The sequence below is a fragment of the Nicotiana tabacum genome, chromosome 15, assembly GCF_000715075.1.
Source record: "Nicotiana tabacum cultivar K326 chromosome 15, ASM71507v2, whole genome shotgun sequence".
Lineage (NCBI taxonomy): Eukaryota > Viridiplantae > Streptophyta > Magnoliopsida > Solanales > Solanaceae > Nicotiana > Nicotiana tabacum.
In genome coordinates this window covers 32,495,205-32,567,293 of record NC_134094.1, presented here as the reverse complement: position 1 = coordinate 32,567,293, position 72,089 = coordinate 32,495,205, and the positions used below count along the sequence as shown (strand labels likewise).

Below are 72,089 nucleotides of genomic sequence, written 5' to 3'. Positions count from 1 at the left end.
TAAATTCAGGACTATATGTATTGAGCTTCCAACTCTAACTTCATGACTAAATGTCCAAAGTGTTTGAGCTTGTAACTCTAAGTTAAGGATTAAGTGTCCTTAACTTTTGAGATTGTAAGTCTAAGTTTAGGACTAACTGTCCTTAACTTTTTAACTTGTAACTGTAAGTTAAGGACTACCTGTCCTTAATTTTTAAATTTGCAACTCTAACTTCAGGACCAAGTGTCCTTAATTTTTGAACTTCCACTCTTAGTTCAAGACCAATTGTCCTTAACTTATGAGCTTGTTACTCTAAGTTCAGGACTTTAATTTATGAGCTTGTAAGTCTAAGTTCAGGACCAAGTGTCCTTAACTTTTGAACTTGTAACTGTAAGTTAAGGACTACCTGTCCTTAATTTTTGAATTTGTAACTCTAACTTCAGGACCAAGTTTCCTTAATTTTTGAACTTCCACTCTAAGTTCAGGACCAATTGTCCTTAACTTATGAGCTTGTTACTCTAAGTTCAGGACTTTAATTTATGAGCTTGTAAGTCTAAGTTCAGGACCAAGTGTCCTTAACTTTTGAACTTGTAACTGTAAGTTAAGGACTACCTGTCCTTAATTTTTGAATTTGCAACTCTAACTTCAGGACCAAGTGTCCTTAATTTTTGAACTTCCACTCTAAGTTCAGAACCAATTGTCCTTAACTTATGAGCTTGTTACTCTAAGTTCATGACTAATTGTCGTTTAATTTATGAGCTAGTAAGTCTAAGTTCAGGACCAAGTGTCCTTAACTTTTGAACTTGTAACTGTAAGTTAAGGACATTATGTCCTTAACTTTTGAATTTGCAACTCTAACTTCAGGACCAAGTGTCCTTAATTTTTGAACTTCCACTCTAAGTTCAGGACCAATTGTCCTTAACTTATGCGTTTGTTACTCTACGTTCATGACTAATTGTCCTTTAATTTATGAGCTAGTAAGTCTAAGTTCAGGACCAAGTGTCCTTAACTTTTGAACTTATAACTGTAAGTTAAGGACATCCTGTCCTTAAATTTTGAATTTGTAACTCTAACTTCAGGACCAAGTGTCCTAAACTTATGACCTTGTTACTGTAAGTTCAGGACGAAGTGTCCTTAATTAGGAATTGAGAAGTAACTTATAAACTTTCTAACTTTGATATTTTCAAAATTTTAAGGGGACAAACTGATATATATGCTGAGGATAATGGCGTGAGAAAGAATCCATATAAATTGTAACATCAAAAAATCAGTAGAAAAATGTTCTTCCTTGAGCTTGCAGATAGTAGCTTTGTACTTGATGATAAGGTTTGATAATTCACAAGGCATTTGTTTTCTTTCTTCTTAATTTATTGTTTTTTATTTATTTATGACTGATGGATTTGTTTTCTTTTTTTGCCTTTTTATGAAGCATATTGACATTGCCCTGTATTATTTGAGAAAGAAGGAACGCTACCACCCTTGCGCCCATCCTTTTTGTTGCACAACTACAGATATACTTTTTGATAACTATATGCTAATTGTGTATAAGGATTTTAATGAAGATGTTTCAGATTTATTTTGGTGTGATGATAATCAGTTGGTTCTCACACCATATGTGTGGGGTGGCAATCGTAGATGTGGAATTGCTTGGATAGAGGTTGACAAAATCTTTTTTCCATGTCAGCTTCCTTCAGAAGATAATGATGTTGTGACACATTTTCTTTTGGGGGTATTGGACTTGAATGAGAGAAAGATTGATGTGTACGATTCCATATATAGTGAGCCATATGAGAAAGGAATGAAACACATTGAAATGTATGCACGCATGATCCCCCACTTCCTAAAGTTCCCACAGTTTGAGAAAAATCACAAGTCTTTTGGAAATGCATTCAACAAATTTGATATTCAGTGGCAAAGATCATCACACCAAAGTGGATCGTACGTGTTGTCATTTGCTATATAATTTATATGTACTTTAGATTTATTTTATTAAAGATATTGTTTAATTGACTCCATATTTTTCTTAGGACTGATTGTGGTGCATTCCTAATCAAGTATGTGGAGTTGTTGATGATGGGAAAGGATGTGGAGAAATTCCAACCTGAGGACATATCAAACTTCAGAAAAGAACTTGCAGCAAATCTTTGGGCACATGGAGAGTGGAAAAGAAATTTTGATTATGATACACCACCAGAAAATGTCGGCGACGACTATGATAGTGAAAATGAAACTTCCTGCCCAAAGGAGTTGTAGTGTAGTAGTAAAGAAAGTCAGCTTTAGTGAAATTGGTATAAAATTGCTGTAAAGAATCCATATGAATTCTGAAATATCCTGTAAATTGTCACAAGGCACTTTATTTTATTTGCATAGCATAATATTTTGGTCACAACTATGCTAAATTACAGTTTCAGCAGTAATATGAAGGCATCGTGTTATTAATTTCTTTCTTTCTGTTAACTATTGATTTGTCCATTTTTTCACAGTTTTAAAGGGCCAATCTTTGATTAAATTGTCTTGAAGTTTTTAGAAATTCAAAGCAACACACATTGATTGTTGTAGAACTTCAGAATCTGTTAACTACATCCTTATTTGTTGAAGGATGAAAATAATATTCAAGACATATTTTTTTAAATGTGCTAAACTTCTGGAATATAGACAATAAACTGAGATTTCCAAAAGTTAAGGACATTTTAGAAATAATATGTCTTATATATTAGATTCATACTTCAAACGTTCAGGACGTTTCAAAAAATTATGTCCTGAAGTCTACTTGTACCAATCTCATTTTAAAAATAAGATGTAGCAAGCTGTATTTAGCAAGTTGTAGGTGTCAATTTTATAACTACTGATTTGTCTATTTTAAATTGCCAGTTTTTTATTAAATCTGTAGAGATATAGCAAAAGATACATTGATTGTTGTAGAACTTCAAGACATTATGTTCATAAACGTCCTGATTTGTTGAAGGATGAAAATAATATTCAGGACATATTTTTCTGAAATGTCCTGAACTTCTGGAAATCTAGATAATAATCTGAGATTTCCAGAAGTTAAGGACATTTTAGAAATTTATGTCCTTAATATTAGATTCATACTTGAAATTTTCAGGACTTGTAAAAGATTATGTCCTTAAGTTTTACTTGTACCAATCTCATTTTAAAAATAAAGATGTAGCAAGTTGCAGGCGTCAAATTATATAAAGAAAAGGACTTTCTTGTTTACTTACGACAAGAATAAAATCCCATAAACAATAATTGGTCCGACAAAGGTAAATTAAACTCCCAGAAAAAGAAAAAGAAACAAAGAGCAAGTAAGTGGAAAGAAACTTTGAAAATTCAGGACATCTTTTATATAACCATCTGCTAATGTTTACTTGCTCAAATAAAACAATCTAAATGAATCCAATTTATAGCAAAAACTTAAAAGAGTAGATAAATATAAGTGGATATATCTATTATTCTCTATGCTTCCTTGAAAATGGATGGACTGCCGGAGAATATATATACAAGATGTTCTATTATGATCAATTCTTCTGCAACGACCACATTTGAATGTTATTTTTGATGATTCGGTAGCTGGAATATGCCTTTTCTTCTGCCTTCTACCTGGCGGGACTTTGAAATCTGGAGGTTTAATAATTTGTGACTTAACACTCTCTGGTACAATCCAAGAATCTGTATGTCCTACATGATGTATTTGTCTTTCATATGTTTTCAGCCAAGATTCCTTTAAGTACCAGTCCGAGCAGAAATTGGACTTCTTGATGTTTCTCTTCTCGATAGCTGCAATTGCATGTATACATGGTAATTAATCAAATTGAAACTGAAAACAATCACATGTTCTTTTGTTTATGTCCACCAAGAAAGTAATTCCTTCTTCCTCAACTCTAGAACGCCATGAATCAGCAGGGAAGACCTTCAAAGTTGAAAAACTATAAGTTAGTACATTATGTTAAATTATCATTAAAATAATAAGCTAAAGTAAGAACATAATACTTACATTTAAAGTAAAAGCTAAATCTATCTTTTTCTTCAATTCCTCTTCTACCCAACAAGAAACGTCATAAAAAGTTCTTTCTGCTTCATTTCTTCTTTCATAAAACCAATGTTGCAGCTTCACTTGGATGAAATCCATCATTCTTAATATAGGCAACTCCCTTGCTTCTAATAGCATAGAATTCATTGACTCAACTATGTTTGTTGTGAGCATGTCATATCTTCGTCGTGGACTATAAGAACGTGCCCACCTTTCCGGTAGTTCTTCCATCAAGTAGTCAAAAGTCTTCTTATCAATTTTTGCTATATCTGACATGTATAGATCAAATTCTTTGCACCTGTATACTCTTGCAGCACTTTGGAAAAGTTTTATGACCTCACTTTTGTAACGACTCGGCCGGTCGTTTCGAGAGTTGTAACCCTGTTTTCTCCATTCCTACTTCTTTTTGTGTTATTCAACTATATTATGTTATATCGGGTTAGTTGGTTCGAATCCGGAAGGAACTCAGAGTAAAATGAGACACTTAGTATCATAATTAAAAATTTTAAGTTAGAAAAGTGGACCGGATATGGACCTATATGTTAACGACCTCGGATTTGAATTTTGATGATTCCAATAGCTCCGTATGGTGATTTTGGGCTTAGGAGCGTGTCCAGAATATTATTTGGGAGTCCGTAGAGGAATTAGGCTTGAAATGCCGAAAGTTTTATTTTTGAGAAGTTTAACCGGGGGGTTGACTTTTTGATATCGGGGTCGGAATCTGATTCTAAAAATTGGAATACCTCTGTTATGTCATTTAGTACTTGTGTGAAAAATTTGAGGTCAATCAGACGTGATTTGATAGGTTCCGGAGTTGTTTGTAGAAATTAGAAATTTCAAAGTTCATTAAGCTTGAATTGGGGTGTAATTCATGGTTTTAGCGTTGTTTGACGTGATTTGAGGATGTGACTAAGTTTGTATGATGTTTTAGAACTTGTTGGTATATTTGGTTGAGGTCCCGAGGGCCTCGAGTGAGTTTCGGATGGTTAACGGATCAAAAATTGAACTAAAACAGCTGCTGCAATTTCCTTCTGTTGGAAATTGCTTCTGCTCAGAAATCGAAGCCCAGATCGAGCTCAGGGTCGAGGGCCACGATCGAAGCCCAGATCGAGCTCAGGGTCGAGGGCCACAATCGAAGCCCAGATCGAGCATAGGGTCAAGGGCCACGATCAAAGGCATGATCGAGCCCAGGGTCGAGGGGCACGATCGAAGCCATGATAGAGCCCAGGATCGAGAACCAGAATTGAGGGGCAGGACCGAGGACCAGGATCGAGGACCTCGATCGAAGGCCAAGATCGAGGACCAAGATCGAGGCAGAACCGAGGATGTCTGGGCAGAATTATAAAAACAAGGACTTCGTCCCATTTGCCATTTTGACAAATTGGAGCTTGGGGAGAGGAGATTTTTGATATATTTTCAAGAAAAACTTGAGGTAAGTCCCTTGTGATCATTTCTACTCCATCATAGTGAATTATCATCGAGTAATTCGACTAGATTACATGATTTTGAGGTATAAATCAGAGATTGGAACTTAGAAAATTTAGAAATAAGATTTGTAGATTTGAGAGTCGAGTTGAGGTCAGATTTTGGTAAAATTTATATGGTTAGACTCGTGGTTGAATGGGCTTTCATATTTTGTAACTTTTGTCGGGTTTCGAGATGGAGCCCCACAAGCGATTTTTGAGCCAATTTCGGATTTTGGTCTAATTTTGAAGCTTTTCTTGTGGAATTCATTCTATTAGCGTATATTGATGGTATTATACTGATTGTGAATAGATTTGGAGCATTTGGAGGCTGAGTCCAGAGGCAAGAGCATTGCAGGGTAGAGATTTGACCGGTTTGAGGTAAGTAACGATTGTAAATCTAGTCCTGAGGGTATGAAACCCTGGATTTTGTATCATTCTACTATTTTAGTGACGCACATGCTAGGTGACGGGCGTGTGGGCTTGCACTGTTGGGAATTTGTGACTTGGTCTATCCCGTAGCAATTGTAAAGTTGCATACTTTGTTGAAACCATATGATACTTATATGTTTTAGAAAGAATTTCTGTAAATTGGGTTGAATGCCATGTTTGGGCCTTGCGCCAATGCTGTTTGGACCCTTAGGGTCTATTTCTTACCATCCTCTCATTGTTTTCGATTGAAAGTCTATACTCAATCATGTTTATACTTGTTTACTGCATAACTCTATTTTATGACTCTATTTTGATGCATATAAATGTTTTGTGTCGAATGCCCTGTTTTACTGAAATGCCCGAGTGTCTTGAGAGGTTTATGACTGAGTGAGGCCGAGGGCCTAATTTGTAAGGATGAGTGTGGATCGAGGATGCCCGCCTGCAGCAAACTTTATTATTATCGCACGTGAGTTGTCCGTGCAGATTATAGCGCTTGGGCTGAAAGAGCCCCTCCGGAGTCTGTACACAACCCCAGTGAGCGCAGGTACCTACTGAGTGCGAGTGCCAAGTGCCGAGTGCCGAGTGCTGAGTGATTGGGAGGCAAGAGTGATTGTGAGGTATGCCCGAGTGGCAAGAGTGATTGTGAGGTATGCCCGAGTGACAAGAGTGATTGTGAGGTATGCCCGAGTGACACGAGTGGCTGTTTATGATTTCATCATTTTTTTTGCTCACCTTTGCATTGAGTCTTTGTTTGAAAAACTATTGGAAAATAAAAATGTCTTTAAAATGATTTTTATTGGAACTGGGTTTAAACGAGATGTCTTATTCAAATCCTGATTTTTAAGAGCATGTGGTATTTTACTAAGATTTCCTGATATGAACGTTATATGCTTTATTGCTCGTCACTACTGCTTAGTCTTTATTTATTGTTGTTACTTACTGAGTTGGCGTACTCACGTTACTCCCTGCACCTTGTGTGTAGATCCAGGTGTGGCTGGACACGGTAGCGGTTATTGAGTGTTCTGGTTGCAGATTTTCTTGGAGATAGCAAGGGGGCGTTTCTTTTTCGTACTTCTGTTTTTCTTTAATTTGAAATCTTTAAATGGAGGTTTTTATATTAAATAACCTTTAAATTATCTTTGAAATGAAAATATGATTTTGTTTTGGAAATGAGTCGGCTTGCCTAGTTCCACAATAGGCGCCATCATGACAGGGGGTTAGTTTTGGGTCGTGACAGATTGGTATCAGAGCCTAGGTTACATAGGTCTCACGAGTCATGAGCGGGTTTAGTAGAGTCTTGCGGATCGGTACGGAGACGTCTGTACTTATCTTCAGGAGGCTGCAGAACCTTTAGGAAACTCCACATTCTTGAATTCTTGTCGTGCGAATCTGTTGATTCTAGTAACTAAACATCTGTTGTTTCATTCTCTCACAGATGGTGAGGACTCGTACTACCGGTCAGGAGGGCCAGCCACCAGTACCACCAGCCAGGGCCGCGAGAGGCCGAGGCTGCGGTAGAGGCCGTGTTAGGGGTAGAGGTGCAGCCCGTACAGCAGTTGGGGCAGTACCTACAGATCCACCGGTTGTCCCAGATCAGGACCAAGTTCTAGTTATTGATGCACCAGCTCAGGCACCACATGTGCCTATTGTGATTCCAGGCCTTCAGAAGGCCCTAGCTCAGATTCTGTCAGCGTGTACCGGCCTTGCTCAGGCGGTCTCTATTTCGACGACCGCAACCACATCTCAGGCCAGGGGAGGCACTCAGACTCCTGTCGCTCGCACACCCGAGCAGGTTATTCAGGGACTTCAGACACCAGAGGCACCACCAGCCCATCCGGTTGCTATTGCTCAGGATTACGTGTTTCCTGCTATGCCTGAGGATGATTAGCATAGGTTGGAGAGGTTTGGGAGACTTCAGCCACCACCTGGCACAGAGAGAGAGGATGCTCAGGACTTTTTGGACAGGTGTCAGAGGATACTCCGTACTGCTGGTATTTTGGAGACTTGTGGGGTCTCGTTCACTACCTTTCAGTTTTCTAGGGCTGCACTCAGATGGTGGGAGACTTACGAGAGGCGTAGGCCTGTTGGCGTAGCACCCCTTACTTGGTAGTAGTTCTCCGTGATCTTTTTGGAGAAGTTCGTGCCTCAATCCCGCAGAGAGGAGCTGCGTAGACAGTTTGAGTGGCTACGCTAGGGTGATATGTCAGTGATGCAGTATGAGATGCGGTTCTCCGATTTGGCCCGTCATGCTATCTGGTTGGTTCCCACGGACAGAGAGAGGATCATGAGGTTTATTGATGGCTTCACTTATCAGCTACAGTTGCTCATGACCAGAGAGCAAGTTTCGGGTGCTACCTTTGATGAGGTTGTCAACATTGCTAGGTAGATTGAGATGGTTCACGATCAGGAGAGGGTTGAGCGGGAGGCCAAGAGGCCTCGTGGTCAGGGTGGATTCAGCGGTGCTTCTTTTGGGGATCAGTTCCAGCACATTAGAGGTCGTCATTTCAGACAGGCTCAGTCAGCTCGGCCATTTCATCGGGGTGCATCATCTAGCCATGGTTCTCACAGTTCTCATCAGGGCCACTCATCACTTAGTGCCCTTCCAGTTCAGAGTTCGTCCCGTGCTCTACCTGTTCAGGGCTCTTCCATGCCAGGTTCTTCTACCAGTCATCCTGGTGCTAGGGGTTCCCTTCAGTTTCCGCCGCCAGCACCAGGGAGTTGTTTTGAGTGTGGGGAGCTTGGGCATATGTAGAGGCAGTGTCCTCATCGTCATAGAGGTCTATCTCAGTAGAGGAGTCAACCTCCAACTACAGCACCAGCTACCTCACCACCCGGAGTGGAGGTCAATCAGCTAGGGGTCGCCCTAGAGGGGGAGGCAGATCAGGGGGTGGTCAGGCTCGTTTCTATGCTCTTCCTGTCAGACCAGATGCTATTGCTTCAGATGCTGTGATTGTCTCAGTTTGCCACAGAGATGCTTCAATATTATTTGACCCTGGTTCCACGTATTCATATGTTTCCTCGTATTTTGCCCATTTTTTGGATATGCCTCGTGAGTCCTTAGTTTCATTTGTACATGTATCTACTCCTGTGGGCGATACTATTATTGTGGACCGTGTATATCAGTCATGTGTGGTGACTATTGGGGGTCTGGAGACCCGAGTAGATCTATTGTTGTTCAGTATGGTTGACTTTGATATGATATTGGGTATGGATTGGTTATCTCCATGTCATGCTATTCTAGATTATCACGCTAAGAAGGTTACGTTGGCTATGCCAGGAATTTTGAGGGTTGAGTGGAGCGGTTCTGTAGATTATGTACCAAGTAGGGTGATTTCATATTTGAAGGCTCGGTGCATGGTTGAGAAGGGTTGCCTATCTTATTTGGCTTTTGTGAGGGATGTTAGTGCAGAGACTCCTGTCACTGATTATGTTCCTGTGGTACGTGATTTTTTGGATGTGTTTCCTGTAGACCTACCGGGCATGCCGCCTGACAGGGATATTGACTTTGGTATTGATTTGGTGTCGGGCACTCAGCCCATTTCTATTCTACCGTATCGTATGGCACCGGCGGAGTTGAAGGAATTGAAAGAACAGCTTCAGGAACTCCTTGATAAGGGGTTTATTTAGCCTAGTATGTCACCTTGGGGTGCACCGGTTCTATTTGTGAAAAAGAAGGATGGTTCCATGAGAATGTGTATTGATTACAGGCAATTGAACAAGGTCACAGTCAAGAACAAGTATCCTTTGCCTCGTATTGATGATTTATTCGACCAGCTTCAGGGAGCGAGGGTGTTCTCCAAGATTGATTTGAGGTCCGGTTATCACCAGCTGAAGATTCGGGATTCAGATATTCTCAAGACAGCTTTCAGAACCCGATATGGCCATTATGAGTTCTAGGTGATATCTTTTGGGTTGACCAATGCCCCAGCAGCGTTCATGCATCTGATGAACAGTGTATTCCAACCCTATTTGGACTCATTAATCGTTGTATTCATTGACGATATCCTGGTGTACTCTCGTAGCCAGGAAGAGCACGCTCAGCATTTGAGGGTTGTATTGCAGAGATTGAGGAAGGAGAAACTTTATGCAAAGTTCTCTAAATGTGAGTTTTGGCTCAGTTCAGTAGCATTCTTGGGGCACGTGGTGTCCAGTGAGGGTATTCAGGTGGATCCGAAGAAGATAGAGGCGGTGCAGAGTTGGCCCAGACCGTCCTCAGCCACAGAGATTAGGAGCTTTCTTGGTTTGGCGGGTTACTACCGTCGCTTTGTGGAAGGATTTTCATCTATTGCATCACCCTTGACAAAATTGACCCAAAAGGGTGCTCCATTCAGGTGGTCGGATGAATGTGAGGAGAGCTTTCAGAAGCTCAAGACTACTTTGACCACAGCTCCAATGTTAGTTTTACCATCAACTTCAGATTAGTACACCGTGTATTGTGATGCCTCGAGGATAGGCATTGGTTGTATTTTGATGCAGGAGGGTAGGGTGATTGCCTATGCCTCGCGCTAGTTGAAGACCCATGAGAAGAACTATCCTATCCATGATCTTGAGTTAGCAGCCATTGTTCACACCTTGAAAATTTGGCGTCATTATTTGTATGGGGTTCATTGTGAAATCTATACTGATCACCAGAGTCTGCAGTATCTGTTAAAGCAGAAGGATCTTAATTTACGTCAATAGAGATAGTTGGAGCTTCTTAAGGACTATGATATCACTATTTTGTACCATCCGGGGAAGGCCAATGTGGTGGCCGATGCTTTGAGTCATCGGGCAGAGAGTTTGGGGAGTTTAGCCTATCTTCCAGTAGCAGAGAGACCTTTGGCATTAGATGTTCAGACCTTGGCAGGCCAGCTTGTCAGATTGGATATTTCGGAGCCTAGTCGGGTATTGGCTTGTGTGGTCTCTAGGTCTTCTCTTTATGACCGTATCAGGGAGCGTCAGTATGATGACCCTCACTTGCTCATTCTTCAAGATAGGGTTCGGAGAGGTGATGCTAGGGATGTGACTATTGGTGATGACGGGGTGCTGAGAATGCAGGGCCGGATATGTGTGCCTAATGTAGATGGGCTTCAAGAGCTGATTCTTGAAGAAGCCCACAGCTCTCGATATTCCATCCATCCGGGTGCCGTGAAGATGTACCAGGATTTGAGGTAGCACTATTGGTGGAGGCGGATGAAGAAGGATATAGTTGGGTTTGTGGCTCGATGTCTAAACTGTCAGCAGGTTAAGTATGAGCATCAAAGACCGGGTGGCTTGCTTCAGAGGTTAGAGATCCCAGAGTGGAAGTGGGAGCGGATCACTATGGACTTTGTAGTTGGGCTCCTACAGACTTCGAGGAAGTTCGATGCTATTTGGGTTATTGTGGATTGGCTGACCAAGTCTGCGCACTTTATTCAAATTGGTACTACTTACTCTTCAGAGCGGTTGGCTGAAATTTACATCCGAGAGATCGTTCGCCTGCATGGTGTCCCAGTTTCCATCATTTTAGATAGGGGTACTCAGTTCACATCGCAGTTTTGGAGGGCCGTGCAGCGAGAGTTGGGTACTCAGGTTGAGTTAAGCACAACTTTTCACTATCAGACGGACGGGCAGTCCGAGCGTACTATTCAGATATTGGAGGACATGTTGCATGCTTGTGTCATTGATTTTGGGGGTTCATGGGACCAGTTTTTGCCTCTCGTAGAGTTTGCATATAACAACAGTTATCAGTCGAGTATTCAGATGGCTCCGTACGAGGCTTTGTATGAGAGGAGGTGTAGATCTCCAGTTGGATGGTTTGAGCCGGGTGAGGCAAGGCTCTTAGGTACAGACTTGGTCCAGGACGCATTAGATAAGGTGAAATTGACTCAGGAGCAGCTTCGCACGGCGCAGTCTAGGCAGAAGAGCTACGCTGATAGGAAGGTCCGTAATGTGTCTTTTATGGTTGGGGAGAAGGTTTTGCTGAAGGTATCACCCATGAAGGGTGTTATGAGGTTTGGGAAGAGGGGCAAGTTGAGCCCCCAGTTCAGTGGGCCTTTTGAGGTGCTTCAGAGGATAGGAGAGGTAGCTTATGCCTTGCCTTGCCACCCAGCTTGTCGAGTGTGCATCCAGTGTTTCATGTTTCCATGCTCCGAAAGTATATTGGAGATCCGTCCCATGTTTTGGATTTCAGCACGGTTCAGTTAGAGGGTGATATGACTTATGATGTAGAGCCGGTGGTGATTTTGGATTGGCAGGTTCGAAGGTTGAGGTCAAAGGATATAACTTCAGTGAAGGTGCAATGGAGAGGTCAGCCTATGGAGGAGGCCACTTGGGAGACTGGGCGGGAGATGCGGAGCAGATATCCACACCTATTCGAGACTCCATGTATGTTTCTAGACCCGTTTGAGGACGAACAGATGTTTAAGAGGGGGAGGATGTAATGACCCGGCGGGTCGTTTCGAGAGTTGTAACCCTGTTTTCCCCTTTCCTACTTCTTTTTGTGTTATTCAACTATATTATGTTATATCAGGTTAGTTGGTTTGAGTCCGGAAGGAACTCGGAGTGAAATGAGACACTTAGTCTCATAATTGAAAATTTTAAGTTAGAAAAGTAGACTGGATATGGACCTATATGTAAACGACCTCGGATTTGAATTTTGATGATTCCAATAGCTCCGTATGGTGATTTTGGGCTTAGGAGCGTGTCCGAAATATTATTTGGGCTTAGGAATTAGGCTTGAAATGCCGAAAGTTTTATTTTTGAAAAGTTTGACCGGGGAGTTGACTTTTTGATATCGGGGTCGAAATCCGATTCTAAAAATTGGAATACCTCTGTTATGTCATTTATGACTTGTGTACAAAATTTGAGGTCAATCGGACGTGATTTGATAGGTTCCGGAGTTGTTTGTAGAAATTAGAAATTTCAAAGTTCATTAGGCTTGAATTGGGGTGTAATTCATGGTTTTAGCGTTGTTTGACGTGATTTGAGAATGCGACTAAGTTTGTATGATATTTTAGGACTTGTTGGTATATTTGGTTGAGGTCCCGAGGGCCTCGAGTGAGTTTCGGATGGTTAACGGATCAAACATTGAACTAGAACAGCTGCTGCAATTTCCTTCTGTTGGAAATTGCTTCTGCTCAGAAATCGAAGCCCAGATCGAGCTCAGGGTCGAGGGCCACGATCGAAGCCCAGATCGAGCTTAGGGTCGAGGGCCACGATCGAAGCCCAGATCGAGCTCATGGTCGAGGGGCACGATCGAAGCCATGATCGAGCCCAGGATCGAGAACCAGGATCGAGGGGCAGGATCGAGGACCTCAATCGAAGGCAGAACCGAGGATCTCTGGGCAGAATTATAAAAATAGGGACTTCGTCCCATTTGCCATTTTGACAAATTTGAGCTTGGGGAGAGGCAATTTTTGATATGTTTTCAAGGAAAACTTGAGGTAAGTCCCTTGTGATCATTTCTACTCCATCATAGTGAATTATCATCGAGTAATCTGACTAGATTACATGATTTTGAGGTGTAAATCAGAGATTGGAACTTAGAAAATTTAGAAATAAGATTTGTAGATTTGAGAGTCGAGTTGAGGTCGGATTTTGGTAAAATTTATATGGTTAGACTCGTGGTTGAATGGGCTTCATATTTTGTAACTTTTGTCGGGTTCCGAGACGTGGTCCCCACAAGCAATTTTTGAGCCAATTTCGGGTTTTGGTCTAATTTTGAAGCTTTTCTTATGGAATTCATTCTATTAGCGTATATTGATGGTATTATACTGATTGTGAATAGATTTGGAGCATTTGGAGGCCGAGTCCAGAGGCAAGAGCATTGCGGGGTAGAGATTTGACCGGTTTGAGGTAAGTAACGATTGTAAATCTAGTCCTGAGGGTATGAAACCCGGATTTTGTATCATTCTACTATTTTAGTGACGCACATGCTAGGTGACGGGCGTGTGGGCGTGCACTGTTGGGAATTTGTGACTTGGTCCGTCCCGTAACAACTGTAAAGTTGCATACTTTGTTGAAACCATATGATACTTATATGTTTTAGAAAGAATTTATGTAAATTGGGCTGAATGCCATATTTGGGCCTTGCGCCAATGCTGTTTGGACCCTTAGGGTCTGTTTCTTACCATCCTCTCATTGTTTTCGATTGAAAGTCTATACTCAGTTATGTTTATACTTGTTTACTGCATAACTCTGTTTTATGATTCTATTTTGATGCATATAAATGTTTTGGGTCGAATGCCCTATTTTACTGAAATGCCCGAGTGGCTTGAGAGGTTTATGACTGAGTGAGGCCGAGGGCCTAATTTGTGAGGATGAGTGTGGATCGTGGCTACCCGCCTGCAGTATACTTTATTATTATCGCACGTGAGTTGTCCGTGCAGATTATAGCGCTTGGGCTGAAGGAGCCCCTCCAGAGTCTGTACACATCCCCAGTGAGCGCAGGTACCTACTGAGTGCGAGTGCCGAGTGCTGAGTGACTGGGAGGCAAGAGTGATTGTGAGGTATGCCCAAGTGGCAAGATTGATTGTAAGGTATGCCTGAGTGGCAAGAGTGATTGTGAGGTATGCCCGAGTGGCACGAGTGACTGTGAGATCTGCCCGAGTGGCTGTTTATGATTTCATCATTTTTTTTGCTCACCTTTGCATTGAGCCTTTGTTTGAAAAACTATTGGAAAATAAAAATGTCTTTAAAATGTTTTTTTATTTGAACTGGGTTTAAACGAGATGTTTTATTCAAATCCTGATTTTTAAGAGCATGTGGTATTTTACTGAGATTTCCTGATATGAACGTTATATGCTTTATTGCTCGTCACTACTACTCAGTTTTTATTTATTGTTGTTACTTACTGAGTTGGCGTACTCACGTTACTCCCTGCACCTTCTGTGCAGATCCAGGTGTGGCTGGACACGGTAGCGGTTATTGAGTGTTCTGGTTGCAGATTTTCTTGGAGATAGCAAGGTAGTTGTTTGGCGATTGCAGCCCCTGCTCTTCTACCTCTTATCTTCCTCTAGTAGTATTTAGCTATTTTTCAAGCTGAGTTAGCCTTGATATTATTAGACAGATTATAGTAGATGCTCATGACTAGTGACACCCCGATGTCGAGCTTTTCTTTTCCGCACTTCTATTTTTCTTTGATTTGAACTCTTTAAATGGAGGTTTTATGTTAAATAACCTTGAAATTATCTTTGAAATGAAAATATCATTTTGTTTTGGAAATGAGTCGGCTTGCCTAGTCCCATGATAGGCGCCATCACGACAGGGGTTAATTTTGGGTCGTGACAACTTTTCACTTTCCTTCGCTTTAGCTTCTGCTTCAAATGATATATACAAATCCCATGGTGGTTTTCAGGATATACCTTTTCAATGCCATGTGCAATAGATTGATGCCTATCCGATTAAAAAATTAAATTGTCACGGCTCCCAATTGCATTGCGAAGCTCACTAAAGTACCACTCATAGGAATTGTTATTTTCAGACTCTGCAATTCCAAAGGCTAGTGGGAATATTTGGTTATTTGCATCCTTTAAAACTGAAATCATTAAAACACCACGATATTTTGACTTCAAAGAAGTTGCATCAATAGCAATCACTAGTTTACAATGATTCCAACCAGCTATTGATGATCCATATGCATAAAACATATAAAGAAACTTGAAAATACAGTTTAACAGAAGGTTTAAAAATACAGGACACTAAATCCTTAATATTTTCACTGCACATATCAAAGTTAAGGACACAATGTCCTTAACATTTTCAGTGCACACATCAAAGTTAAGGAGAATTTTTTCTTAACTTTTAGAATGCACACATCATAGTTAAGGACACCATGTCCTTAACTTTTATAATGCACACATCAAAGTTAAGGACACCATGTCCTTAACTATTATAATGCACACATCAAAGTTAAAGACACCATGTCCTTAACATTTTCACTGCACACATCAAAGTTAAGGACACCATGTCCTTAACATTTTCACTGCACACATCAAAGTTAAGGACACAATTTCCTTAACATTTTCACTGCACATATCAAAGTTAAGGACACCACGTCCTTAACATTTTCACTACACACATCAAAGTTAAGGACACCATCTCGTTAACTTTTTCACTGCACACATCAAAGTTAAGGACACCATGTCCTTAACATTTTCACTACACACAGCAAAGTTAAGGACACAATGTCCTTTACTTTTTCACTGCACACATCAAAGTTAAGGACACCATGTCCTAAACTTTTTCACTGGACACATCAAAGTTAAGGACACCATCTTGTTAACTTTTTCACTGCACACATCAAAGTTAAGGATACCATGTCCTTAATATTTTCACTGCACACAGCAAAGTTAAGGACACAATGTCCTTAACTTTTTCATTGCACACATCAAAGTTAAGGACACCATGTCCTTAACTTTTACAATGCACACATCAAAGTTAAGGACACCATGTTCCTTAACATTTTCACTGCACACATCAAAGTTAAGGACACCATGTCCTTAACATTTTCACTGTACACATCAAAGTTAAGGACACCACGTCCTTAACATTTTCACAGCACATATCAAAGTTAAGGACACCACGTCCTTAACTTTTTCACTGCACATATCCAAGTTAAGGACACCATGTCCTTAGCTTTTTCACTGCACACATCAAAGTTAAGGACACCATGTCCTTAACATTTTCATTGCACACATCCAAGTTAAGGACACCATGTCCTAAAGTTTATAAAACAGACTAATAAACTCTTTTTGATTGTTTACCTGTTGTTGTCGTCTATCTTTATGTTAGTGTATGTTCCCGGATTTTTACTTTTCATCATATACAAGTATGAAGACAATAATTCATAATTCTCTTCAGGAGTTTCACTTATCAAAGCTGAAGCACGTTGAATAGCATGCCATGCCTTGTGATAACCAATGTCTAGTCCATGCAATTTTTGCATTTCTGCCATGACAAAGGCTGGTGTAACTTCAAACCTTGGGTCTCGAAGATTGTCGATAATGTAACCACTAATCAACTTTGAAGTTACATGCCTTTGATCAGCTTTCATAGTGTTAACTGAGCAGTTATGATTTTTCTTAATCTTTACTATCTTGAATAGTGTTAAATCTTTAATTCTGAAAGCACGCACACACCACCCACACCTATCATCATTGCATTTCAACGAATATCTTGTTGAGCTTGATTTAACAACCTTGAATTCAAAATGTCCTTTAATTGCTATATTGGAAAAACAGTTAATTATACTCTTTTTTTTGTCAAATATTGATCCCACTTTTATTTCATCCAACGAAGCATTTTCTCTTAATATCGTAGTTGGGTATTCTTTTTGTTTCGAATTTGAGCTTTGTCTAGTTAGTTGAGTAAAGGTTTTTTCAGCAACTTCGTCTATTACTGGTGCACTCTCTAAGACTTGAATACTCAAAGCTTGTTCGTTGTCGATCTCTATAATGCTTTGTCCTTCTACTTGAATAGAATCAAATGTTTGAAGCACCTCTTCAGTTATTGGTTGAGCTTCAACCACATCTATTTCCATTATCTGTTGGCATTTGTCTTGATTATCTTGTTGAATTTCTGTATTGACATGTTCAAAGGTGCTTGTAGAATCAAAAACTCGTTCCGAAATATCAACAATGAAACGACAACCCTTGAAGAGTGAATGACGTTTTAGTAACTATATACATGTGTGAAGATCTAAATCTTTGGATACAAGCATTACCTTGCTTGTTCCCAGATTGATATCAAACCATATCAATGCTTCAAATTTGTCTCTATCCAATTCAATAACTTCAAAGACCTGGTTAATTAAATCTTTCAAATCGAATTGCCTCAGGTACTAGAACAAGCTTTGTTTGATGATCAAGATACTTATAGCCTGCAGTCCATCTACCATTAAAAGCAACTATAATACATATTGTATCCATCTTGCAAGTCAAGAAAATGGGAAATTCAGGACATATTTATACAACAATCGTGAAGTTAAGGACAAGATATCCTAAACTTTATCAATACAAGTTGCAAAACACAGGATACTATGTCCTTACTATTTAGAACAACAGTCATGAAGTTAAGAATATCATGTCCTAAACTTTATCAATACAAGTTACAAATAGAGGACACTATGTCCTTAATATTTACACAGTAGTTATGAAGTTAAGGACATCATGTCCTAAACTATATTAGTATAGGTTGCAAAAACAAGAACTATGTCCTTAATTTTTACACAGTAGTCATGAAGTTAAGGACATCATGTCCTAAACTTTATCAGTACAAGTTGTAAAAACAGGACATTATGTCCTTAACTTTGATGTGTGCAGTCAAAATGTTAAGGACATGGTGTCCTTAACTTGGATGTGTGCATTGTAAAAGTTAAGGACATGATGTCCTTAACTTCAATGTGTGCATTGTAAAAGTTAAGGACAAGTTGTCCTTAACTTTGATGTGTGCATTGTAAAAGTTAAGGACAAGCTGTCCTTAACTTTGATGTGTGCAGTGAAAAAGTTAAGGACATTGTGTCCTTAACTTTGCTGTGTACAGTTGCAAATACAGGACACTATGTCCTTAATATTTAGAACAACAGTCATGAAGTTAAGGATATCATGTCCTAAACTTTATCAATACAAGTTGCAAATACAGGACACTATGTCCTTAATATTTACACAGTAGTCATGAAGTTAAGGACATCATGTCCTAAACTTTATTAGTATAGGTTGCAAAAACAGGACACTATGTCCTTAATTTTTACACAGTAGTCATGAAGTTAAGGACATCATGTCCTAAACTTTATCAGTACAAGTTGCAAAAACAGGACACTATGTCCTTAATTTTGATATGTGCAGTCAAAATGTTAAGGACATGGTGTCCTTAACTTGAATGTGTGCATTGAAAAAGTTAAGGACATGATGTCCTTAACTTCAATGTGTGTATTGTAAAAGTTAAGGGCAAGTTGTCCTTAACTTTGATGTGTGCATTGTAAAAGTTAAGGACAAGTTGTCCTTAACTTTGATGTGTGCAGTGAAAAAGTTAAGGACATTGTGTCCTTAACTTTGCTGTGTGCAGTGAAAATATTAAGGACATGGTGTCCTTAACTTTGATGTGTGCAGTGAAAAAGTTAACGGACATTGTGTCCTTAACTTTATTAATACAATTTGCAAATACAGGACACTATGTCCTTAATATTTAGAACAACAGTCATGAAGTTAAGGACATCGTGTCCTTAACTTTATTAATACAAGTTGCAAAACACAGGATACTTTATCCTTAATATTTTTTAGAACAACAGTCATGTTAAGGACACCAAATCCTTAACATTATGTCCTCAATATTTACAGAACAATCACTGAGTTAAGGACGCGATGTCCTTAACATTATCAATACAGAAAAGAAAAAAAAATTAAATTCCTAGCATCTTATTCTTCAGTGACGAAATAAAAATTCACACAAACCCACAAAAGCATATAGAGATATCTAAAACTTTATAACTTACTGTAATTTTATGGTGAATTTTGGACGAGAAAGTTGAATTCTGAACTTAGATAAAAAGTTTGAAATCGGAAGAGAAGCTTCTGCAATTTTGGACGATCACAACAATTCTTTGCACGTAAGTTGGCACGTAAGTTTGAGTTGCTGGTGATCGTGAATAAGGAGCGTATGTATCAGCGAAATCCTATATAGCATAAGGGTATTTTCGTCCAGACGGGTAAAAGTTTATTAAAGCAGTGGCTAAAGACTAAATACATTTAAAACAGTGGCTTAAAAGTAAATACATGTGTTATTACTGGCTATCTATGCACATCGCCCCCAAAATCGTGATATCAAATCTGGACCTCGATACCAACACCAACACCCATCCCTGGCCCCGAACCCAATCCCCTATCCCAACCCAGACACTCTACCCCGAACCCAATCCCCTATCCCAACCCAGAAAATCAAAGTCCGCCCTCATCAACACTTACAAGAAAAGTAAATTTATATTTATCCCAAGTCCTAAGAGAGTTAAAAAAAAAATAACGACTTTCAATGCAATCTTCATCCTCGTATAACAACTGTGAATCCCACACAACTACATTCTACTTGTTATTCTTTGTCTTTGTATTTACACAGAAAAAGCATAACCTCTTCACCTGCACTATCATTCACCCATCTCAAGGTTTCGATCTAGTATGCAATTGAGAGAGATTGCGACTAGAAGAATTTGTTTCAAACATATGTTGTTCGTCAGCTGAATGGTTATGTTATCTCTGCCCAAGGCCACCTCTTTGATGTTGTTGTTGCACGTTTCAATGATCTTATCATCAATAAGCCTTTGGATGGAGCTTTGCATACTTTCAAGAGTTAACTCGAAAGATGTTGATGTTATGTGGGTTCTTGACTATTTTTTATCATGGTTGGGAAAGTCATAGAAATATCAAGCAATATTCTGTATTGGAGCTGTGATCAGAGGTGATATGTCTCACTATGATGATGTCACATCTCGAGTACTTTCAGAAGATCTAAATTATGGTACTCCTTGCATATTTGCTCAGACTAGCAAGGTCAGACATTTGGTTTGATTGAACCTAGCCATTTTGGAGGAAAAAAAAAGAAAAAAAAGATCCCTCCTCTACTTCTCGGCTTCCTTCCTCGCCTACTCTTTGCCTCTAGCTGTAATCCCTTTAAAAGTTTGTGGAGAAAATATTCTTAGACAAAGCTACACCTATTTCAAAATTTATATTTTTGGACAATAGTATCATTTCTTATGCTGAATTTATAGAGTTAAATTGGTTCAATGCGAATTGGGACTTTGAAAAAAAACATGGTTGAAGCAAAACAATTCGCCGAGCTCTCAAAATTTTGAACTCAACTTGAGAAATTGCATAGGATATATAATTAATTAGAATACGATACTGGCCGAAGATAGATGTCCTACTTGTCCAAGGTTTACTTCTCTCAAGCGTCTAAAAATATATATAATAGCTCAATTACTCTATGCCAATATAGCTTTAAGCATGCTACAAGTAATTGCACCAATGCACATAATTTTTTATTTATATTTTAAAAAGAGAAATAAAAATTAAATTTAAAAAAAATCAAATACATAAAATTGTATACAATAGAAAGATGTGCTAAAACTAATCTAATTAGCATAATACCATATGCAGATAGGAATGCGAAGGAATGTATTCTAACAGGATATCATATACATAATCGAATAGATCAGAGAATGTCTAAGAAGAAAATATTCTAGGACGTTTGAGCGGACATCCATAAATGTAAAGTATGTGAAAGATAAGTTACGCGACACATCAAATATTTATACTATATTTATCATTCATAGTTATACTTTCAACAAATTTACCATTCGTAGTTATATTTGAATTTATAGCAAATCTTGTGAAATAAGAGATTAATTATTTTGAACTGAAACAACAGAGCAACAAGCTCTCGTAGCTTTGTTGGTTAGAGAATTCTCTTAGTTAGTGGGGGTCTTGAGTTTGACTCTCAACAAGCGCATTATATTTTTCTGTATTTTTGTATTTCGCCTTAGTTCTATTCGTGCGCAACGAATACAACTGATGCCAAATTATTTATAGTTACTAAGCTCTAAACTATAATATTTTATAAAAATTACTCATTCTTGTTATTACACGTTAGACAACCTAATGTGCGCACGAAGCAAAAGGCGAAAGCCCCAATATACTGAACCTAAGTCCCATGATTCCATTGAGAAATTTCTAACATGTCTCATATCGAGATAATTTTGCCTTTTAAAAAATACTAACTTTTACATACATACTGTAGACAATAAATTGCGTCGAGAAAATAAAATCAAGACCGAAAAATATCGCAACAATCGTAGTATTTGATTTTAAGTAATTTGAGTGTATAATCTCTATGAATCCTCTGATTCTTCTTTTCAATATAAATTCAAGGGCCTTTGAGATTGATCTTGAACCTATATTTGTTGTCACGAACGATGATCTTGAATTCAACTAGCACGAACTTTGATTTGAACTCGTACTCCTTGAATCTTGATTTGTTCTTCGTTCTTGAGCTTGAACTTGATTTCTTCAACTTGAAGCTTGAAACTTATGGAGGAATTTGCAATATTTGATCCATGAGCTCTTTCTTGCTTCTTGTTATAACTTTTGGTATTTTTTTCCGAGTTATGAAGATCCCTATTTATAGTTGTGGGAGGGAAGAGTTATGATAAGAATAAACTCTTTCCGACCGATCAGATTGAAGCGTGACAAGGCCATATTTGATTGGCCACAACATGTCACTTGCACATGTGGCGCGATTTTATTGGTATTTTAATGTGACTTGGCATGCCTTGTCATTTTGACACGTGGCATAATCCTATTGGCTCTTTCGTTTGACTTGGCGTGCCACGTCATTTGACACGTGAGCATCAAATTGGGCCTATAGGAAGATGAAATCTTGGGCTTAATGAAGTGGCCTCATCACTTTAACCTAATTAAATGGGTTAGCCCAATGGATTAAGACTTATTTATTTAATCCATATGTATTGGACTTATAAAATTAATTGAATTATATTAGCCCATAATATTTATTTGGCCTAATATATCTTGCATTTAAATATAGTTCAAATTATTTAATAAATTTAATTCTAAAATTTATATGCATACAAATGCCCCTACTTCAAGATTTGTTGTGTGAATTTCAAAGACTAGTCTTGAAGTAAGAAATTCTTCATGTGTCCCTCAAAGACGCTCCATGAAATGTTGCTGTGCAACCAAGCGCTCAAATTTGATCACTATTCAGTTAAGGAACTTTGAGCAAAATGTGTATTTAAAAACATTGCATCTAACCTTGACCGACTTCAACAGATTGGAATTTAAAGTTTTCTTTCATTGAGGTATTTAGGATAAAACCACATGGATCCAAAAATTTGAACAAAATGTCATCTTTGTCTCCCTTTGCTTGGATATCCTTTCCTTAGTCCACTAGAACAAGAATGCCATCGTCCCTTTCCCAATTTGTATGTAAGTAGAGACAAACTCCACCGCCTTACCTTTATTTTCTTTCAATTGAATTAGGATAACGAATTCTAGTTGGACTCTGATAATCGCGGCTCCCACATCGCTATTAATCCTTCAGTTAATGACTTTTAGAGCTCTATAAATAGGGACATGCCTTCCCTTCAATTGGCATCAGTTGTAGCTCACAAGCCTATTCAAGCGAATCATTGACAGGTACCATTCTTTTCCTGCATTTTTGTCTCTTTTTTTAGGTCAACGAGAAGGATATATTCTTGTCTAACAATATGATCCATATATGGAGAAGACAATCATAGGGTGTGAGGGGATGAGTACTCATCCCCGCCCAAATATCGAAGAGATTACTCTCATGAGATGATTCATACATGAAGAAGACAATAATAGGATGTGAGGGGATACTCATCCCCGCCCAAATATGGGAGAGATTACTCTCAATATGGCTTGACTATCGGAGAGATAACTCTCAATGTGACTCGACTATCGGAAAGATTACTCTCAATATGGCTCGACTATCGGAGAGATTACTCTCAAAATGACCCGACTATCGGAGAGATTACTCTCAATGTGGCTTGACTATCGGAGAGATTACTCTCAATGTGGCTCGACTATCGGATAGATTACTCTCGATATGGCTCGACTATCGGATAGATTACTCTCAATATGGCTCGACTATCGGAGAGATTACTCTCAATGTGGCCGACTATCGGAGAGATTACTCTCAAAACTACCCGACTATCGGAAACATTGCTCTCAGGGTGTGAAGGGATGGATATTCACTCCTGCACGAAAACCGGAGGCCATTTTATCCATTTAGGCCTTTGTGCCCATTCTAATATTCTCTTGTTTTTAGCAAATTCTAATATTCTCGATTTGGACTTTGATGACTTTTTTTTTTGCAGCCCGTAGAGATGGAAAATTTCAGAGACTATACCTCGTCATCCTCCAAACTTAGATATCTCGTAATCGAGACTGAAGATGACATAGAACAAACCAAGCTTTTGGTTCACACCCCACAAGCTGGCCGGTATGCAGCCTTATGGCCTTCTATGAGGAACTCCCTTCATATAGAAAACTGTACCTTGGAGCACAAGTCTACTTTTAATCCATTGTCCAAGATGTGGTCTCTCCAAGCGCCAATCTATCGCCACATAAACATTGCTAGTACTCTTCCAAACTTAGGGCGTCACATAATTCAAGGCGAAGTACATTATGGAAACACAACAACAATCGAGGGCGAGTATCGTCATATTCCAAGATATTGGGAATTGCCTGAAGATGTGCTTGGCGAAAGCCAACAAACCATGAGTACATCAAAGATTTATGATGCTGTATATGCCTCACTTTCACTTATGATCGAAACTCGAACAGTTTACAATCATTTTATGAGGCTTGGTGCCCCAAGACGAACGCGCTTCTTACATTAGATGGGGAACTATCTATCTCTCTTTGGGACTTACATATCCTTGGAGGTCTGCTCATTGCGGGTTCTCCGTACGAAGAAGTGGTACCTGAGATAAGAGAACTCATCGGTTTGTACGAAAAACAGATGAGATTTATTCCTCGATATTGAGAGTATTTATTTGCTGCCTTTCATCAACTTAAGGAAGGTACGGGTGTTAATCAAAAGGTCTCCTTGAGCAAGTGGACAAATTTTTAGTATAAAAAAGCTTTAATATATAAACCTACCCCACCGCGAAAGGAAAAGAAATCTGCACACCTAAAGTCAACACATGATCCTAACGAAGTTATTCCCGAGACAACTAGGTGGTCGAGTGATCAAGAAGCTATATTTTCCAAGCTTAGGGTGAGGTCTGACAAGAAGGATGAAACATATATAGCAGCCTTCTTATCAATTTGGCTATGTACTTTTGCGTTTCCCTATAAGGCAGAGAACTTCATTCGTCCCGAGACTTTTAAAAAGGCAAGAATGATGGCAAACAGGCGAAAGATTAGCCTTGCGGTCCCAGTTTTGGCAAGTATTTATCATGGTTTGAATAAGATTTCATGTTCTTCCCAACTTGATCAGGTCAAAGTTTGTTTTCCCATCCATTATGTTTACGGCTGGCTTGCACATTATCTCAAAACTCATTATCCAATTGCTAAGGGTCCGTCTGTCCCTTTGATGGTTGCGTACTCAGGAGAGGGAGTTGCGAGGTACTTTGACGAGAAGGATGCAAGAAAATGCATCCACAATGGAGAGGATATAGTTTGGACACCAACAATGTTAACCAATTCTCGTCCTTATTATTATGTGGATAATGATGCCCCTCAAGAGTTGGAGTCAAATTACTTCATGAGCTTATGTTTTAATTACCTCCCTTCGAGGTATGATAACTCCTTCATCATCGAGCCATATAGCCCGCATCGGTTTGGTCATCAATTTGGGTTTTACCAAAACGTCCCCGATTGTTTGGAGAATGATATCAGTAGCGCCTCTCTAGATGAAGGACTCAGATTTTGGAGGATTTGCACATTGTATCAGTCTATGTCATGTGCGGCTTTTCCCCCAATGGGAGATCCTGTGGAGAAGCTTTTCTCCACCAATTATATGCCTTGGTGGGAGAAAGCGCATGGGAAGTTTCTCAAGAATAATTTACAAGCTCTGGTAGACAATGTTAAGCTAAAATCTACTATTTCTTTAGGAGGTGAAGATCAAGGTGTTGGAAAGACGCTCTCAAAAGTCAAAGAACCACCTACTCTAATCCCAAAAGTAGTTAAACAACATAAGAAAAGGACGCTTAAATCCTCAAAGGCAGCTTTGAAAGAGGTGGTGTTCACTTCAATAGATATAGAGAAACGCCCTCCAGTTCTTCCATTTAACACGCAAGTTCCTCAAGATACAAGCCAGAGTACCAATGAAGATCAAAATTGAAAAAGAAAATAGCCTAACCCAGTAGAGATCGTAGAGGTTCCAAGTGTTGATAGTCCCTCAAGAACGCATACGGCTTGTAACAAGGAGGTAAAAATACAATCACCTTGCCTCTCTCTCTCTCTCTCTCTCTCTCTCTCTCTCTCTCTCTCTCTCTCTCTCTCTCTCTCTATATATATATATATATATATATATATATATATATATATATATATATATATATATATATATATATATATATATATATATCGAACGAATAGCTTCACTAAAAATTACCTACTTTCTTTACCTTTTCCTTATGCAGTTAAATGCTATTGGGCATCCGATGGTATCCCCACATGACAAGCTGCAAGTGAGTGATGAATCTATTGGAGGGCCTACGTCTAACGTGAGGTCGTCTTCAAAGGCATCATCTCTTCCTCATGACAAAGCCTAAAAAGACAACTCCAAATGGGATAACTCGCGTTCCACTAATGACAAATGCAACAGTGTCTATTTTTGAAGGAAAGAGCATTGTCTTTAATAGCAAAAAGGAATTCATCTTGGGGCTTTAGGAGGATATTTGCAATAGACTCTCCAAAACTCGTGCAGAACTGCTCTCATCTTATAGGGAGCAAATCACTGAGATTTTTGAGGATATGAAAAAGGCGAATATTTTAGATTTTTCTCCATTATAGTGTTTACTAGATTCTCTTTTCGAGCTTGCTTCTTCATATGACCAACAGTGATCCAATTTGGCTGATAAGATGAGTCAAGACGAGAAGCTGGAGCTGATTTCCAAAGCTAAGGAGCGTCTTGAATCATTCAAACTTGAAGCAAGTGAGAAAGTCAAGAAAGTTTCCTCTAGTGAAAAGAAACTGAAGAGAGTTGTGAAGAAGTTGCAGACATTACAACAAGAGAGGGACAACCTCAAAGGTGTTATAGAAGCGACTCAAAAGGAGGTTGAAGAGATTCAAGAAAAAGTTTCAGCTGCCGAGACTGAAGTCTCTTCATATGACAACATAAATTTGCTGATTGTTGATGATTCGGCCAATTTGGAGGAGAAGAAGAAGAACTTGGAGACTAGTTGTCAAGAATTGATCAACTACAAATTTTGTTTAGATTAGGCTATTAGCATTATCTCCCCTTTTATCTTTATGTTAGATTGACCTAGTAGATATTTATTTCATCTTAAATAAGATTACTTCTCCTTTGCTTTACATTGTCCGACTTTTATCTTAGTCGCATGATTTTCAGATTTACGCGCTTGTAATGAAAGATTCATATCTTGTCGTGGGAGAGTGCAAATAACGAAATATTTGATTTCTCGAAAATTAGACTTCAATATCTAAAATATATCAGTATCTTCATATGACAACGTAAATTTGTTGACTGTTGATGATTCGGCCAATTTGGAGCAGAAGAAGAAGAACTTGGAGGCTAGCTGTCAAGAATTGATCAACTACAAGTTTTGTTTAGATTAGGCTATTAGCATTATCTCCCCTTTTATCTTTATATTAGATTGACCTAGTAGATATTTATTTCATCTTAAATAAGATTACTTCTCTTTTGCTTTACATTGTCCGACTTTTATCTTAGTCGCATGATTTTCAGATTTATGCGCTTGTAACGAAAGATTCATATCTTGTCGTGGGAGAGTCCAAATAACGAAATGTTTTATTTTTTGAAAATTAGACTTCAATATCTAAAACATATCCAAAAATTGGAATCAAACACCTTCAGAATCGCCTCAGATAATATTTTGAAACCAACTTTAGATTCCACCAAGTTGAAAATTTCAGATTTGCGCAGTCTCACAAAAAATATCATATCTTGGTATAGAAAAGCCAAAATCATGAACAGTTTGATTTTATGAAAACTTAACTTACAAATATATAACATATCCAAAATGCAAGATCTAATGCCTTAAGGATAGTTTCAGATAATAGTTCAAAATCAATATTAAATTCTGACGCGGCGACAATTTCAGATTTGCACGACTTCACCAAAACTTTTGTATCTTGACGTAGGAATGTCGAAATAACAAACCGTTTGATCTATTAGAAACTGAACTTCCAAATATATAACATATCCAAAATTCAAAATTTAATTCATTAAGGATAGATTCAGATAATATTTCTAAGTCAATACTAAATTCTAACACACTGACGATTTTAGATTTGAGCGACTTCACCAAAAGTTTTGTGTCTTGAAGTAGTGACGTCGCAATCATGAACCACTTGATTTTTTGGAAAATAAACATCAAAATCTAAAATACATCCAAAATATAAAATTAATACTTTAAGTATAGTTTCAGATGATAGTTCGAAGTCGACTTTGGTTTTTGATATGCCGACAGTTCCAAATTAGCGCGACTTTACCAAAATGTTTTGTATCTTGGTGTGGAAGCCTTGAGATTGTAAGACCTTTTTAATTGTCAGAAATTGAAATTCAAGAGCTTCATTCTCACCAAATGCCTTAGGTTCAAGTCTCACTGAATTTGAATCATCGTGAAGGCACACCAAAAAAATAACTTGAAGGTTTGGCGAACATGAAGGCATAACGAATCCCTCGGACTTCAATGCAAATGCTTGGCAGCCCCCTAAAAGATATTAATCATTTCATTGAAGACATAAATTTACCATAGCGGCCTGCCCTCTTTAAATCAAATGGGATCCAAAGTTTAACAGAATATCTAACTCGATTTCCAAGTGCTGACTGAATGGATTACATTCCATCGTACTTCATTCGGACAACGATTGGGGGATTATGTATCTTTTGAACTTATGCGACTGAACTCAAAATAAAACTCTAAGTTGTCTACGTACCTCGGTGAATTAATTTGTTTTTATTTTTTTTTATTTTCTAACTTTTGCCTAGGCCGCCTCTTTCGAGATTTTCAACCTAGCGGGCCTCTTTTTTTGTGGTGGGCCGTACACAGTTTAGACTCATGCTGTCTAGGAGTATATGAACATGCAGTTTAGGCTCATGCGTCAAGAAGCGTTGCAACTTCAAGGATAGTACTTCTTCAAAACTTGCCATTGATAGGACCAATTCTCATGCCATCTGCATCAACCAGCTTGTAAGCCCCACTTGAGTAAGCTTCTTGTACGATATATGGCACATCCCATTTTGAAGTAAACTTCCCCATAGGTTTATGGGAAGTAATAATGGGTCTTTGTATGGCAAGGACTTGATCTCCTACTTGAAAGGATATCGGGCGAACTCTTTTATTGAAGGCGCGAGACAATCGAGCTTGATAACATTCAAGACTCTGTTGAGCTTCCAACCTTTTCTCATCAAGAGCCTCCAACTCTGCTAATCGAAGTCGAGCATTATTTTCATCAGTGATTCCTTCTTTAATAGCTAGTCTTAATGAAGGTATTTGACGCTCGAGTGGCAAGACGACTTAGACTCCATAAACGAGTGAATAAGGAGTCGCTTGTGTTGGCGTGCGGTGAATCATCCTATATGCCCATAAAGCTTCTTCCATACATCATTCCAATCTAGTTTGGATTTGGAGACGACTTTCTTTAACAAGTTGCATAGAGTTTTGGTGAATGCCTCAGCTAGACCATTGGCGGCAGCATTGTACATTGAAGAGTTACGTTGCTTGAAGCCAAAGAGATCACAAATCTTGTTCATCAACCTATTATCGAATGGATTTTCATTATCCGTTATTATGTAACGAGGAATGCCAAAATGATAGATTATGTTTACTCGGATAAAACTTGCAACATTTTCATTCTTTACCTCCTTAAGAGCAACAACTTCAGCCCATTTTGAGAAGTAGTCAGTTATAGCCAAGATGTATAGGTGCCCACCAGAGGCTTTGGCAGTGGTCCAATAACATCTAATCCCCAAGCATCGAACGGCCAGGATGCCCTAGTCGGGTGCAACACTTCAGGAGGTTGATGAATAAAATTCTCATAGAATTGACAAGCCTTGCATCTTCGAGCGTAGTCCAAGAAATCTTTTACCATCGTTGGCCAATAATATCCTTTTTATATGGAAGTGGAGCTTTGGTCTAGACTGGTGTGACACACATACCCCAGAATGTGCCTCTTGCAAAGCTTGGAGTGCTTCTTCTTCCCCTAAGCATCACAAGAGTACTCCCTCGAATGACCTTCTGTATAGAGTATCTTTATAGTAAAGGAAGAGAGGTGCATGACGATAGATTTCAGTCCTTCCCCTCGGATTTTCTGGAAGTATCCCATAGATTAATTAGTCGATAATGGGTTGTCGCCATTCTTCTTTCTCAGCTTTAGAAACAACGACAAGATGCTTGAGTTCATTTCCTTCACCTTCAACCTTATTTGGTGGCGGTACTACCCAGTTTTGGCAGACAGTAACTTGCGCTTGATTAGGCAGGGTTAACGATGAAGCTAGGGCAGCTAAAGCATCAGCCTTCTTGTTTTCTTTACTTGGCACATGTTGAATTGTCACGTCACCGACCCATCCCATTAATGTTTTTAGCATAATCATGATATGGGCGTAGTTCAAGTTTCTTGACCTCGTAACTACCTAAAAGCTGGTTGATCACCAACTGAGAGTCACCAAAGACTTGCAATTGCAACCGCTTCATTTCGACAGCCATTTCAAGCCCAAGTATTAGTGCTTGATACTCAGCAACGTTGTTAGAGCATAGTTGCGTCAACGTAAAAGAGTAGGGCAAAGCTTCACCTTGATAAGTGACAAATACTACACCAGCACTAGCTCCTCCGCGATGTGCAGCACCATCAAAGTACATCTTCCATGGAGGTTGAACTTCAATGACCATTACGTCTTCATTGGGTAGTTCGTCAGTTAGCTCCCAATCATTAGGTATAGGGTGATCTGCCAAGAAGTCTGCCAATTCTTGTCCTCTTACAACCTTTTGAGGGATGTACAAAATCTCAAATTGTTGAAATTGGAGATACCATCTCGCTAGTCGATTACTAAGAACAAGTTTTGACAACTTGATGGGATTAGCTTTAGAAACAAGACGAACAACATGAGCTTAGAAGTAGTGCTTCAACTTTTGAATTGAGAAGATTAGCGCCAAACACAACTTTTCAATTGGCGAATAATTTAGCTCGTTTGGTGTCATCATCCTGCTCAAGTAGTAGAGAGAGTTGTCTTTCCCCTCACTATTTTCTTGGGCCAACAACGCTCCAACAGACCTTTCTTGTACTGAAATATATAGTATCAACGGCTTTCCAAGCATAGGGGCTACTAAAACCGGAGGCTTCATCAAGTAGGATTTAATACTCTCAAAGGCATTGCTACACGCTTGGTCCCATTTGAAAGGGACACCTTTCTTCATAAGGCGACTGAATGGTTGGCACCTCCCAGCTAGGTTTGAAATGAATCTCCTAAGGTACGCTAACTTTCCTTGCAGACTTTTCAATTCGTGAATATCCCTAGGCTCAGGCATTTTCAAAATTGCATCTACTTTGGCTTGATTAATTTCAATCCCTCGATGTCGGAATATGAAACCAAGGAACTTTCCGGAAGTAACTCCAAAGGCGCATTTCAATGGATTCATCCTAAGTTGGTACCTCCGCAGCAATTCAAACACCATTCTCAAGTCTTTCAAGTGGTCGCCCTTCTTTCTTGATTTTAACACCAAGTTGTCCACATAACATTCGACTTTTTTATGGAGGAGGTCGTCAAAAATATTCTGCGTAGCCCATTGATAAGTAGCGCCAGCGTTCTTCAAGCTAAAAGGAATTACCCTGTAGCAATAAATACCCTTAGGGGTGCGGAATGCAGTAAGCTCTTCATCTTTTGGTGCCATGCGAATTTGGTTATAGCCTGACGAACTATCCATAAATGACATTGCCTCATACCCAGTAGTAGCATCGATCATCAGCTCTAGAATAGGAAGCGGGAATTTATCTTTGGGACACGCATTGTTGAGATCCCTGAAGTCGACGCACACTCGAATCTGGCCATTCTTCTTCCTTACAGGGATAATACTTGAAACCCACGTCGGGTATTTAACTTCCCGAATAAATCCAGCTTCAATAAGTTTGTTAACTTCAGTTTCAATTAGGGGAACCAAGTCCGGCCTAAAGCACCTTTGAGCTCGCTTAATAGGACGAGCGCCATTCTTGGCCGCAAGGTAATGGACTGCTAATTTAGGGTCCAAGCCAAGCATTTCTTTGTAACTCCAAGCAAAGACATCCCTAAACTCCTTAAGTAACTCAACATAAGTGCTTTCTTCATCAACTTCTAGCAAAACACTTAGGTAGGTGGGTCTTGGTTCTTCATCAGTGCTAAGGTTAACTTCTTTTAAGACATCAATCGTTGCCTTCACCCCTTCTTCAAGTTACATGGGAGCATCTTTCGCATCTTCATCTTCTTGAGGGTCCCCATCGTTGAAGGATATGTGATAACACAGTGAAACATCATCCAATTTCTCGCCATCCTCCATTAGAGATAAAATACCATACTCGCCTTGTGCAGTAACATGATACGAAGAACCCACACTTTCTTCATCTTCATCACGTTCTTTAGTGTAGACCACAGTGTATGGCTTCACCTTCAGTACCCCATAACACGAACCTATGACTTTTGTTTGTCGCTTCATTCTAGAATAAACCAAACTTTGGAAATCTTTAGAGATCTTCTGAATTTTGGGTGAAGCGGATGTTCTTGTATTTCGATAATTTCTCTGGAACTTATTCCACTTCTTTAATGAACCCAATCTCTCAAATACGAAAGTTCTCACAGTTAATTTTCCAAGTGAATCAAAGAAAGAAGGCATGTTAGAAGCGGCAGATTCGTCTTCTACAGTGATATAATTGCTGCTCGCCCTTCTTATGGAGATGCGCACTGGTGACGGTTGCTTGTATCCCAAACCTTCATGTGGTTTCCTCTTCGCAGCTTCTGATGGGAGCTTCCCTAACTTTGATGGCTCATTGGGATTGTATCCAGCTCTTGCAAATAGCCTGTAAGTGTTAGGATCAAAACCTTCATCTGTTCGTTTTGTAGGGAGTGCCACATTCTGCAAATGATTTTGGGCTACAAACCCTGCAAGTGGCTTCGAGGAAACTTTACTGCGTCAATTCATTTTACCAGAAGAGTTAATTCCTTTAGCATGTTAATTTGGAGATTCGATGATTCACCTTCATCTTTCTTCCTTTTAGGGACATATTGGAGCACGGGATTTACTTTCTTGCCATAAGACGCAATATCCCCTCTATGAGATTTATTCGCGTCGGGTTGTACCCCCTCAGTAACAACTTTGGCTTTACCAGCAGTCACCTCAGCTCTCTTAGCCGTGAGCTCGCCATCCTTGTCATTCATGACATCATCAACTTTTAGCTTCTTCACAATGTTGTTCTTCAAGTAGAACTTTGCATCGGCGAAGTGTGACTCAGCCTCGGTGAATGGCTCGTCATCAACAATTATCTTCTTCTCGACTTCACATTCATAGTATTTTAAACATTGATGGTAGGTAGATGGAACCACTTTATTCTTATATATCCAAGGCCTTCCAAGCAAGGCGTTGTATGAAGTCTTTGCATCGATCACATGCAGCCATGCACTTGATTGCATATCTTCAATGGTGATTCCCAACCTGATCGCACCTATGGCTCTTTGCCCCTCTTGGTTGAATCCTTGGATCGTCACACGACTTTTCGAAAGTTCGTTCATGGGAATACCGAGTTCTTTCACAGTGCGAATTGGCAAGATGTTCACTGAGGATCCTCCATCAACTAAAATTCGATTTACCCTTTCATCACGCATATAGCCAACCAGGTACAACGGGCGGTTATGAAGAGTGTCACCAAGTAGAAGGTCGTCATTTGTGAACATAACTTTTTCCTCGCATGCGTTAACTTCTTGAGGGATAGACTTGATGAGCTTTTCTGGAGATGGTGCCAACGGTAGGTGTAACGACCCAACCGGTCGTTTTGACTTTTAAAACCCCATTCCCCTAAATAAAACTTCCCGTATGTGCTTTAAATGATTTATGACTTATGGGGATGGTTGGTTCGGGATTTGGAAGTGTTTGGGTTGAAATCGGAACACTTGGATCCTTAAGTTTTTGGTCAACTTTTTGAGCAAACAGACTCTGGATCGGGCCGTACGTCCTCGGCAGAAATCGTGCTTAATAATAATAATAATAATTATACGATACTTGGACATTTTATTATAGCTTGTAAAGCTATTTGATAAATTAGAATTTTTATTGAAATTGAATTGCAGCTTGTAAAGCTATTTGATAAATTGGAATTTTTATTGAATTTGAAGGATTTAATTAATAGATTAGAAATTATTTGAATTGAAGGAATTTAATTAATATATTGAGAATTATTGGAATTGAAGGAATTTAATTACTTCTGCTGGTTCAATAAAATTATTGTTAACTCTATGAATCACGTTAATATACATATTTCTATTTTCATGATTATTTAATATTATTGACCCATAGTGAGTGTCAAAGTCGGCCATCTCGTCTCTACCTCTTCGAGATTAGGCTTGATACTTACTGGGTACACGTTGTTTTCATACTCATACTGCACTTGCTGCATATTTTATTGTGCAGGTACATATATGTATAGCGGCCTTGTGGGCTCAGAGATGTGGTTAATAATTGTGGGGATATAGGTGAGCAGCATTCTATATTACGATCCGCAGCTAACAGAATCTCCGTTAAAGTTATTATACTTTCCTGTCTAATTTATATTCTGGACAGATGTTGTATTTTATTTTAATTCCCTAGTAAATGCTCATGCTCTTGTGATACCGGGTTTTGAAAATAGTTGTGAATTGTTTAGAAATTTAGTTTTTAAAAAAATATTTATCATTTACTCTATGGGTTTTATCTTTACTATTTCATTGAAAAACATTTTATTTCAAAAACACTAAAATAGGTAATTAAGTAAATTGATTATGGTTGGCTTGCCTGACAGTGGTGTCTGGCGCCATCACGACCTATAGGTGAAATTGGGTCGTGACAGTAGGTCATCACTCTTTTCTTCCCCTTTATCAGCATTGCAACAAGAGACCTCAATACCATCATGGGAAATCTTCATGCGGAACTAATATGGCAAGAAGTCCTCCAAGGTCACTGGATGTCGTGGCTTTTGAGGGTGGTGCACCTCCACTTTTTCTTTCTTCAAACGCCTAACTGGATTTCGTTTCCTTGGTCCTTTTACCATTATTTTCCTTGTTGGTTGTTCTATTGATTCTTTTCGTGGGCTCCTTTTATGGCGCCTACGACGAGTCACCAATGTCTAACCTTCATCATCATCAGGTTGATCGACTTCAACTTTATTGTTCTCCAGTAATTATCCATCTTTACTTTCTTTAAAACCACATAATTCATCCGGACTGAATGAGCCAAAGGTAATAGAGACTTGGTTTGCATTTGCTTTCTCATCTTCAAGCACGATCTTCTTTTCACGAGCCAAGTCCATAACTTTGTCCTTGAAGACAAAGCACTTCTCTAGAGGGTGGCTCACAAGTCGATGGTATTTGCAGTAATTTGGGTCATTCGTTTTACCAGCTTCATTTCCGCAAGCTCAATGAGATTTAACTCGAGGAGTTCTTTAAAAATTGTTGGCACGTCAGAATCCAGAAATGGGTACTCCTTCTTTTGCATTTCTTTTAGAGTCAACTTCCCACTTGGTTTATCTTGAAAAGAAGTGGATTTCGTATTGTGCTTCTTGCTCACCTTTGTTGTGAACTTCACAGGTGATGCGTTGACATTCCTAGCTTCTTTGTTTTTAGACTTGGGTACGAACTTGCCCCACTTCCTGACTTCTTGCTTGTCGTTCACTTTGCGAGGCTCATAGATAGGCAGCCTTTCATTTCCAGCGGAGACCATGCTTAACTCCATATCATAGGCACGAGTCACAAGTTCTTCAAATGTGCTAGGCTTGATACCTTGCAGGATGTAGCGGAGTCCCCAATGCATGCCTTGGATGAACATCTCTATGCCAGAAGCTTCACTAAGCCTCTCTTTGCAGTTGGGGCTTGTATTCCTCTAATGATTGATAAAGTCGATAACTGGTTCACCTTTTCGTTGATGAGTATTTGTGAGTTCTATCATACTCACAGTACATATCGTGTTATAAAAGTGATTGAGGAACTCTTGCTCTAGTTGATCCCAGCTAATGATAGATCCAGTCTCGAGGTCTGTGTACTAGTCAAAAAGCATTTTCTTTTAGCGAGCGTATAAACTACTTGATGAGGTAATCTCCATACGTCCCAGCATTGTTGCACGTCTCAATGAAGTGCGCCACATGTTGCTTTGGATTACCTTTACCATCAAACTGTTGAAACTTTGGAAGTTGATAGCTAACATGCATCTTCAACATATCGACCCTTGCAGTGTATGGCTTTGCATATGTAAGGGAGAACTCGGCAGCAACTTCATAATTGTTCTTAATGGTTCCTTCAATGAACTCCTTCAGTTGATCGATTGGAATTATCCCTTCAGATGAGACAGGGATAGCCTTAGCGGATGCTACTTGTCTTGGGGGAGAATCAATCTCTGGAACTTCTGGGAGCTTGCCCGGTGCATGGGTGGATTCTTCTTCCATCAAGATTCCTACCCTATCTGTTAGCTTGTCAATTCTAGCATCTTGATTTTGCATGCACTTGGTCAAGCCAGCGATTGCTTCCGTCAAGTTTGCCAATTGCTCCTCCACAGATGAAGTGTTTGTTACCATGACTTGCATGATCGTCGTGGACGAGGGAGAGTAGTATGGATTATCACATAGATTGATCCTCGATTGGCTCACACTATGTGGTGTAAGTGGGGAGGATACATCACTTGAAGCATCATCATTTTCCTTCGCAGCAGAGTGCTTGGATCCGGAGAGGTCAAGCAGAGCAAGAGTTTTCTTTATCTTTTCAGCAACATCGCTTCCTCCTTCGGGTGCGTTTGTGGAAGATGTTGCTCCTTTTTGAGGATGAAGATCCGAAAACAGGGGTTGATGCGGATGGCACTTGGGGTGCTTGTTATCCTAACGATCTTGCTTTGCTCCTCGTAACTGGTCCAAAGCTTCCAAAGGTAACATCGAGGATGCTTTATACATTAGCATAAAACTTGGAATTAGCGGCCTTGGTGGAAGTTGAACTGGAGTTGATTTTCTTTAAAGCCATTTCAATGTTCTTGAACTTTGGTGATTGAAAAGTTGCGATGAGAGGTAGAGATTGTCCCGCTGGGCGTGCCAGAATTTATAGACAATAAATTGGGTCGAGAAAATAAAATCAAGACCGAAAAATATCGCAACAATCATAGTATTTGATTTCAAGTAATTTGAGTGTACAATCTCTATGAATCCTCTGATTCTTCTTTTCAATAGTAAATAAATTCAATTGCCTTTAAGCTTGATCTTGAACCTATATTTGTTGTCACGAACGATGATCTTGAATTCAACTAGCACGAACTTTGATTTAAACTCGTACTCCTTGAATCTTGATTTGCTCTTCGTTCTTGAGCTTGAACTTGAACTTGATTGCTTGAAGCTTGAAACTTATGGAGGAATTTGCAGCGTTTGATCCACGAGCTTTTTCTTGCTTCTTGTTATAACTTCTGGTATTTTTCTCTCAAGACCCCTATTTATAGTTGTGGGAGGGAAGAGTTATGATAAGAATAAACTCTTTCCGACCAATCAGATTGAAGCGTGACAAGGCCACATTTGATTGGCCAGAACATGTCACTTGCACATGTGGTGCGATTTCATTGGCATTTTAATGTGACTTGGCATGCCTTGTCATTTTGACACGTGGCATGATCCTATTGGCTCTTTTGTTTGACTTGGCGTACCACGTCATTTGACACGTGAGCATCAAATTGGGCCTCTAGGAAGATGAAATCTTGGGCTTAATGAAGTGGGCTCATCACTTTAACCCAATTAATGGGCTAGCCCAATGGATTAAGACTTATTTATTTAATCCATATATATTTGACTTATAAAATTAATTCAATTATATTAACTCATAATATTTATTTGGCCTAATATATCTTGCATTTAAATATAGTTCAAATTATTTAATAAATTTAATTCTAAAATTTATATGCATACAAATGCCCCTACTTTATTTAGTGCTATTTGCACCCCTTTTATAATTAGGACAAAGTCGGCATACCGAAAATAATTCGATCTTTTAGTACTTCATGTCATAACAAGTAACGAGCTGGTCGTTAGGGTAGGCCCACCAAACTAGTTCCTAACTCCTAAGCCATCAAAGACAGCGGATAATCATAAACTTTCTAATGACAAATTTACCCTTCACATGGACACTTGTCAAATTACAGTGAATAAGCAAGTACACAATCAGGCGATGTGAACGAAGCACAAATTGACTTCACTCTTCTTTTTACACTCAATAGATATATTTTAAATCGCCCAATCCAACTTATCAAACACTTTGTTATCTCCGCCCCCTTCTTAATTCATATATATAGCTATAGGTGGCTTTTGAATTCTCAATCTGATACTCCTTTTTTTTGTTTGAATCAAGAACGGATTTTTATTCGTGGGTTTTTCTAAATGGCTGCTATTATACAAGGAATTGGTGCTGCTACTGCACTTTCCTCAGCCAATTCTTTGGATTCCAAGAAGTCACTTTTCGCCAATTCTCGCACATCTTTTTCAGGTTCGTTGCATTTTATGAATCATTTATCTATTTTCCTTAATTGGGTTTTGTAAGTTTTGCTTAAATTTATGCCTTTTTTGGGTTTAATTGATTGTGTATGTTTGGTTCAATTTTTATGATTCTTGGGTTTGTCTAATCTTTGTGTTTTATGGTGGAGCCTTGTTTAGTATCCAAAGTTTGAATCTTTTGTGTTAAATTTGTGGAGTTTATGGTTTTGTTTTGATGCATGTGTTTGTGTTTGTTGGTGCAGAGAGGAAAGGAAGGTTTTGTTTGGTTAGATCTGATGGGCGTTTGAGTTATGGTTTGAACCGACGTGGCGGTCGGGGAAGAGCTGAACAAATAATTACTAATGCAGTTGCTGTTAGTATTCTTCACTCTCTCTCATTATGATATGATTGTGTGTGTTTATGTATGAATGTAATTGTGTACTAGCAAAAATGTGCATAATTAGCTGTCCCAATTTTTCATTTTTAGTCTGTCCGTTCCAATTTGTGTGACTCTCTTTCCTTGTTGTCTTTCCAAAAGAATGACATATTTGTAAATTTTGAATGACTTTAAACTTTTCATTTTATCATTTTACAATTAATGACATGATTTGTAGCCACAAAATGTCTGGCTTGTTTTAGATCACAAGTTTCAAAAGTCGGTCTTTCTATCTATCTTAAACTCTATGCCCAGTCAAATATCATCACATAAAATGGGTTAGAGGGAAATGTTATTGTTTTTGGACTTTGATTTTGGTGTTGCCTGTAATTCTTTTACAGGCAAAAGAAGATACTGCTGCTGCTGCTGCTTCTACTTCATCCAAGCCGGGGTATATTTACTTCTCCTTTGAGTTTTACATGCACACAGTCTTTATAGTTCAAATCGCTTTCTTTTAGTTTGTTGAAGTTAGAGATGAGCACTGTGGTGATGCTGATACTATCAGAGATTTGGGTTAATGTTTGGTTTTGATAAGCTTAGGAGATGACTGTTCTTCTATGCCACGTGTAATGATCAACAGGTGTCTAAACACACAAGTGTGTTATATCTCAGTCGTAGATTAGCTAGGGATATTTATGTCATTTTCTTTCCTTCACACACTTGAGTCGGTTAGCTTAGCTGGAGGTTAGTTATGCCAGCTGTTAATTAGTGGAGTGGTTCACATGTGTATAAGTAGGAACTTGTACAGATACAATCTCAGTTTTGGAAATAATACAATTTCCTCATTTACAATATTTCTCTCTCTACAATTTTCACATGATATCAGAGCATATGCTTTTTTTGTCTAGATTCTTCTAGAATTTTCCAGAAAAACTCAGGTTCTTCGTCAGGTTTCCAAAACTCATTACTTCGATCATGGTTCTGGAGGAAGATACTCCAACTTCTGGAGTTTCTACTTCTGCTACAATGGAGAAGATCGATCATCTTCACCCGTATTATCTTCATGCTTCAGATTCACCAGGTATGACATTGGTTTTCAGTGCTTTTGATGGAACTGGATATGGCTCATGGAGAAAATCTGTATTAGTGTCACTATCTGCTAAGAATAAGCTTGACTTCATTGACGGAACTTTGCCAAAACCAAAGGAGAATTCTGCTTTTTTTAGCCTTTGGACTCGTTGTAACGACATGGTTTTTGCTTGGTTGTTGAATTCTCTTACAAGAGAAATCAGATCCAGTGTCATGCACTCTAGATCTGTACACGATTTATGGAAACAACTTGAGAAGAGATATGGACAATCGAATCTGGCACAACTATTTGAATTGCAAAAACAACTAGTAGAAACTGTGCAAGGATCAAATAACATTGCAACCTATTTCAATAACATGAAAGCAATTTGGGATGAAATTGAGCTACTTGATGTAGGGTTGTGTGCAGTTGTGCAGAGTGTACATGTGGAGCACCGGAGAAAAACAATGCACTTGAAGAGAGACAGAAGTTAGTCTAATTCCTAATGGGACTGAATGAGTCATACACTGCCTGTAGAGGAAACATAATGATGATGAATCCTTCACCAGATATTGATAGAGCTTACTTTCTTCTATTGCAAGAGGAAAGACAGAGGAGTATACAACCTTTGGGGAATTATCCTAGTGATTCAAGTTCATTTACTGGTACTGGGCAGAATGCTAGTCAAGGACAATACAGGTTTAACAATAACCAAGGAAACCCAACCAATGGACTAAGAAACAGTCAGACTCAACATCAGGATTACAAGAGGAATAATTCTACCAATCTCATTTGCAGATATTGTAAGAAACCAGGACATACCATTGAGAAATGTTATAAGATTCATGGCTATCCCCTCAACTTTAAAAATAACAGACTTAGACCTTTCAATAATCATGCACACAGCAATGCAACTAGCACTCAGGAAGATACTCAATCACATGCTACTGATGTCAGTATAGGTATTAAGCAAGAACAACTCACTCAGCTAATGGAGTTATTACAACAGGTTAAATTTGGACAGCAGGGACCTTCCAGTTCTGAGACCAATGCAACAGCTAATTGTGCTGGTATACACTCCTCTTCTCTTCCACTCATCACCTCTAAAACACATTTTTGGATCCTAGATTCTGGAGCTTCAGAACACATGACTTTTGATGCATCTATTCTACTTAATGTTGAACCTCTGCCACAGCCTGTCTATGTTAATCTACCTAACTCCTATAGGATCAAAGTTACACATGCAGGGAAAGTTCCTATTCACCCAGAATTAACTCTAAATAAAGTTTTACTAGTGCTAAGTTTCAAATTCAATCTGATCTCAGTGCAGAAATTTTGCTTACAGTTCAATAGCCTTCTCATGTTTGGTGCTACTTCCTGTGTGTTGCAGGGCCTTTCCTTGAAGAGGCCTCTGGCTCCTGGTAGGGTGAAGAATGGACTCTACCTTTTTCAATCCTTCTATCCTCCTGCTGATTCTCTGCACCAAAGCAAACCAGTGTCAACTATTCCAAATAATTGCACTCAGCTTATTGCTAATTCTTTGTCTAGTTGTTCTACTAATGTTTCTTATTCTGCTGAGTCTTGTCACAAATTATGGCATGTAAGACTTGGGCATATGCCTATTTCTAGTATGAAAAACATTTCCTTTTTACCTAAAGCTGCTCTTATTCCTGATACATTCCCTTGTACTATCTGTCCCATGGCAAGACAACATAAATTGCCCTTTCCTGTTAGTACTACCTCTACTTCTCACACTTTTGAGCTTATACATATTGATACCTGGGGACCTTATAACACAACAACTCATGATGGTTTCAGGTACTTCCTCACTATAGTTGATGATTTTAGTAGGGGTACCTGGACCTATTTACTGAGCACTAAGGGTGACGCCTTTACTGTTTTAACCTCTTTTGTTTCTATGGTGGAAAGGTAATTTTCTGCTCAAGTAAAAGTTATTAGATCTGATAATGCCCTTGAGCTAGGGGGCAGTTCTACAGCCAAAACCTACTTTAATGATAAAGGGATAATTCACCAAACCTCTTGTGTAGCCACACCCCAACAAAATGGGATTGTTGAACGGAAACATAAATATCTTCTTGAGACTTGTAGAGCACTATTGTTTCAGTCCAAAGTACCTCTAGTCTACTAGGGAGATTGTTTACTCACTGCCACCTATTTGATAAACAGATACCCTACTAAATTGCTCCACTATAAGTCACCTTATGAAGTATTATTTGGCACACAACCTGACTATACCTCCCTTAAATGCTTTGGCTGCCTATGTTTTGCCTCCACTTTATCTCAACACAGAAGTAAACTTGATCCCAGGGCCACTCCATGTGTTTTTCTTGGTTACTCTTTTGGCAAAAAGGGTTACAAACTACTTAACCTCACTACTCGGGATTTGTTTGTTTTCAGAAATGTTATATTCCATGAATCCATTTTCCCTTTTTCTCTAATGACTTCCCCTTCTCCTTCCTCCTCTCCTCTTTCTTCTATTGTCCCTCCTATGGATTTCTCTTCTAATCCTATTCATGTTCCTTCTTTCTTAGATTCTCCTCCTGCTTCTCCACTTTCCCCTTCCCCTCCTTCTCCTAGTGTTACTTCTCCTTCTTCTTTACCTCCTACTCCTAGTCTTGTTCCTCTTCCTCATTCTCCCCTCTCTCCTTCTTACTCTTATCCCCCTTCCATTTTCTCCTCTTCTCCCTTATTCTCTGATCACCCACCTCCTATTGCACTGCGCAGATCCCTAAGACGCCACAAAACCCCTGCTTATCTCTCAGATTTCATCTGCAATGCTCTTCACCTCACTGATGTTTCTTCTCCCTGTTTCCTTTCCCCAGTCACCCCTGCTCCCTTTCCCTTTTGTGCTTTGTCTGCCTCCAATCAACATGTTTTTCAGTCTATCTCTCATATCCAAGAGCCTGTCTCCTACTCACTTGCTGCTCAGCATCCTGGCTGGCAGGATGCCATGGCCATGGAACTGGATGCCTTGCTTGCCAATGATACCTGGGAAGTGGTACCTCTCCCTATAGGCAAGAAAGCCCTTCCTTGTAAGTGGGTGTATAAGGTTAAACTTAAATCTGATGGTTCTGTTGAAAGGCTTAAGGCTCGACTGGTGATTAGAGGGGATACTCAAAGGGAAGGCAATGACTTCACTGAGACATTTTCCCCTGTTGTTAAAATGACCACTATTCGATGTATTTTGGCTATTGCTGTGAAGAAGGGTTGGGGCCTCTACCAGTTGGATGTCAATAATGCATTTTTACATGGTGACCTCCATGAGGAGGTTTATATGAAATTTCTTGCAGGTTTCTCTCCTCCCTCTCCTCACCTAGTTTGTCGTCTAAAGAAGTCCATATATGGTCTGCGACAGGCCTCTCGTCAGTGGTATGCTAAACTGACAGCTGCCTTGAATTTTAAGGGCTTCACTCACTCTCTCAACGACTACTCTCTGTTCTATAAGCGTAGTGGTGATTCTGTGTCTCTATTGTGGCAGTTTATGTCGATGACATTCTATTGACTGGCAATAATATGCAAGAATTAACTGATTTGAAAATTGTTCTTACATGCTGAGTTTCAAATCAAGGATTTGGGTGACTTATCACTTATCTTTTTTTCTTGGCATGGAAGTCCTTAGGGAGCCTCAAGGTCTGATTCTCAGTCAACACAAATTCACCCTTGAGTTGCTCTCTAAATTTGACTGTCTTGCTGAGCGACCTGCTTCTTCTCCTTTGAATCCTACTTGCAAATTGTTTGCTGGTGTGGGGGACCCTATCCCTGATCCTTCCCTTTACTGTCGTCTCCTTGGCAAACTCAATTTTTTGACCCATACTCGTCCGGACCTTTCTTTCGCTGTGCAACATCTCTCTCAGTTCATGCAAGACCCTAGATTCCCTCATTTGGATGCTGCCAAACACTGTCTCCGTTGTCTTCTCAAAGATCTTGGCTTGGGCCTTTTTATGACTTCCTCTCCTTTTGACCTTCTTGCTTTCTGCGATTCTGACTGGGGTTCCTGTCCTGATACTCGCCGCTCCGTCAGTGGTTTTTTTATCAGTTTGGGGTCTTGCCCTATTTCTTGGAAATCTAAGAAACAACCCTCTATTTCTTTGTCCTCCGCCGAGGCAGAGTACATATCTATGCGTCGTGTTGTGGCTTAGTTAACCTGGCTAGTTCGCCTTCTCTCCGATTTGTCTCTTCCTCCTTCGTTACCTGTTCCGCTTCACTCTGACAGTCAGACGGCCATTTACATAGCCAAAAACCTCGTCTTTCACGAACGCACTAAACATGCGGAGCTTGACTGCCATTTTGTCCGGCAGCAGTTCCAATCTGGGCTCATCTCTCTTTCTTTTGTTCCTACTCGTCTGCAATTAGCCGATATCCAAATCCTTACCGGGTCCCTTGCATCGTGACATTTTGGGCAAGTTGGGGGTTCAATCTGCACCCTCCAACTTGAGGGGGGGGTGTTGAAGTTAGAGATGAGCACTGTGGTGATGCTGATACTATCAGAGATTTGGGTTAATGTTTGGTTTTGATAAGCTTAGGAGATGACTGTTCTTCTATGCCACGTGTAATGATCAGCAGGTGTCTAAACACACAAGTGTGTTATATCTCAGTCGTAGATTAGTTAGGGATATTTATGTCATTTTCTTTCCTTCACACACTTGAGTCGGTTAGCGTAGCTGGAGTTTAGTTATGCCAGCTGTTAATTAGTGGAGTGGTTCACATGTGTATAAGTAGGAACTTGTACAGATACAATCTCAGTTTTGGAAATAATACAATTTCCTCATTTACAATATTTCTCTCTCTACAATTTTCACATAGTTGCCACTTGTCTCTCCTAATACTTGTCTTCTAGAGCTCTAATCACCACTTGTTTTATGAAAATTCATGTCCTAGGGGTGGCTTGTTAGTAGATCAGATTAGTTATTCATCATGGCTCACTAGGGCAATGTTTGACAATCTTGGCTTAAATAGGAGCTTGGCTGGTAGGATTATTTTTTTTGGTGGAGGTACTAATCTTGATGGAGTTGTTAAAAGGAAATAAGGAAAACAAAAAAAATAGCTGTTGCTGTTTAACTTCAGATGATGCCTGTTCATCCTGAAATGAACATGTCTAATTCTCCTCTTTGTTCCGGAAAGGAAACAAAAGGAAGGAGAGGGATGGTGGGAGTGATATGGTTGTGTTTGGATTAGTACGAGGGATATAAATCAGGAAAAAATAGAAAAGAGAGACAGGAAGGGACTATGTAGCGATTAGAAGCCCAACCCTTGTTTCCATCCAAAAGTATGTGTAGTTTCCATCCAAAAGTATGTGTACATAGAGAGATAAAGGATACAATTTTAGCGGATCTTTTCTTTTAGCCAAGCAAGTCTCCTGTGGACTTTTCTGAAAAAACAGGGAGTTATTAAGGGTCGTTTGGTTGTGGTATTAGAGCAATTAATCCTAACATAGAATTCCACATATATAGGATATACATTCTGCATAAGATAATTAATAGTTTGGTTGCATAAGAAAAGAATAATTGCCGCATAACAGCATTTGGTTGGCGGTATTAAATAAAACTCGAGTTAACATGCGGGATAGAATGTGGAATAAGAATATGTGTATTAGCAATGGAAGGATTAAACTGTTTAAACGTCCTTGTAAAGTAAGTAATTCATGTATAATAATCCTTCATATTAGTCACCGCATAAACAACCCTCAATTGTAATTCCTGCATAACTAGTAAGTGAACCGAACGATCCCTAAAGCTATAAATTGTGTGTATTCTCACTTTTCTTTCTTGTGGTACTTTAACTTTTTTATCTTTTATTTGCTCCAAAATTTTGAATTTCTTTTTTTGCCATCACATGTATTTTATTGATGGGAAAACAACTCTAAGATGTTGGCTTATCCAAACAAGACAAAAAAAAACCTAAGATGTTGATTGTTGCTGAAACCGTACGGCTATACGAAAGATCAATTCCTAGTTCAAGCTTGTAAGGAACTGATTAAATCTTAGATTGTGTCCATATCATTTAATTAATTTCACATACACCAAAAAGCTACCAAAAGTGTACAACTGTACTGACGTCTTGGAATGCATTTTGCCTTGCGCACCATTTTACTGCTTGAACCTGTCATGCGACTCACAAACAAAAAGAAGAGAACTGTGACTCTCTCTCTCTCTTGATATCTCACCATCTCCTATTTGTTATTGCTAGAAAAATTCCCTTCAACTCTATATGGATTCATTGCGGTCCTTGCTAATAGAGTTTGCCAACGTCAGTTTTTTAAAAGTTTTCTTAAATGTAAGCTAGTAATGTTATTATTGTAATTTTTCACTGACCTATAACCCCAACATAGAGCTGCTTTTGCATGAGGTATAGAACCAATTTTTTCGCACTCTACAATATATGTCGATGAATATATCCTTCTTCCTCCCTCTCTATGAATTTCTATGAATGCTCTTAGCAAAAATGTGGTCTCTATTTTACAGAATAAACCCAAAATGGTTTGGTGTCACCGTTGTAATGCCTATAATAATGCCCCTAAGTCTATGCACTACCCCTCTTTTCCAAAGTTTTATAAGTAACACCACTATAGTTTTTCCAGCTCATGCAAGTACATTTGTATATAGCTATACCTGGTAATTACCAGTGTTTCTATTGAATCATCATATCAATGTCTTCGCTAAGAAGAGAAACTGATTTTTCCAATTCAATTTTGAGACTTGACTTCAAAAATTTTGGTCTTTGGATTTATCATGTATGTGAATTACCTGATTTTCATATCTATGCAATATCTGCTTAATTAGGTTTGAGACAGAGAAATTATGGAAACATAAACAAAATGGAGAGTTGATGATCCATGTTGAACAAATACTTTGAATTATCATGAGAAAAGGCACGATGGAGGTTTGCTTTCTTGGTGTAAGGTCGAACAGATGCTATGATGGAGTAGAGTGTTCTCTCTGTGTGTGTATAGTGCGGGGAAATGTATTTGGCTGGTCGGATATGCACTCTGTTCAAAAGGAAGGTGGCATATTTTGTAGGAAATTTAGCTTACTTTCCTACTTCATACTTGTTGAATTTCTGATTTTTCCTCTCTTATTTGTTGGGTTCTGAGGTTCTAATTACATGAATGATATAGGCAACCAGAAGCTAGTAAGGAGGTCTCTTATTCATTCTCTCTTCCTCATGCATAAAATTCCTGCTGTGGAATTCCTGTTACTGATCTGGTTGTTTGAGGGGTATAGATCTCGTTTAGTTTTGATGGTGGTCATAACCAACATTATCTTTGAATGTAGAAGGACTCTTCCGAATGATTGGGGATAGATTGTCTGTGGTTTTAAAAGAACTCTATAACTGTGCTTGCTTAATCATTAAACTTACGTCACTGAATAGATCTTTGTTGAGTGGTCAGCTATGCACTCTTTTCTCATATTTTTTAATGTCGATCATGGTGTGAACTATATCAATTATCACTTACCTGATTGTTCTTTATCTAGCTTTCTTGTTGCTTGATCACACCACTTATGTGATTGAATGTACAATCTTTAGGCATGAACTATTGCTCTTTGAGGCCCTCCGTGAAGGTCTTGAAGAAGAGATGGACAGAGATCCCACTGTATGTATAATGGGTGAAGATGTCGGTCATTATGGAGGTTCGTACAAGGTAACTAAAGGCCTTGCCCCAAAATATGGTGATCTCAGGGTTCTCGACACTCCCATTGCTGAGAACTCTTTCACTGGTATGGGTATTGGAGCTGCAATGACTGGCCTGCGTCCAGTTATTGAAGGAATGAACATGGGATTTCTTCTTCTAGCCTTCAACCAGATATCTAACAACTGTGGTATGCTTCACTACACATCTGGTGGCCAGTTTAAGATACCAGTCGTCATTCGAGGTCCTGGTGGAGTCGGTCGACAGCTCGGAGCAGAGCACTCTCAGCGCCTCGAGTCGTATTTCCAGTCAATTCCTGGAATCCAAATGGTTGCCTGCTCAACCCCTTACAATGCCAAGGGCTTGATGAAGGCAGCTATTAGGAGCGATAACCCTGTGATTCTGTTTGAGCATGTTTTGCTCTACAACCTCAAGGAAAGAATTCCAGATGAAGAGTATGTGTTGAATCTTGAAGAAGCAGAGATGGTACGACCCGGGGAGCATGTTACCATTTTAACTTATTCCAGGATGAGGTATCACGTGATGCAGGCTGCGAAGACGCTTGTCGACAAGGGTTATGATCCTGAGGTCATTGATATCAGGTCATTGAAACCATTTGACCTTCACACCATCGGAAATTCAGTGAAGAAGACTCACCGTGTGCTCATCGTCGAGGAATGTATGCGGACAGGAGGTATTGGTGCCAGCTTGACGGCCGCTATAACTGAGAACTTCCATGACTATTTAGATGCCCCTATTGTATGTCTCTCATCACAGGATGTGCCAACTCCGTATGCTGGGACGTTAGAGAACTGGACTGTTGTCCAACCTCCCCAGATTGTTACTGCAGTCGAACAGCTTTGCCAGTGATCAAGTAGTAGAAGCATTTGCGCCATTTCATTCTGTCATTTGCTTATCTCATAGTTCAACTTCTGATTGTTAGTTAAAATGTCTGATTATGTTAGGGATTTTGAGTATTTGGAACTTGTAAGTTCTAGTTAAGGTGAGATGTGTCTGATTGTTTTGTTGTCTAGTACCTACAGCAAAATGGTGTTTAGATTTCATGGAAACAATATCATTGTTTTGTTTCATTTGAGATTAGTTTCTTAACTTAAATTGATAAGATTGTTAGTCATGTTTTTGCAATATATTACCTTTGATACTATTGTAAAAAATATGAAGATTTGAGTAGGTTAATTCAAAGTATCTCTACTATTAAAAAGTAGGAAGTCAGTCAGTTTTTCTTTTTTTGTAAAGATTTTTTACTTTTTCTTTTTTCCTTTTTTCTATAAAATTTCAGAATTATCTAAGAAAAAATAAAATGATAAAATTTACCTTAAATTTTTGGGGCCTCAAAAGGCCTACAACAAAAGCTTTACTAAACTCCCCTTGAGCTACACCTACTTAAAAGTGTAGCAATTTTACAGTAGACTATGGTAATTGAAAATAGCCAACTTAATTATATTGGTTGTATTGCGGTTTCTATGTTTACGATATCTATGACAGATTATTAGAAATCATGCCCATAGCTGGATGTGATTCATATTTACTTGAATATATCATGCCAATATCCTTCTTAAAATAATAATATAGCTTCTGTTAATACATAAAAAAGAGAATAATGTAATGAGGAAGATTAACTAGCTGCTTGAACTCCGTTTGCTATTTTGAGGGTCGTCTTTGGATTAACACAATTAATTAATGACTAGCATGTTTTGCAATATTATACTACTTTTTATATGCATTGTGATAATTGAATCAGATTTTTCTTACATTTGTGCTCACTGTAATGTACGTAACGTGTTAGTAAACGTATGATCCTGAATTTGCTTCGTCTTAAGCAATAGATTATTTTTTAACCACTATTTTTTTTTGTTTGTAATAGAAACACAGGATCCGACTCATCGAAACATACGTAATGTGTTAATTAACTGCAGATACTATGGGTTTTATTTCATAGTTAAAAAAATAATAATCTTATAAATAACCAAAAAAGGATTCACCTTGAAATTTGTTTATTAATGAAATCCTTGAAATTTCTAATCTAATACATTCTTTGAAACTAGTACAGTACAACTTTTACCATTTGATTGATCTTAAGAATTAGGCTGTCATTTACAAACTTAAGAGGCAAGACTTGCCTTAGTGCCATGATATATCTTGATACCAGTTGATTTTAATAAACAATGTCAAACAAGTAAATTTCTTGTCATTCTGACCCATGTTAACTTTCTTGTTTAATAGAAAGGGCATTTGGGACCTAAAATTTGAACAACTATTTTGCAACAAGAGAACTACAAAAGCTATGGCAGCAGCCTCACTCACATTGCTTATTTGGTTGTTAAAATTAACTCAACAGTACCTTTCTCCTTAATTGAACTTTGAGGTTTGTCACTTGATGTAGAATGCTCTTAAAAAGCACATTTGCATGCCTATCTATTCCCAGTATGCTAAGATAAAATTATCTCTATATATGCAGAAAACTATAGAAGGTAACATGAAAAACTAAAACAGCTCCTCAACATCTGATGTTGGAGATCACATTTTAAGTCAGAAGGTTACCAACATCATCTCCTCAACATTTACTATGGGAGATCACATTTGAAGTTATAAGACGACCAACCATCTACTAAGCCTAAACATTCTGCAGGCAACAACCAAAAGGCACGACAAGGTCATCCCTCTAGACATGGTATATCATGCCAACTTCAATAAGACTAATCTGAGGAATGTTAAGCACCACGGAAGGACCCCTACAGTTCTTGCGCAGAAATGAATACCCTATGTCAACAACAAACTTCTTTAAGAAAGAGGATGATCTCCTAGCTTTCACGTACGAGTGCCCCATTATATATGCAACCCCTGCCTCCTTTGCTTGAATTAAATCTTGAAGCTCATCCCTGACTGCTGGATCCATGCCAGGGTTTTCTGGCAATTGAAACCTCACTCGCCGCCTCCTCATTTGCAGGTTCTCATCAGCATAAGCAGATCTTAGACTTTGGAGGGTCAGAGACTTGCTGCTTTGAATGGAGTCACTCATTCCAAAATCCTCTGAGACAATTAATGTTGAAGTTGACTGTACAGTTTTCTTGCTTATAACTGCCATCCTCCCATCAAATGATGGAGTCTCAGAGCTTGAACACTGTGGTTCCACAGCTTCCATTTGGATAAACTCTGCTATACTTTGGATGAGAAGGTCCTCAAAGTCCCCATCATCTCGCTGTATGTCCTTGTAACCATACCTAACAATGCAACGATACATGCGATAGGGTCTTGGACAAATGCGACCAATGAGGAAGCGCTCCTCCGGTGAGACATAGGGTACGGGAACAGATTTGACGCATAAAAACACCAGCACACTGTGGAATGCGGGGAGATTTGTGACAAAGTGAGAGAAGATAGATGGGACCCCTGTTGCTAATTCTGAGTATACGAGGCCTATCCCGGGGACACGGACAATACCAAGACTAGGGCCCATGCCAAGGAGCCATTTTAATGGAACTTTGTTGTGTAGATCAAAATTGTACTTCTTGCGAGTTCCATAGTGCCAGACAAACATGACAAACAAGAAGACAAAGGCAAGCACTAGGGAGACCCATCCTCCCTGTGGAATTTTGGTGAACGCGGAAGACAGGTATACACCTTCAATGAACCAGAAGAACAGGAGAAAGCAAGTGGCAAGTGCTATGTTTCTTTGCCACACAAAGATCATGACCAACGTGATTAGAAATGTTGTGATAAACATACCTGTCATGCAAGCTAGGCCTGAAAGAAAAAGAATTCATATGAAAAAACAACCAAGAGTAATAAAAAGACTAAATCAAAACAAAGATTCAATTGTGGACATAAATAGTAAATTTCTTCTGTAATTTCTGCAGAAATAGAAATTGTAACTCAGCGTCATCATAAAAGAAGTTACAATGGCCTCATGGTACTTAGCAAAAGAGAGTACTCTCTGGGAAAAGAAAGCAGATTCTTTTCTCCAGGTCATGCAATTAGAGATCATTTCTTGTTCAACTCTTCTTGTTTTAGATCATCGTTCTTTTCTTTTTCAGAAGAGACTCCTTTTTCCCTTCTGAGGCATATAAATCCCCATCACAAGGTTTGCAAAGAAGAGTACATAAGTAGAGCTAAGAAGCATAGTAGAAAAATGCAATCACAAAAATTGAGTTGTGATATGCAAGCAAAAAAATGCAAGCAGTAGAGGTCCGATATATTTCAAAGGATTCATCAAAATTAGACTATTTCCACGTTGTCTATCAAACTATCTCAACCCTCCTCCTTTACATGGGATATGGAACTAGCTACGCTTTGCGAAACAAATTGAGTTGCTTTTGTAGGCAATATGATAGAAATAGTTGGGGAGAAGACATGATGGAGATTGTAATTCTACTTTCCACCGATCAGATCTACTTTGTTTTGGAACTAAATGTTTTTTTTTTCCAAACAAGAAACAAAAAATTACAGTCAGGGGAGCATCTAAATATTACAAAAAAAGATCTTCAACACACTGTTAGGCTTACCATATGCATTTCCAATTAAAATTGTGTCCTGGAAACCAACAGCCACGGAAAGCGTAAGAATCATAAGGATCCAATTTATTTCTGGTATATAGATCTGCCCCTTAACATTCCTTGAGGTGTGGACAATCTTGACTCGTGGGAAGCAACCTAGTGCATTCAATTGCTTGACTATAGAGAATGTAGCTGTGATGATGGACTGGCTACCGACAATGCTTGCAAGGGTAGCAATGACAAAAACAGGCCAATATACACTATCTGCATGAAAGCAATGAGCAGCAGTTGGGAATGACTGAATATAACTTCGTCAACAATCTCGAGAACAGTCTCATTTAAAAGTGAAATAAAGGACTAACCAGGTATTGAATTATAGAAGCTATTCGGGATAGAAGCAATATTTTTGGAAAGAAAAGCGGCTTGACCCATATACTGTACCACCAAGCAAGGGTACACAAGAAATGAAAAGGCAATCTGCATGGGAGAATATAACTTTCAGATTGACATGGTGCAAGTTCTAGAAATAAAACTAATCAATTACTATATTGAATGATATGACGCAGAGAGAAACGACCACTAAAGGCAATATAATATGCCCAGCCACAAGGATAATCAGCTTAGAGACCCAATTCATAGAATATGACCATTTTGGCTGCATTTGCATATGCTATTTATATTGTTTCTTTCAAAATTATTTCCAATCTTAGGCCCAAAAAGCTATTTCAAATGGTTCAAATTTCTCTCAACTTAGATGTCATCTGAAGTCCCTCTCTAAGATTTTATTAATGTTTGGGCAAACAACTGAAGTCCCTCTCTGATTAAAATAAATTCATTATGTTAACCCTTGTAAAACTTGTTTGTTTGCTACAATTGGATCTTTTACATTTTTAATTTGTTAAGGACTTATATATTCAATATTTAAATGCAACCTGAAACATATACTTGCCTGTTGCTTCCCAGCCCAATTATTTTTTCCCTAGTGCACAGGGTTTTCCACAGACACATATGGTGGGTTAAATAAAGAAAAAGCCTCGATTTGGTACCGCATTTGCGGCCGTGCAAGATTTTGCTGAAGTTGCGCATAGGTTGACTTACCCTCATTGAGCACGCAGTGAAATGGCCAAGATCTGCAAACATAGCTTCGGTACCTGCTGATGGAAAATGAATTAGAAACAAGATTCAAATTCTGAAGGACATGTTGTCTAATCCTTCTTTCACAAACTAGTAAGTATTGGCACAAACAATGCTCTGAATTTAAAGACTACTTTTTTTCTTGGATAAAGAGCAAAATGTGTAGCTAATATATTTGGTGTACCTGCAACAGAAAGGAGGACACCTCCAAGAGACATCCAACCATGTTTTCTTGTTTCCCTAAAAAACTTGATGATATAGTAGGGAGAAAGACCAGACACAATCTTGGGATTCCAAAATATAATGTTGTAGAGCCCAATCCCAAATATTGATATCAACCAAATGATAACTATAGGTGCAAACAAAAAGCCGACCCTATGGGTCCCAGAATGCTGTAGAGCAAACAGACCAACCAATATCAGGCAAGAAAGCAACAGCACTTCACCTATGATGAAAGATAATTTAATGATCAATGCCTTGGACTGAGGTCACACGGGAGCTATTAAAAGTAGTAAAATAGTAAATCTACCGTGAGATAGGTGTTCCGCTGCAGCCTTGATTCCTGACATGGATGATATAACTGCCACAGTAAAATGATTCCAATTAATAAATACACTAAATTCGACTGAATTTACAGGATTTCAAGCATGTAATAATGCAAAAATTCTGATTGCATTTCTGCACTAGCATAGGCATAGCAAGGTGCTGAATATCTCATGCAAAAAATTTTATGTTATCTATCATTCTCCAACCAAGGAAGTAATCAATTCATAAACCAGTTTCTTTTTTTGGATAAACTAATAGCTTCCGAGTTACAAATGTACACTAGATAATACCACATAAAAGAAAAGCAAATACTGTTAGAATTATCAACCTGACATTGCAGGTGTAAGAATACCGTCACCAATAACCATGCAAGCCCCCACTAATACAACAATGAGTAAAATTGTACGTGATTTCTTGTGTTTCTCAAGAAATCTCTTTAACGCTAAAGACGATGTTGACTGCCCAGCGAAGCCATATTTGTAAGCAGATAGCTCCTCGTCAGCTGCATTGTTGGTTGGGAAGTAGACTGAATTTTGCATGTCTACAGAGCAGAGAGTAAAGAGCAAATGTACCACCTGGTATTCAAGTATAATTGATCAACACAATCAGGTTCCACAAGTATTAATGCATTCAGGGCCTTCTCTTTAACATACCTTCACCATTATCATCAGCGCTCAATACCACAAATACATATTTGAGCAAAGGAATGAGAGTTATTGTCCAGAATATCAATGAAAATGCACCAAATATTGCTTCTTGAGTCTGATAATCCTGCAACTTCCCTGCAAATATACTCCTATAGACATAAAGTGGCGAAATGCTCAAATCTCCATACACCACCCCAAGACTCTGGTACGCCAATAGTAGATTTCTGGAAATATTCACCAAAGGGAACTGCAAGGTCAAGTATAAGAGCTGAGCTGACTTCCTACACAATCAGTAGGTAGATTAATGCTCAAATGACACAATCAGTAGGTAGATTAATGCTCGAATGATGGGGATTCCCCTTTACTTCTATCCCCTTGCCCACAATGATAAGAATACGAATTTATGGGACTATCAATACAAGTATTCTCATTCCACACTCTATCCTAAAGTAATATATTGATTCCTATATAAGTTAAGCAGATATTACAGCAGCCAAATGCTAGAACATTCCCTTGTGTAGAGCGTTATTCGTCCAATCAATCCAAATAAGGAGATTTCAAACAAAGAAAACTTCAAGCTTCGGGTACATTGTGACTCAAAAGTTGCAATAGTAATCACATAGCCTGAAAATTGTGGAGCACATATTACATGTTACTGTTCAGTTAACTGAAAAGTCTCCATTGTCTTCTTTTCTAGTAGAATTTACAAATTTAAAAGTTTTAATTTCTCAAGTTCATGTTCCAGAACATGTGTTTGGTTCCAAATTTTCTCAACTCAGGTTATATATATTTCCTTCATATGGAAAAGGCAAAATAAAACGAGGAAGTGTTTTGCTACTACATTGCCACATGATTGGTGATGGTGCAACGTGGGCTTGCAGCAGTTATGTTGTTTGCTTGAAATTTGTCATATTTTGCTAGGATAAGCGATTTGTTGACCTCCAATAGACAGCGCAATACTTTACTTGTACCACATGCCCTATCAGAGTAAGTTAAGATAAAAGCATAGCAAAAGTAAAAGAGAAATATTATCCACCTTTGAGGCCAACTTCCCTTTTCTCCTTTCTAATTGAGGTTGTTTAACTTGTCCCTCTTGTCCAACCACAATGATTGTCTCCTGGGCCCCACCTGCAGAAGAGGGAGGTGGTTTCTCCGCATTATGTTGCTCACGATCAGGATTACCTTGATACATCTATTTACCTGCCATTTGGGTCAAATACTCCAAGTTAGATGAAAGTAAAGAACTACCAAAGAGAAAGAAAGACGTTATCCAAGAGACTGCAACCCCCCTCCCGCCACAAGATGCATTTTGCACCTATGAGCAGCTACAAACAACTATCTAAGAAGACATTTTTATCAAAATGTGCAAAATAAGCTGTCACCGATTAAAGCATAGGTACAAGAGCAAAAGGTAAGCACCTGAAAAACTATCATATCTACGATACAATGATTACAAAGCACTGCTAATTTGGAATTAATTTGGACAAAACTGAAAGAGCAGAACTAAGATAAAAGATTTACACATTCAGTGATTGCAAGCATCAAAAGGTAAACTACCCGGAATAACTCAAAGCCTCTAATGGCAAACTGAAAAACCCTTTGTAATAGAAAAATGAACATGATACACAAGAAAAAGATATCCCAGAGTAATCAACTGAAACACCAATAAGTAAACTTCTCGAGATTTGATGAGAAGAGCCAAATGAGGTTGGCAGAAGATTCTTGGAGATCATGTCAACCCTTGTGGAAAAGGCACGAGGGACAACCAGGATATATAGAGCAAGAAGAGGTGAATCCATTTGTTCATAAGCACACTCTTTCAGCACTATCCAGTTTCTCTCAAAATGAAACTTCTTAATATTCAGGAATAGACAAAACAACATCGCCCGCCCAGAGGCGGAGCTAGCCTTTCGGTTGTAGGTTCGGCTGAACCCAGTAGCTTTGGTCTAAGCTTTGTATTTATTTTGAGAAATCCATTGAATATATATAAATTATTAACTTTAGAACCCAGTAGGTCCAAACTTTGTATTTATTTTAAGAAACCCATTGAATATATATAAATTATTAACTTTAGAACCCAGTAGCTTAAAAAGATTAAAATTCTGAACCCACAAGCTTCAAATCCTGATTCGGCCACATTGACACCAAGTGTCATTTGCAATTCACTAAAGCTCAATGAAGCTTTTTATTTTACTAAGCTCCCGACAAAAGAGGGGGTTTTTCTTTTCTCGATGAGGTATTCACAATGCGGCAACAAAATTTTCCTCAAGCACAAATGAAAAATAATCTTGATTTCTTAATTAAATAATGGGAACTAAATCAGTTTCTCTTTTTCCATTCATTATTTTAATTATCCTCACAGTATCTTTCATGAATCCTCACAATATTATGCAAAGACAAATAAAAAGTATTAGAAGTTCTCTATATAAAGGCTAAACCACTTCTAGAAAGCATAAAACCTACAGTAAAAGTGGTAACATGTCTAAAATGGTAAGACATATTGCCTGTCAAGATCTTTTTCTTCCATTATAATTTATATCCTATCTTTTGCTAAGTGCATCGATCTCCAAAAATGGTAGGAACAACAATTACATATCAACAAAGTAAGGGAACAAACCAAGTAAAAAGTCCAGGGAAAACTCTTAAAACGACTGAAATTGTTGGCAACGGCGCAGTGAATGACGGTGACATAAGCGACGCCTGAATTTCTTTGTTTGTATTGTGTGTGTGTGTGTGTGGAGAGAGAGAAAGAGAGAGAGGGAGGGAGGGAGAGAGCACGTGATTGTGATAGTGATGGATTAGGGCTTGTTCTTCTCCATCATCTTCGTGTGTAATTGGTGACATTGTGCTACACTTGGCTCCTCCTGCTTGGTCGCGGTTTGTTGACAAAATTCAAGGACATTGTTAATGTTGTCTGTTAAGCTTTTTAAGAAACTGAGCTCAGCTGACTTTATACCTTCTTTTTTTCCTATTGGATATCCCGTATCTGTATTGCGGTTCCATCAAATTCTGATTAGGCCCTAAAAAATCCCATATTAGGATAGAGTGCTTGATAACAAAGACTGAATTCATACTCACGGCTAAGAATGCTATATTTTTTGAACCCGCATTTTACCACTTAGCTATAGTTAATTTATTGGGAAAAGTGACAAATATAACTCTCTACTTTCATATATCGTCTATATTTAACTTTTCTTATATTATCGGATCAAATTTATCCCTACAATCAACAAACTTTTAAAAATACTCATTGATCTGTTAAGTAATCCAAAATCTCCCAAATTTCTTTTATTTAAATCACTCGTTATTCTTCTTGATCCACTATTTTTAAAATAATTGGCATTTAAATTAGAGAAAAAAATATTAAATAATATAACCGAATAAACAAAGTATAGTAAATTGAAAAATCTAAATTAGGTAGCTTTTCTAAATTCTAAAAGAATTTACAACATCCCAATTTTAATGAATTCATTGCACCAAATGTATGAAGACTTTGCAAGTATTAGTGATTGAAGTTGAAGTTCCTCGGGAACTTTATATTGTCTAATTCAACTTTACTTTAATTAAATGCCTACACATTGTGCACTCTTAAGTTAGTCGATCGAACTCTATATTAGGGGTGTCATGTGGTCCGGTCTCGTGGGCCGCGGTCCCGGTCCCGGACCGGGCCTTAAATAAACGGGCTTAGCGGTTCCGGGCTAAACAGTCTTTTTGTAAGAACCGGCCTGGGACCGGGCCCACGAACTCATGGTTTCGGGCTAAACGGGCCAGCCCGCTGGCTAAGTGGGACCAGCGGCTAAAAATTATTTTTAAAAAAAATAAATTAAATATAAATTATAGACAAAAAGATGTTAAAAAAATATTTAAGGCAATGCCTTGTAAATTTATTATAGAATCGTGACCTAAATGTTTTAATTCAAATTTAAAGACAAAAATATTGTAAAGAGATATTTAAAGCAATACCTTGTAATGTTATTATAGCATTAAAAAAATATGGCAATATCTTTCTTAATCTCCTCCCCCTATGGAATGAGCACAACAAGGTGTTAATACCACCATTGAGAACAAAAAGAAACTAATCAAGATGTGCCAAAATACAAGTTACATAATACACACTAATTTTTGATCATACAAGTTACATGGTATCTCTTACCAAAAATATTTTTTAAGGAAGACATCTTAATTAATCAAGTAATAGCAAATAAAAAAAAACAAAAACTATAATATTAAGACTTAAGAGTTGGAACGAGTTTACCGAATTAACGAATAACTTGTTAAAAATTGATTATCGTTGAAGACTTTGAAGACTTCAATTCACCAACTTCACAAATTTTTCACAAATTGTAACAACCTCAATATTTTTTTTACTATTTTTTGGAATAAAGTAAGCAATAGTAGCAAGTATAGAAGAAAATTAGAGAGAGATTGTGATAGATTGATATTGATTTTATAAGAAAAATGAAAGAATGAGGGGACATTTATAGTTGAAAATAGGGAAAAGGTATAATTATAAAAAGTTTGGGGCTAAATGGATATTTTCTAAATAGCCAACGATTATTTTTTAAAGGCCAACGACTATTTTTTTAAATAGCCAAACGACTACTTTTTTTAAAAAAAAATTACCGTTGGGCCCGTTTGGCCCGCCAAGGGACTAGTCCGATCCCGGTCCCTTGGCGGGCCAAACGATACCGGTCCTAATGGTTCAAAGGCAAGAACTGGCCCACGAGACCGGCCCAAGCCCACCACTAGCAGTCCTACGGGTCCCGGTCCCGGCCCACTAGGCCCGCGGTCTCGGGCCGGTCTCGGGCCCGGACCGACCCACTTGCCACCCTTACTCTATACTAACCACGCAATGACAAAATATATTTGAATATACATATACATACATGATGATCAGCTGCATATAATACACAATAAATAGACCCACTAAATTCTACGGTGTGTATATGATTGAAAAATAAATAAAATTCTAAACTAATTTTATTTATTACAAGAAGAGAAATGGTGCATTGGTAATTAAAAAAAATACGAATAATTTGTATAGTCTAGTAACTTTAACATTCATATCAATAGTAATTTTTGAAAATAATGGAGCAAGAAGAACAACAAGTGATTTAAATAAAAAGAATTTGGGAGATTTTGGATTACTTAACAAATCAAGGGGTATTTTTAAAAGTTTGCTGATTGTATGAGTAAATTTGGCCCGATAGTATAACGGTAGGGGTAACTTTTGCCCGATAGTACAATGAAGGTTAAATATAGACAATATATGAAAGTTGAGGGGTATATTTTGCCATTTCCCTAATTTATATGTATATTTACTTCAATTTTAAACTACTAATGTTAAATTACTTAATTTAATATAAATACATAATGCAAGTAAATATTAGCTGTAATATAATTTATGTATAACTAATATAACGTTATGCGGATCAAATACAATATTTTTATATCAAAGGAACTTATAAAGAAATTCAACATAATATTTTACATGGATAAAATGTGGAATATGAATATATTTACTAGCACATGGATAAGGGTACCTAAAGAGGAAAATGCACAATTTTTTTTTGGGGGGTCTAAAATACATAATTCCTACGTAATAACTCCTGCACTATTATTCACTATATAACAATTCACTCAATATTATTAACCACATAATAATTCATACATTATTATTCCTTTCATAAATTAAACAACCACCTTACTACAATATCCCCGTAACTAAACCATCAACCAACCCATGCATTGTATGGGCGAAAACTTCATTTTATGTGTTTGACCTAGTCAGGGATAATAAAGCCTTTGGTGGCTGTGACGTGTCGACACAACTCCAAAAGTTCGAGGTCATATGTGGAGGATAAGTCGTTGTCGAGGTCGAAATGGCTTAGCAGAAGATGAGGACAAGCATCCACCTTCGGTACGAAGTGATAACCAGTTTTAGGAGTTAGATTCCCTAAAGAACATTCTAATAGATATTCCTCTATGTTGTACTATCTAGGGTTTTGTGACCCATGTGCTCTTGTAAATAGGAAGAGATTTAGATTAGAAAGGGGATTGGACCTTTTGTAAAGAATTTTATCAAACATTCGATGTACAAGATTCTCACTTTATTGAATAGAAACAAGGCTTGACTTTACACTTCCCTTCTTTTATTCTTCTCTCTCGATCCAAGAGGGATTGGAATATACAATCACTAATCAACCTCCATCATTATCAGAAAACACATTTGAGAATCTTATCCTTGTCGGGTAATCTTTATCTGATTTACTAGTTGAAACTCATTTATTATTATCATTTATTGCTCTCCTTTATATTTTTAGGTCTTTATTACTCCGTATTATCTCAAGTTGTTTTCTTTAGCGTTACACACTAAAGTACTTACCATAAAATATTGGAATTGTCCTTGATTATTGATATTGGCTATGATTAATCCCATTTTTCTATCAATCTAATTGTATAAAACCAAAATCTATTTTTTGGTCATACAGTTTGGCGCTATCTGTGGAGATTTTATAGTCAAACTATTAGTTTTCAACCAGGGAAAAGTCGACCAAGGAAAGGGATCATGAGCGGCATACAACATCCCGCTTAATCTAATAAGTGTCATCGGCAAAGGGTACGAAACTCATGACAAAGAAATAACCCCTACAGCATGACCAAACCCAACGGAAAAGAGGCTTCCATATCCGTGGAGGAAGGAGCACTACCTGCCATAAAAAAACTCTTAAAGGCCTAGCTAACAGACACCTTGGTCAATGTGATGAGTAAGCACGTCCTATGCACGACCGTGCAAACCCCAAGGATTCCTGCAGCCTAGCATAAGAATTGGCAAGACAACCAACTGAACCCTCCAACTTCATGTAATATCCATATAACTACTGACAATGTAGGTGATAATGCCCTCACGTCCGTGTTAAAAAGAATGGAAGAAATGGAAAGTAAGAACATGGCACTCAAAGAACAGATAGAAGAACATCAAGAACGGGTCGACAAGATACCAGATGCCCCCAAATTAATACCAAAAAGAGATACCGACAGGTTTATAGAGCAGCCGTATAGGGAAGAAGCAGCTCCTCATGCCATACTGAAAACCTTCAAGATGCCCCCGTACCTCAGGATCTATGATGGGACGACTGATCCTGACCATGTGACCCATTATGTCACCGCACTAAAGGGCAACGACCTCACCAAAGAGCAGGTATCCTCCATCTTGTTAGAAATGTTCGGTGAAAGTTTCACATGGGTAGCATTAACGTGGAACTTGCAGTTGTCGGCCTACTTGATCGGGTCCAAGCCTGCACTACTATTGAATAGCGAGAATGGTCGATGCAGTTTTACCCAACATGGTCGGGATCGAATCCAAAGGGAGTTAATTGATTTGGAATTAGGTTTATATCTAAGTCTAGATGCATGTTTTGTTCCTAATTACGCTTTCACACACTTTGGTTTTGATTCTACTTCTAATTATATTATTCTATTGTATGCAATGATTAAAGCTAAGTACAATATTTTTTTAATTCTGGTTTTCAAGTGTTTAAAAGAACTAGGGTAGTGACTTTCCGCCTAGGTGGTTATCTAACGGGTAGCAAGAATCTAGGGCAAGCTTGATTAATTTGGGGTCGTAATATAGCTATCATACCCAAGTACTCATTCTATACCTCTCGATAGTTTGAGTGATTTTGCCCAATTTGGCTTTCTCAAGTCCAAATGGGTATTCATGCAAGTAATGTGATATTAGCTCAAGTCGGGTATTACTATCTCTAGGTTTAACCCTTTAATTGGAACTATCAATTTCTTTAGTTCACCCCAATTCCTTGCTAGCCTAGTTTTCCTAGACTTACTCCTTCTTTCTCAAGAAGAGACTAAGTCATGAAAGCATGAATCAATGTTTGCAACCACTAATTCTACAATTCTAGCAAGAACTAGGCTAAATATCACTAACCCATAGACATTCAAGCCCTAAAATTCAGTACCCATTAAATACCCACACTAGGATTGGGTCACAACCCTAGCTATGAGTCTAGCTACTCATAGAAATAGCAGAAATCAAAGATGAAAAGAAGATAAAATTCATAATACTAGATTAAAAGATGAAAATCTAATGTTATAAGGTGAATCTAATACAAATTTCCCCAAAAGGGAAGTTCCGCCCGTCTCACGTGCTCAGCAAATACACAACTTTCCCTAAAAATGACAAAAAGTTCTATTTATACTAAGCTGAAATTTTCGGACACAAATACCCCTGCGGAGGTTACGCGGCCGCATAATTCTGACCACGGCCGCACTCTTGCTTTAGCGGCCGCGTAATTCTGATCGAGGTCCACGTTCTTCACTTCTGGATCTGGGTTAAGCATGGTTTCGCGGACCGCATAATTTCCATCGCGATCGCGTAGGAGACTTTCGCGGCCGCATAATCTTGACGCGGACTGCGCTTCTTGTTTTTGCTTAAAATGTAAGCTCTCTGAACCTCAGCAACCGCGGTCAGTGTAATTCCAATCGCGGCCACGCAGGTACTTTCGCAGCCGCACCCTTCTGACACGGTCCGCGTTTATGTTTTAGCCCAAAAATCCATCTCTGAATCTTCCTTTCGCGGACCGCAAAATAGTGCTCGCGACCGCATTATAGCTTTTGCGGCCGCACAATATTTGTGTGGTCCGCGTGTGCGGTCCGCGTTTCACATCTTATGGCCCAATCTTGGTTTTTGTTCGAGTTTTGAATCCTTTATGAGTTGATTATGACTCATTTGGCTCATTTTGAACAATCCCTGCAAGTGAGCATATTATATTAGTTTTCGGGAATACCTTCACGCATTTTTGGCCCTAAACAAAAGTAAAAGAGAGCAAAGAATAGGTTAAAATCCCTACTTATCAACTCCCCCAAACTTAAGCTTTTGCTTGTCCTCGAGCAAATAAGGTAATTCCCACCTCCACAAGAATAAGAAAAGGATATTTTAGCTGGCCTAAGATAACTCCATCAAGCATCAATTGGGACAAACAATTACTCTCAACACAAATGAATTATCAACAACACCATGTTATGACCTCTTGAGTACTATAGTTTTAATGTGACACTAGAGCACCAAGAGTTGACTCAATTCATCAAGGACGCTCGCTCTATCAAGTAGGTCATTGTGGATACCAAACTTCTCCTCCTCTACTCTCCATGAGCAAATCTCACTTTTTAGAATGTACCACTTAAAACAAGGATTGTGAAGAAGTGCGCTCATCACTCTCAAAAGAATGCCACAAGTCCGGCTCTAAGTACCATAAGCTTGCCCCTTATGTAAATCACCACTAATGTAAGCTCACTCAACTTGAAATCATATAGGTCTTTAATGGGATGTAATGAATGCTTTTGGATCAAGGTAGGACTTTTCGAACTATGATGGTTTCATCTTTCCTTAAGCACTCTATTTTCTCATTTCAGCTCATACTTTCTTGACTCTTTGAGTCATTTTCTTCTTCCTTAGGGGAACTAGAGAGACACACTGTCACTCTTTCTTACTCATGACAATCATTTTTCTCCTTTTCTCATCATTCCATGTCTTTCATCATTGCGTTCTTTGAATCCCTTTAACCTTCACTTTCTTTTTGATGTATTTTTTTTGGCTTTTCTTCCTTTTCTTTGCCTTTCCTTTTCATTAATTCTTTTTCTTCTTTGAACTTTTTATCACTTTCAACTTCCTCGTCTCTCCCCCAAACTTATGCTTTTGCCAATTTTTCATCATGAATGCTAAGGAAAGATTGGGTGCCAAGAGAGGGTCATTATAGAACGGATAAAGGCTTGTAATGTGGCTATTGAATGAAAAAGGCTTAGGCTCAAAGGGGTTGACTAGGGATATCATATTGGTAGGCTACGGAAGCTTTCAAAGTCCAAATTGGACCAAGGAGAGCCTACAATCATTTCTCAAATCGAGTTACACTAAGAATTTTACCTAGACAAACATTCAGGGCAAGTTATAGACTTATTGGCACGAGACTTGGACTTGCAATTCAATACCTCACCTCTCAAGCTGCTGGATTATTAAAGAGAATAGAGTCGAGGTCCCACAACAACCCTAGCTAAGATTGAAAATCACAGATGGCTCAAGGAAATCACTCGATGATTGTTTTAGTCAACTCAAGAGTCTAAAAGTCACAACTAGGGCTAATCTTTGCCAATCAACTTGTCTCTAACCATGAGGTCGAAGATAAATGTGTTAGTACCAAGTGAAGCCTGCTTGAGACACTTTTATTCATTACTACTACTATATACACCAAAATAAAAAAAAACGGACTTGATCCCTTAAGAAGGTTGTCATGCCATCCATCGTTGGGAAGAGCCACCCGGTTCACACAACATCCACCTTTGGAAAGAACCGTGGCATTAAGAAAACCAAAGTCTTATTGTTCACACAAAATGTAAAAAAGAAGATAAAAACTTAAAAAAAAGCTACTAGAGGAAATAAGAAGCTAAGCTATTAAGGAAAAATAACGAAAGAAGTTATGAAGTAAACTATGAAAAGTAAACTGAATATGTACAAAATGGATTACACGAATATATACATAATGGAAATGAATATATACATCGAATGGTAAAATTATATACATATTAAAAGTGAAAATAACAGTAAATAAAGATAAAGAAAAATAGTATCATAGTTATTACATACCAAATGTCATCACAAATCAAATCAAAATGGACCACCCCCCCTCCAAATAAAAAATAGCATTGTCCTCAATGCTAATATCAAAATAAGATTAGGGAAAGGTTAGGGTGTAAAGACAACTCCCTATGTGGTTTCTGTCTGCATCGGGTCAGGAATATGAGTGGGGTCCTCAGACTGCATAGGATCATCTCCCTCCATGTCCTCTAACTGGACCTCTATATGCTCTGACTGGGGGACCATGGGGTTTCTGAGCATCTGGATCATCTCCTCAGCAATATGTGTAGTGGCAGTCGGCTCCTCAGACTGGCCAGCTGCTGCATCTGATGCCTCATGCACTAGTGTAGGTGCTGCTGGGCTGTCTCCTTCATGAGCATGTCCAGTGGAATATCACCGGCAGAAGCAATCTTCTGAACCTCTTTTCTCAACTTCTCCACCGAATGCTTAGATGCCTGAGTTTTCCACATCTTCTTCACCTGCTTCCCCAAATCCTTGATAATCATCCCATGTGTATCAAGAGTCTTACGGATCTTCTTCTGGTCGTCCAGAATCTTGTTCTGGTTGTCCAGAATCTTCTTCAAAGACTCTTCCAATGATGGAGGTACCTGAAGCTCTGATGGGGCTGAAGACTGTGCTGCCACTGCACTGGAAATGGCGGTCAGCTTTGTGGTGGCTGCATGCATCCAGTTGTTGAGGCTGGATAGTGTCTGTGAAACCCGTAGTGCAGTCTGAGGGTAGGTAGAAGATGTGGGCACAGATAATGGCACTGTGATGGATGGCCCGGAGGAAGGAGGATGTATGGCAGTTGCTCCGGCTGCTGTGGAGGGCTCGGCAACTGACCCGGTGGCCACTGCCCCTGGCTCTTTAGACTGGACAGTGGAAGTAGTGGATTTACCCTTGAACTTAGGGTTGTCCACTCCCTGGAGGTGGTACCATGAGAAAGGCTTTTTAGCCTTCACCTCCACATCAAAATGTCTCGGATCTACCCCTTGGTCATGGAAATACTCTGTGAGGAAGTTGGGGTAGGGATATGATCTTTCTTCTTTTTGGAATGCATTGGAGATGTTGTAGGACATCAAGTTTCCTACATTAATAGGATAGCCTGCCATGATGGAAGCTACCAATACTGCCCGGGGGAGTGGAAGGACACTCTCATGCTGGCATGGGTCTAGACGGCTGCACACGAATGTCGCCCACCCTTTTGCTTCAAAGTTAAGGGTGGCTCTGACAATTTGAACTCCTACTGTGAGTCATGCAGGTGTTGTCCCCAGAATAGCAAGTATCTCAGCTATCCATGGGCGAATTGCATCACCCAAGGCTAGATTCTCCAGGTATAGCACTGCCTCAACCTCCTCAAACCCTACATAACTATTCAGTGCATTTTCATCAAACCGGATTTTCAAGTTTCGGACCTTCGTCACCTTTGTACCCTTTTTGATGTGGGCAACATTGGCATAAAATTCCTTGACGAGGTATTCATTGGCATCTTTCAACCGGAAGGTGAACCATTTCCATCCTTTTCTCTCTGTAAATTGCCGTAGGACATTCGGATTGTGTTGGCTTAGGTCTTTTGTTATGAATTGTCGCTCAAGAATGAGCGACCTTTGGGGCCACCATTCCCGAAATTTGCCATACGCCTTCTCACTTACAAATCTATCAGCCCACACCTCCGGCTTCTTTGATCTAGCCAGGCCTCCCATGATTGTGTCACCCCCTCTCCCGTCATTCGGGACCTCGTCATCATCATCAACATTTATTGGGGCAGCTGTTGAGGCATCTGTTGTAGCGGGTGGAGAAGATGGCTCTGATGCCTCACTACCTCCCTCTGAACCATCAGACGACCTAGAAGAAGAGGTAGGTTCATCGACTAAATGGAATCTGTCGGGGAATTGTTCTGATTGTGCCCCCGGTTGTGGTTGCACAGAATCCCCCTCAGACGTTTCCCCGGATGTGAGGTATTCACTGGTGTCAGAGGAGTCGGCAGGAGGTCTAACGAGGGTAGCCTTTTTGCCTACTACCCTTTGGGCTGCTAAGGGTAAGGTTTGCTTTCCTTTACCCCAGCCTCGGGAGGATTCTGCCATCCCCTTTGAAGTGTCTCCTCTCCCACGAGAACACACCATTTTCTGCAATACACAAGTAGTGAAAGATAGTTAGGATTGTGGTTCAATCATGTGTTAAAGCAGTACAGATGAAAGGAAAAATAATGCTTCTCAGAATAGGGCATCGCGGACCGCACAAAAATAAGTGCGGTCGCGAACTACCCATCGCAAACCGCGTAAAAGTGAACGCGACTGCGAAGAGGCCAGGCTCATACTACTGGCTCTCTGAACTTGATCAACCACGGACCGCACAAAAATGAGTGCGGCCGCGAAAGACCAATCATGGACCGCATAAAACTGAACGCGGCCGCGAAGGCAAATGATAGAGTCTCTGAAGTTCAAATGCGTGGATCGCAAAAAATTGGGGGCGGTCACCAAAGACCAATCGCGGACCGCACAAAAGTGACCACGGACATGAATTCTAAACAACCATCAGTGCCCTGAAGCTAGGGTATCGCGGACCGCGTAATTTTGGATGTGGCCGCATCCCCTATCGCAGACCGCGGAAAAATGACCGCGGCCGTGATATTCAAAATAAATCGGCACTGATGATCACTTAAAACTAAGGTTTTCACTAAGTACCCAAGAATTATTGCAATTAAACATGCAAAGTTACTAACCCCAACCCCCATTATGCATATAAACACTACCCATATGTTGTTAATAAAAAATTAAGCATTAATTTGACATTTTGGCATGATTCTAACCCTATCTAAAAAGAAAAATTAAAACAAAGAGAAAAGGAAAGAAAAGATAAAATCAAATTATTGAAATGAACATACCAGTTGTAAAATGTGGTAGGAAATCGACAATTGATGAGAATAGTATGAGTTTGAAATCAAGTAAGGATGCACAGTGCTTTAGGTGAGTTTGAGAGGTTAGGGTTCGTAAAGTGTGAAAAGTTTTAAGAAATCCTATTTATACTCAGAACCCAGTGACCCCACCGCCTTACCTGAGTGCGGTCGCAAAATTTTGTCGCGGTCCGCACTCTTTACCTTTTTGTAGATCGGCCTCAGATGCACGGGCGCGGTCCGCGAAACACTAGCCGCGGCAGCACAATTTGTACGGACGGCAAAAATTCAAATGCGGCCGCGAACTCTGAAGGAATTTTGACATGCCAACTTCAGAGAGTTGGCATTTTGCCCAATTCAACTACGCGACCGCGCGCAGAATTGTGCGGCCGTGAAGTGCTCGTGCGGTCCGTGAAATTTTGAGCGCAGTCCGCGAAAGTTTGCCATTTAGCCACATTCTTTCCTTGTCAATTTCCTGCACTGCACAACCAATTCCCACATACACTTCACAACCAGTTAGTCCAAAATAATGTCTAATCTACGAAGAAAATCAAAAGAAAGAAAAACACATGGGTTGCCTCCCAAGAAGTGCCTGATTTAACATCGCGGCACAACGCATGTTACCATTATCATTTGAAATGGATTAATGCCACAACATGGCTATCATCAATCTTGCCAAGGTAGTGCTTCACTCGGTGCCCATTGACTCAAAAGATCTCACCATTCTTGTTTTTCAAATCTAGAGCACCGAAAGGAGTCACATGTACCACTTCGAAAGGACCACTTTATTTCGACTTGAGCTTTCCCGGAAACATCCATAACCGAGAGTTGAATAGAAGAACCAAGTCACCTTCCTTGAATTCTTTGTTCCGGATATACTTATCATGTAAGTACTTCATCTTGTCCTTATACAAGGACGAGCTAGAATAAGCATGAAATCGGAACTCATCAAGTTAATTTAGTTGCTCTACCCGGAGATTGGCAGCTACATCCCATTCAAGGTTCAATTTCTTCAGCGTCCACATGGCCTTATGCTCTAATTCAACCGGAAGATGACATGCTTTCCCAAATACCAACCGGTACAGAGACATACCAATTGTAGTCTTGTAAGCTGTTCTATAGGCCCATAAAGCATCGTCAAGTTTCCTTGACCAATCAGTTCGGTTTGCATTGACAGTCTTGGATAGAATGCTCTTGATCTCCCTGTTGGAGACTTCAACCTGTCCACTTGCCTAGGGATGATAGGGGGTTGACACCTTATGATTGACACCATACTTGGAAAGTAAAGTGCCAAAGGCTTTGTTGCAAAAATGAGAACCCCCATCACTAATGATAGCCCTTGGGGTGCCGAACCTTGTGAAGATATTTTTCTTTAAGAAAGCCACCACACCCCGTGCCTCATTGTTGGGCAAAGCCACAGGTTCAACCCATTTGGAAACATAATCTACAGCAACAAGAATATAAGTGTTCCCACATAAACTCACAAATGGTCCCATAAAGTCGATGCCCCACACGTCGAAAATATCAATCTCAAGGATGGTGGTGAGAGGCATTTCATTCTTCTTGGAAATTCCACCGGCTCTTTGGCACTCATCACAACACCTAACGAACTCGCTAGTGTCTTTTTACAAGGTAGGCCAATAGAATCCACAACTTAGGACCTTTGTAGCAGTTCTCGCCCTACCATGGTGACCACTATAGGGTGAGGAATGGCAAGCTTCAAGAATACTCAATTGTTCTTCTTCCGGAACACATCTCCGGATAACACCATCATTGCAAATTTTGAAAAGATATGGCTCGTCCCAATAATAATCCAAGTAGTCCCATTTGAGCTTCTTTCTTTGGTTAGAAGAGAGCTCATTTGGGACAATGCCGGTCACAAGAAAGTTAGCCACATCGGTGAACCAAGGTACCCCAGTCAAAGACACGGAGATGAGTTGTTCATCCGAAAACAAATCATTAATCTCGAGGCCATCATGGGGCCTCCCCTCCTCTTCCAAGCGGGACAAGTGGTCCACCACTTTATTCTCACTCCCTTTTCAGTCTATGATTTCAAGGTCAAACTCTTGTAAAAGAAGAACCCATCTCATTAACCTAGCCTTAGAGTCCTTTTTACTCATCAAATAACGAAGTGTCGCGTGATCCGTATGCACAATCACTTTGGTACCCATGAGGTACGGGCAGAACTTTTACATGGAGAAGACAATGGCTAATAGCTCTTTCTCGGTCACCGTATAGTTGACTTGGCTGTCATTCATTATTTTGTTTGCATAATAGACCGGATGAAATATCTTGTTGATTCTTTTTCCCAATACCGTTCCTACCGCAACGTCACTAGCATGGCACATGAGCTCAAATGGTAAGCTCTAATTGGGTGCGGTAATGATGGGAGTGGTAGTCAACCTATACTTAAGTAGCTCAACAGCTTTCATGCAATCATCATTGAACACAAACTTGGCATCTTTTTCCAACAACTTGTACAAGGGGTTCACCACTTTTGAGAAATCCTTGATGAACCTACGGTAAAACCCTGCGTGACCAAGAAATCTCCTCACTCCTTTGATGGAAGTCGGAGGAGGGAGTGGTGATATCATTTCAATTTTTGCTTTGTGATCTTATAGCCGAGGATAATGCCCTCCTCGACCATAAGGTGGCACTTCTCCCAATTAAGCACTAAGTTGGTCTCTTCACATCGGGCCAACACTTTATCAAGATTATCTAAGCATTCTTCAAAGGAATCTCCCACAACACTGAAATCATCCATGAACACCTCGAGGAAGTCCTCCACCATATCCGTAAATATTGCCATCATACACTGCTGAAAAGTAGCTGGTGCATTACACAAACCAAACGACATCCTAGAGAACACAAATGTGCCATATGGACAAGTGAAGGTGGTTTTCTCTTGGTCTTTAGGTGCAATAAGAATCTGGTTATATCCGGAATACCCATCCAAAAAGCAATAATAAGCACGTCTGGCCAGTCTATCCAACATTTGGTCAAGAAATAGCAATGGAAAATGGTCTTTCCCGGTCACTTTGTTCAGCTTCCTATAATCCATGCATACTCTCCAACCGGTGACAGTTCTTGTGGGGATCAATTCATTTCTATCATTTGTGATCACAGTCATGCCCCCCTTCTTTGGGACACATTGTACCGGCGAAGTTCATGAACTATGAGAAATGGGGTACACAACCCCTGCATCTAGCCACTTGATGATCTCTTTCTTGACTACCTCTTGCATGGCCTCGTTCAACCTCCTTTGATGTTCCACGGAGCATTTATCATCTTCCTCCAATATGATTTTGTGCATGCAAAAGGCGGGGCTTATACCCCGAATATCCGCCAATGTCCAACCTATTGCCTTTTTCCTTCTTTAAAGCACCGCAAGGGTGGAATCTACCTGCATGTTAGTTAAGCAGGAAGAGAGAATAACAGGTAATGTGGAACAAGGGCCTAAGAACTCATACCTGAGGTGTGAAGGAAAGGGCTTCAACTCTAATGTGGGTGGATCCTCTATTGAGGGCTTTGTTGGTGGAGTCTTCCGGTTCTCAAGGTCCAAGAAAAGTTTTCGGGGTCCATATGTGTAGGATCTCATTCCTTGCATAGCATTTGCACATTCTACCAAGACTTCCTTCTCATCCTCATCATGATTCAACAACACAACTTCCAAAGAGTGTCCCACATTAATTATAGCACTTGTGTCATCAACAGTCACCTCAGTCACAAGATCCACAAACAAACATACTTCGTTGCTATTAGGCTGGCTCATTGACTTGCACACGTGGAACATAACCTTTTCATCGCCCACCCGAAAGGTGAGCTCCCCAGCTTCCACATCAACTAAGGCCTTCCCTATAGCTAGGAAAGGTCTCCCAAATATGATTGGCACCTCATAGTCAACCTCACAATCGAGTATCACAAAATCTGCGAGAAGTATGAACTTGTCGACCCGAACTAGCACATCATCAATTATCCCCAATGGCCTCTTCATTGTTATGTCTGCCATTTGTATCCTCATGGAAGTAGGTCTTGGTTGCCTAATCCCCAATGTCTTAAACACAGAATATGGCATCAAATTAATGCTCACTCCCAAATCACACAAGGCTTTGGTGAAATCGGCACTACTAATAGTGTATGCAATTGTAAAGGCACCGGGATATTCTAGATTTGGAGCCATGGAATGCACAATGGCACTCACTTGATGTGTCATTTTGATCGTCTCACAGTTCATTGACCTCTTCATTTGTTACCAAGTCCTTCATGAACTTGGCATATCCCGGCATTTGTTCTAGAGCTTCAACA

At 39.1% G+C, this 72,089-nt stretch overlaps 3 protein-coding genes across 3 annotated transcripts; 1 reads left to right on the top strand and 2 right to left on the bottom strand.

Annotated features, from left to right (window-relative positions):
- Positions 1–2,958: 2,958 nt before the first annotated feature.
- On the bottom strand, positions 2,959–4,288 carry LOC142169574 (uncharacterized). The gene is made up of 4 exons (XM_075231450.1): positions 3,977–4,288; positions 3,814–3,892; positions 3,583–3,759; positions 2,959–3,011 (listed from the first exon to the last, which is right to left on the bottom strand). Exons 1-4 carry the CDS (start codon positions 4,286–4,288, stop codon positions 2,959–2,961), a joined length of 621 nt encoding a protein of 206 aa, XP_075087551.1.
- Positions 4,289–38,005: 33,717 nt separating this feature from the next.
- Positions 38,006–48,549, top strand: LOC107830854 (pyruvate dehydrogenase E1 component subunit beta-3, chloroplastic-like). The gene is made up of 4 exons (XM_016658528.2): positions 38,006–38,325; positions 38,576–38,685; positions 39,090–39,139; positions 47,303–48,549. Exons 1-4 carry the CDS (start codon positions 38,220–38,222, stop codon positions 48,273–48,275), a joined length of 1,239 nt encoding a protein of 412 aa, XP_016514014.1. The 5' UTR covers positions 38,006–38,219; the 3' UTR covers positions 48,276–48,549.
- A 1,307-nt stretch (positions 48,550–49,856) lies between these two features.
- LOC107830864 (potassium transporter 4) lies at positions 49,857–57,165 on the bottom strand. Its single transcript, XM_016658551.2, is given in 11 exon segments — positions 49,857–51,170; positions 51,929–52,183; positions 52,282–52,396; positions 53,018–53,070; positions 53,238–53,498; positions 53,583–53,633; positions 53,928–54,105; positions 54,107–54,174; positions 54,253–54,493; positions 55,283–55,446; positions 56,864–57,165. Coding segments are annotated over 10 exon segments (2,460 nt in total). The 5' UTR covers positions 55,439–55,446; positions 56,864–57,165; the 3' UTR covers positions 49,857–50,088.
- Positions 57,166–72,089: the final 14,924 nt, after the last annotated feature.

What these genes read in the sequence shown, in the direction of transcription:
- LOC142169574 (XM_075231450.1), bottom strand. Translation starts at nt 4,288, where the DNA reads ATGTCAGATATAGCAAAAATTGATAAGAAGACTTTTGACTACTTGATG. An exon ending in GGACATAAACAAAAGAACAT is followed by an intron (nt 3,760 to 3,813) that starts GTGATTGTTTTC and finishes ATGCAATTGCAG; the next exon opens with CTATCGAGAAGAGAAACATC. An exon ending in AGATTTCAAAGTCCCGCCAG is followed by an intron (nt 3,012 to 3,582) that starts GTAGAAGGCAGA and finishes TGGAAATCTCAG; the next exon opens with ATTATTATCTAGATTTCCAG.
- LOC107830854 (XM_016658528.2), top strand. Translation starts at nt 38,220, where the DNA reads ATGGCTGCTATTATACAAGGAATTGGTGCTGCTACTGCACTTTCCTCA. An exon ending in TTCTCGCACATCTTTTTCAG is followed by an intron (nt 38,326 to 38,575) that starts GTTCGTTGCATT and finishes TTGTTGGTGCAG; the next exon opens with AGAGGAAAGGAAGGTTTTGT. An exon ending in TCTACTTCATCCAAGCCGGG is followed by an intron (nt 39,140 to 47,302) that starts GTATATTTACTT and finishes TACAATCTTTAG; the next exon opens with GCATGAACTATTGCTCTTTG.